This window comes from Eublepharis macularius, chromosome 7 (assembly GCF_028583425.1).
Source record: "Eublepharis macularius isolate TG4126 chromosome 7, MPM_Emac_v1.0, whole genome shotgun sequence".
NCBI classification, from domain to species: Eukaryota; Metazoa; Chordata; class Lepidosauria; order Squamata; family Eublepharidae; genus Eublepharis; species Eublepharis macularius.
This window is the reverse complement of record NC_072796.1, coordinates 85,383,248-85,455,336: the sequence shown is the minus strand read 5'-3', so window position 1 is coordinate 85,455,336 and position 72,089 is coordinate 85,383,248.

Sequence of the window (72,089 nt, the reverse complement as noted above, 5' to 3'; positions counted from 1 at the left end):
GTTCTAACTTTAAAATGTTGGTTATAGAAATGCCATAGTGTAACAATATGATTCTTACACATTTTTGTGCAACTCTTATGTTGAAAACTGGATCACATACATATATAATTTGCTCTAACCATGTTTTGTTCCTCTTTCCCAGCTGCAGGTTGGCCTGATTTCCTTGTTGTTTTCTTGACTCTTTCCCTACTCACGCTTCCTCTGTGAAGTCTGAATCCACATCATCACCATGATTTCCACTTAACACCTGCTCTGCTTCACTGACAATTCCTTCTTCGTTACCTCTAAATCCGATTTACTCTTGGCTCTATTTACTCTTTTTTCTCACTACTTTGTTCATAACTAATTATTTACCTTATCTTTCCTTGACTTGAGGTAACAGTTTTGATGTCCCTTTACCATACCAAAGTATGGTCAGACAGCACAGTATACAGTAACCCAGGTGACTGAGCAGATCTGGGTTCAATTTCTGTTTGGATGAAAGTCATCTTGGAACACTCAAACTCCCTAATGAACGAAAGACAGGATATAAAAATTATAAATTATTTTTGTACCAGTTTGTTGTCAGAAATTAACTTCTTAGGTAAGAAATTTAGCATTTATATCTGTTTATTTAATTTTATAACATGAAATGAGCTTTGGTAGTAACAAGAAGGCAAACTAGTCCTGACGTAAAGTGCTTTCTTTCAAATCAATATATATTAATTTACAAGAAATCTTTCTAACATGACTTGGCATGGCATGAACTAATTACTAGCCAAAACATTTCAGAACAGATTGCTTAGTATTTCTATAATTTCTTTGCTCCAAGTCTAAGCTACAATATCTATGGAAGTCTTGGGAATAAGCCATAACACCATAATGGCTTAAGGCTACGGTTTAGAACAGCTGGTGCTTGGGATTTTAAGTAAATATTTATGATCTAGCTTTCAAAATCTAATTTGCTAAATACATCCAATAAAGTGGGATGGAGGCAGTTTCCATTTTGGAAACCATGGTCATAGAAAGTAATTTTAAATCACTAAAGAACATTTAGCCTTTTGTGACCATTAGCGACTATTTTTGATGGAAGGTCATATATTTTAAGCTTGTTCTGAATCTAGGTCCATGACTGACACAATGATCATAATTTGGATATTGGCTGTGAGGCTTTTGGGAGCTCTTTTGCTGATAAAATTTTGTCTCTCCGCCATGATTTACCAGCCACAATTGATACAGTGAAGGAACTCGAGACCCCTTGACCATCTTTGGAGCTAACATTTGATCAATTCAGCCCACTCTCTGGGGAGGAGATTGACAGAACCCTGCGATCAGTCAGGCTCACCATGTACCCCTTGGATCCATGCCCATCGTGGCTGGTAAAAGCCAGCATGGAGGGGCTACAGTCCTTGTTGGAGGCCATTGTTAACATATCCTTGAACACCGGGGTTTTCCCCAGGCCATTAAAGGAAGCTGTGGTGAGACCTCTCTTAAAGAAGCCATCACTGGACCCTACCGACCTGGTCAATTACCGCCTGGTCTCGAATCTCTTGTTTCTGAGAAAGGTGATCGAGCAGGCGGTGATGGAACAGTTACAGGGTTTCCTGAAGGACGTCTCAGCCCTATACCCCTTCCAGTCCAGGTTCCGTCTGGGGCATGGGACAGAGACGTTGCTGGTGCCCTTACAGAGGACCTTCACAGACACCTGGACTGAGGTGGCTTGGCGCTGCTGATATTATTGGATCTGTCAGCAGCATTTGATACAGTTGATTATGATCTTTTGACTCACCGCCTCGCCAATGTGGGGATACGAGGGACTGCCTTACAGTGGCTTGTCTCTTTTCTCCACAGTCAGGGACAGAGGGTGATGCTTGGGGAGAAATTGTCACCTCGCCACCCATTGGTGTGTGGGGTCCCACAGAGGGCACTACTCTCCCCATTATTATTCAATGTTTATATGTGCCCCCTTGCCCAGCTGGTGTGAAGCTTTGGACTTGAGTGTCATCAGTATGCAGATGACATCCAGTTATACCTGATGATGGATGGCCGGCCTGACTTGGCCCCAGATGCCCTGGAACATGAGTTTGCAGCTGTGACTGGTTGGTTGAGACAGAGTCTGCTGAAGCTGAACCTGACAAAGACAGAGGTCCTGCACTTGAGCCAGGGGGAACTAGGTTCGGGATTCCGGCTCCCAGTTCTCAATGGGGCACAGCTTGTGCCAGTTCTGAGGGTCAAGAGCCTGGGGGTGATCCTGGATGCCTCCTTAAAAATGGAGACACAGGTTGCAGCAGTTGTTAGGTCCTCTTTTTTTCCATCTGCAGCAGACCAAGCAACTTGTCCCTTACCTGTCAACCTGTGACTTAACTACAGTGATCCAGGCAACGGTCATCTCGAGGTTGGACTACTGTAACTCGCTCTACATGGGACTGCCCTTGAGCCTGACCTGGAGATTACAGCTGATGTAAAATGCAGCAGCACGTGTTATTAAGAGAACGCCAAGTGGAGCGCATATAACACTGATACTACGTGAGCTGCAATGGTTGCCAGTGGAGTACTGGATCAGATTCAAGGTTCTGGTATTGACCTATAAGGCCCTATGTGGACTGGGGCCAGTGTATCTGCGGGACCATCTCTCCCCATAAATTCCCCAGAGGACTCTCCAATCAGGAGAAAAACAGCTATTAGTGGTCCCTGATCCCAAGGAGGCCCATCTGGCCATGACGAGATCCAGGACTTTCTCGGTCCTGGCTCCTACCTGGTGGAATGCTCTGTCTACTGAGACCAGGGCCTGGCAGGATTTATTGTCTTTCCACCGGGCCTGCTAGACAGAGTTGTTCTGCCAGGCGCATGGCTAAGTTGGACTTCCGCCGGCCTGAGGGGGCGGGGGGGGAGGAAATTCAACCCCCCCATGAAAAACTGTCCACCACAGTATGCATGCAAAATATTATGTCTTCCTGATGTTGCCACCTCACAATACAAAATGTCGCTGTTTTAAATGGTGTTTTAATATTTATACAGATGTAATGTTTTAAATTGTTTTTAAATGTTGTTAGCCATCCTGAGCCCGCTTGTGGGGAGTGTGGGATGTAAACATGAAATAAATAATAAATAAATACATTAATTATGGCCTATTTATTTTCCCAGTGGGCAAACAGCAATTCTGCTGGACCATTTCAGGTTGGTAAAGCAAGACCCCCAACATGCTTGCTTTTTATAAGGAAAAAAGATCTTGAGAACTTGTCTGCAAAACTCCCAGCACCACATTTCTTTTAACCCTCAGTGTGATATTTAAAGCACGTATTGAGTCTCTGTAATTTTTCTACAACATTACATGTTTTGATCATCCTAATCTATTTCAGATAACTCTATGGGCAGATCTGGCTACAGTGTATTTGCTATAGTATTTCATGCAAGGAGAGTTTTCACGGATATCCTTCATAAAAGTTAAGCATTTCAGAGCTTAACTTCTTGATACCCATATTAAGACTTCATCCCATTATACATTAAAAAAATCCTTACTGCATAAATCATGATAAATGAGACCTAGTAAGCAGTAGGCAGGGAAGCAAGTGCCTGAAGAAAAGTGTAATGAAAGCTGAGAAGACCTGAAACAAAGAAAGCCCAAGAAGAAAGCCCAAGAGACCAGAAGAGAGGCAGGGAGGCAGGGAAAAATAAAAGGGTGGGGTGGGGGGACGGGACAGAAGGGGGTTTCACTATCTGGAAGAAAATGAACAAGCAAGAAAGTATTAAAGACTAGTAGATTGGCCAGGAAAATGGTTAGCCAAAGAGGTTGGGTGGTAGAATTTCATACGATAAATTAAAATATCCAGTGAAATCTTTGGCTAGTAAATGACAGTTTGATCCACAAACCAGTTAAATTAACCTAGTCTGGGATCTTTAGCACATGGTAGCCTCCCCATGCATTACATTTTGAATGCATGAAGGAACTTCTGTGTGCAAAATGTCTGCATGTAGTGCCAGCTGTGAAGGGTGTGCATATTGTAAAATGAATACAGAAGATAAATGGAAAAAAGGTATGTGTTTATATGAATGTTGAGCATCACATGGGCATTCTTCATAAATTAGACTACATGTGCATCTGCTCCTAAGTACAAAATATTCTATTTGAAACAGCCCTAGATAGGACATGAATTATTGAAATGTATGAGATTTATGTTCTATCGAAATCTAGTTCCTGTTGAGGTTGCAGTTCTATTACAGTTCAGTAAATGAATTGAATATCCTGACTTAAATGCCTGTGAATATCATAAAACATAATCAGAATGCCCTCAGTGTTGCTTGCACCAAAGAAAATGAGAAGCTTCTGTTTATGTGTGAGTCCTAGGACAAAAGAAGTGCCTTGGATCGGAGTGAAACTCTTTGGTGGCAATTCAGATTCTGGATGCTAAGAGCAGCATAATCCCTAAATTCTTTCTTGACTGCACTTGATCCTGAGTCTTGCAGTAGCTTCATGGGCCAGGTTATCAGAAAGGAATGTGCTGATGAGTGAGGCATTAGGCCAAGAAAACCACAATCTCCTGCACTGACAGGTAACGAATGCTCTTATGAGCACATATAATTCCCACGAGCTGGAGCAACAGAGCAGTTTGGCAGTGGCTCTTTCCGAGGATTGCTGGATGTTAGACCACTCTTGCTTCATAACCTATGACCTCTTCCATAGCATTCCTCCATCCTGCATGCTTATCTGTGCAACTGGTCTGAGGATCCTGTGACTGGCTGCTTGAATATTGGGGACTTTGCCCTTCCCCTGAATACTTGCTCCATGTTTCCCCTGGAAAATTGGAGAAATCCTGTGGAGGTGGGTCCTGATGCAATTTGTAGCTCAACTCTCACTGAATATGTTTCTTCTAAGTGAGAAATGCTTCCTTTGAGCATGGACTGCCTGTCTACTCAACATCAGAGTTTTGTTTCTGTTGTACAGTTCTGTCACATCATCAAGCTTGAAAAACTAATGCAAGTTTTTACATAATTTATAAAATCAGACCTGCTGAGACAGAAAAAATGTTTAATGTATTTATGGCATTATTTCTAAGATATTTTTCAAGGTCAGACATTTAATTGATGTCAAATGCTGCTGTTGTCAGCATTGGCTCATCCATCTGAGGCATGAAATTTCACGGAGTTTTTTTAAAAAATTAAAATCTTCTTTAGGTACCTGTAAGATTTGTTTTGACTTTGTGTTAGCAAATGTCATTTATTAAGCAAGACCTTTTTGTACCAACTGTTTATTAAGGCAATGTTCTATGGACTGCTATATTTCTTCTCCCCATTCCCAAATATCTATTGTTTTGGTTTAGCTTGATATAAGGTCAATGGTCAACTGGCAGTCTGTTGCCTGCATTCAATTCCTGCCAATAACTTAACTAGTCCCTCCATCAGTCATGGAAAGCAAGCATTGAAAAATGGTAGGCAATTTCCAACACTCGAGTATGGAGGGGGCAACAAATATTAATTTATTTACGTATTTTAACCTAATGTTTCTCCCTATCAGGATCCCAAATGGTTTATAAAATACAATCAATTAAAAAAGGAAACAAGAAAAAATAACCCACAAGGAGCTGTTATACTGAGTCAGATTACTGAATCAGACAAGTGCTTGACAACTGGTAGAGGTCTGGGGAGGACAGGGGGCACTGCCAGGTGACAGTGTAATGTCTCTTCTGGGGAAAACCTAAAAGTGATGTCATGCCTCTCTAGAAATCCCCAGAAACTCTATAATAAAACCATACTGATTCTAGACATTCCTAGAGTAGACTGGTGTTACTTCTGGGATTTCCCCAGAAGAGATCTCTTGCCATGACCCAATGGTGTTTTTTTTCTTCATTATTTTTCTCCCACCAGTTGCAGGACTGATGCTGGGAAATGGAAGTCAGGGATGGGAGATTATCTTCTCTCAGACAGAAAATGGCAGTCTGTCTACTAGTGAGCTCTCCTCCCCACCCTGATTTAGTCCTGAATCCACTGGGCTGCTTCACTCAGGGCCACAGACTGCAAGCTATGGGCTAAAAGTCCAAAATGCTTATGTCTCTTGCCATACCCAGGAATAAATAGCTTAAATACAGGAAAGAAGGGGCACAACCCCTTTAATTTTTTTTTGTATTTCCTAAATATTATTGTCTGTCAGCTGCAGATGTGGAGTCCATTGATAATATGCAGTTTACCCAGGCATGATCAGATCATATGATGTTGCCAAGTTAGGGATTCATAAATGAGAATGAAATAAATTCTGGTGTACATTTTGTGTCTTGATGAAAAATATGTAAAGTCTGTTGGAATTGTGCATTAGACACCAGATGTCAACTAAATGAAACTCGTTCAAAAGTTCTGTTAAATGTGTGTTTAACTTCCTCCTCTTAGTTTTGTGTTTTTTAAAATGCGTATGATCTAACTTGTGATTTGCAATATAATTAAGATCGCCTCCAATGATCACTTCTCCTTCCTGAAATTTTCTTAATTCAGTTAAAGTTTCCTCTAAGAATTTCATTTGATTGTTGCTTGGGGCATAAACTGAAAATAATGTGGTCATTTGTTCATCAAGAAGACCTTTCACAAATTGTTCGGAGAAGTTTATACATAATCTGGAAGAAGTACAGAATTTATCTACAAGAAGGAACCCCTTTGTGGGTGGTTCCATATGAGGTGATAGACCCGAGAGCTGTTGATAATGAACAACAATGTTTAACGTATAAAGAAATAACTAAAACTGAAGCATCCAAACTTAGAATAAAGACACAAGAGGAACTATCACCTAACTACGATTGGTTCCAGTATAGACAGATCAGAGATTTATATAATTCGGACTCTGTAAAGGGAGGTATACGAATAGAGAATTCGGAACTAGAGCAGACCCTTCTTAAAGAAGATAAGAAAAGAATATCCAAGGTATACCAAGTACTGTTGAAGTGGTATACCGAGGATGAGATAGTTAAAACACAAATGGTGAAATGGGCTATAAACTTTAATAAAGAAATAACAATGGAGGCATGGGAATACTTGTGGAAAACTACAATGAAGACAACGACATGTATTAATATCAAAGAGAACATTTATAAAATGATCTATCGTTGGTACATGACACCAAAGAAGATTGCGCTAGGGAATTTGAATACTTCTAATAAATGCTGGAAATGTAAGAAGCATGAGGGCTCCCTCTATCATATGTGGTGGTCGTGTGAGGTAGCCAGGCAGTACTGGGGTGAAATAATAAGAGAAATGAGTGAAATTTTACAATTTCAAATTAATAAGAACCCAGAACTCCTGCTACTGAACTTGGGAATGGAGGGAATTCCAGCCCAACACAGGACGTTGATATTTTATATGACAGCAGCAGCTAGACTTTTGTATGCGCAAAAATGGAAAGTACAAGAAGTGCCAACTATTGAAGATTGGACTTACAAATTGCTGTATATGGCTGAAATGGACAAGATGACAAGAAAATTGAGAGATCTGGACTCAGGGCAGTTCAACACAGACTGGGAGAAGCTGAAACAATACCTGGAGAAGAAATGGGAGGTGGGAGGAAAACTGTGGCAGTTTGAGAACTACTGAAGTATTGAAGTAGAGGGGGGAGACTTTACCGGGGGGAGAAGAGATAAATGTGAATTAATAAGCAGTCAGATTAATAGATTGACATATATATAGATATATATAGGTTAACAAACAGAACATAGAGAAAATAATTAATTATAAGGACTAAATATAAGGAGCGATTAACTAACAATATTTTCTTTTTTTTCTGACAAGTTTTGTACCAAACTGAATGTCTGAAGATATAGATGGGTCAAATTGATTGACTACGTGAGGAGAGATATATAGAACTATTATAAAAAGATAGAATGAGTAATATATATAGAGAATAAGTCAAATTGTTTGATATAAACGAATGTATGATCTATATGGTTTATGATATATAGAAATACCTGAAATTGAAAAATTGGGATAAATTGTTTATCTAAGATGGAAACAAAGGCTTACAGTTTGGGCATATAATGTTAAAAATAGTTAAGGATGTACTGCTTAGAATAATGGAGAATATATATTTGTTTTAGATAGAGGAAGCTAATAAAAGTAAGGGAAAGGGGACAAAGGGTTGGAAAGCTGTTGGAAGTCAACAAAAAGGGGGGGGGAAAGGGAGGGGGTTAGAGATGAAAAAATTGGGGAAAATTGAATGTAAATGTGGAAATAATGGATTCTAACCCAATAAAAATTTTTCAAAAAAAAAAAAAAAAGAAGACCTTTCACAAAGATGAAATGACCTTGAGGATCTGTTAGCGCAGCTGTTGGAAGCAGACATTCTTGGAGATTAATACTCCTACACTGCATGCCTTTGAGGTACCTTTTGTATGATATTGGTATTGTATCCAATTGGCTTTCAAAATAAACTGATCAGAGAATTGCAAATGGGTTTCTTGGAGTAGTGTGACATCTGATAGCAGTTTAGATAAGTTTGATAACATTTGTTTCCTTTTAATTATGTTAAGACCCCATTCATTAAAAGAGGTTATATTCAGTTTGGAATACATTTCTGATGTGGAATAGATCCATCCTCTCTGATTTGTGTGCAGTTAAAAGTAAGAACTCAGAGAAGATCACAAGAAGGTTACACTATTGGTCTGTTCAGTGAAGAATGGCTCTGTGGGTACACAGTGGAAAATCAATTCTCTTTAGTGAAGCAGAGATGAGATTAATGAGATGTAGTATCCCAGTACTTCCTTTTATGTAAAAAAATATAATATACAATTTTTGTTTTACATAAGTAAGCTGAAAAGGGAGCTTAGAGCACTTTTAGTACAGTGCCAAGCCGTGAGAGTACAGCTAAAGTAACTTAAAGTTGTATCACACACCATCTACAAACTTATCAATTATGATTGTAAATATGAAGTTACCCTTGAAACAATATGTTATTATCTAGCTTGAACCAAAACAACTTGTACAACAATCAACCCTCCTTCTCCCCTACAAAGATGAATAGCAAAATTAATGAGTGTATTATGCCATTTTCTTTTACTGCTAAGGTTATTATCTTAACTACAACAAGACAAATACGATTTGAATAATTATATAATATGTTTAATAATTAATTAATTATTAATATAGGATTGGATAAATATAAACAGAACTTATACAAAGTTAACTTTAAAGGAGTAGCAGAACCCCTCACAGTGTTCTACTTTTCCTCTAAGGACTCCTGCTTTTTTTTGAAACAGTAGAAATAACATTTAAAGTTAGAACATTAAATCTTGTTCAATCCCCCACCCCATTGTGTTAAATACAAACACTTCCCTTATTGTTTGATTTGATATACAGTAAACCAACTAGGTAATGAAGAGCCCAGAAAGATTAAAGATACAAACAAATAAAACAGCCCTCTACAACCTTAGGAGAAACAGACTCTACCTAGGTTACCAGAGTTAACTCCAATACAAAAGGACTGTAAATAAACAGGGAAACTCTCCCCCTCCCCAAACCTCAAACAGCAAGGTAAAGTGAATGATATTAATCTTGACCATACTACTTTAGTGTCAACTGAAAGCAACTAGGAGTGAGTGATAAGGACTGTTTTTAACCATGTAGTGAAGTAATGGAATGGTCAGGCATGATGGATTTTACTACCCTTTGGAGGAGATGGTGGTTGCATCATTTTTATTTTCTGAAAAGTTTTGATGAGATCTGTGGGTAAGCTGACATGAATATTTTGCAGTAATGCAAGACCTGGGTCTTGATCTATCACACAGTAGAATTTGTCCTTGTATCTTACTTGCAGCTTAGTTAGGTTTATCCAGGGCTTTTTTTCTGGGGAAAGAGGTGGTGGAACTCAGTGGGTTGCCCTCGGAGAAAATGGGTACATGGCTGGTGGTCCCGCCCCCTGATCTCCAGACATAGGGGAGTTTAGATTGCCCTCCGCACCATGGCACAGAGGGCAATCTAAACTCCCCTCAGTCTGGAGATCAGGGGGCGGGGCCACCAGCCATGTGACCATTTTCAAGATGTTCCGGAACTCTGTTCCACCACGTTCCAGCTGAAAAAAAACCCTGGGTTTATCCACTTATATTGTATATGTGCTTGTCTTAATGCCTCCATGACTGTTTTTAACTCTCTCTGCTTGTAAAAAAATTGGGGGGGGGGGGGAGATCAGGAAAAAGCAAGATCTGTTACATTAAAATCAGTCATTACCTTCAGGGGTCAATAGGGTAGAAAAGAGGTTAACAGTAAATCAATGGGCTTAGACTGGACCAACTCTTCTTAAGATTGCAATGTAAGAGACTGGGCTACAAACTGGAAAGCCACCACCTGAACTCTTCCTTCTGCCATGAATTTACTTTATAGACTTAAGAAAGACACATATTTACAGTAAGGATACTTTTCAAGGTTTTTTTTAGTGATTGCAACAAGATGGTACACACAAGCTTCTGTAAAAAAAAAAAAAAGACAGTTCTTGCCCTAAATGCTTAAAATGAGAATGAAAAAACAAAACGTAAATTGGATGGGAAAATACTTAATAAAAAATCACAAGGAACACTGTTGATGAGTATAGAATGGATTTTGCCCAGTGTAGACTTCCTTATTTTATTTCTGTAGCCATTGCATGTAGGATTTGCTTGAGGGGCATGCCAGACCAAGCTAAGACAGCACAATCTTTGCTTCCTCCTGTCCCTGCTTTGGAGCTTCTTAAAAAACGAATTTTGAGGCAGCTACTTTCCCCCTTTTACAAAAATGACCCAACCCTCTAGGAGAAGCCCCATATCTGATGGCTGCAGTGGACAACTAGGCTCTGTCTGGATACAGAGGATAGATTTTAAAACTATTCTAATTGCTGTGAGCTACTGTTGTAAAATAGAAAGGGCTATTTAAAAATGGGAGCACATGAATTCCCCTTTGACCTCTGGTTTTGTTTCACCCTTGTTCATAATTAATCTGCAAAACAATTAAACTATGAAAGTATAAGTGCTTCTCCTCATGGTTGAACCCAACAATACTCTGCTCTGTCAAGTTTTTTCTCTATTTCTTCTCCCCAGTCCTTGGTATTCAATTAACCTTCATTCCTCTTACAGCCTTTTAAACTGCTATACAGGGGAACCAGCTTGCCCTGTTCCTATGCTTCAGTTATGGAATGCCACAGTAACATTCATGTACATCATGCATCATTAACAAAACATTTGGTTTGATTTCTTGACTATTGCTGTATATAACTGTAAGCCCAGAACTAATCCCTTGAAAAAACAATTGACATTCTGAATAGTTCACAAAGTATCAAAATGCTGTGTCTTTAAAAGGAAAAGAAATAGCTTGCTTTGATTAGTCTGCCAACCATTCCTTATTCATCTCTTTGCTATGATTTAACCAGTGTTGGCATCAGGCATTGGCATAACTGAGCAACTGCTGAGACTTGAGATTCTTGAGAGGGCAAATCCCTGATGCGCTGAGGCACAGTTGCAGGAGCTATCGCTGCCTGCCTTCTGGCACTCTGTTGTGATGACAGTACTGGATCCCCCCCCCCCCAAGCCCACATGGGAAGAGTAAGGAGATGGAAACATTTCTGCCACTCATCTGCCTTCTCCAACCCTCTGTGTGGCAGTAACTGCTGCTGCTCCTAGTGGCCAGTACTGGTCATTGGCTGAGTGTGTAAACAAGTGTCACCAAGCAGCAACAATGCTGCCATCTGATTGAGACAGGATGAATTGGTGGGTGAGGACAACACAATGGCAACAGTGGCAGAATTAGTAGTGGGGGACTGCCAGAGGGCCATCTTATCCACAATCCCCCAAACAGAATCCAGCCCGGTTTGGGCTGTTGTGACAAAAGTTAAAATTTCCCAAATACAAAACCAAATGCTTTGTCTTTTTTTAAAAAATAGACTTTATTGGATGAGGTGATATAAAGTAGTTGGTTAATACATACAACTTATCCAAATTAAACCTTTCTAAATATATAACCCCACCCCTCCCCTCCCCCTTTTCTCTATTGACTTCCAACAACACTCGAACCCCCCATTTATTCATAGAGATTATTATTTCACTATAATACAATTATATTATGTTACCCGTGGTAGAGATCTTATATATATTCCCTCGTTAAAATCTTACTTAATAAAATTTAAAATCCCTCCAAAGACCACAATTGTCCTTTAACATTGCATTTCTTTTCCAAATATTTCTTAAACTTCTTCCAGTCTTCCAGAAAAATTCCTGGATCTTGCTCTTTCAGATTTCTAGTTAATTTGTCCATTTCGGCCATGTACAACAGCTTCCTTGTCCATTCTTCAATATTCGGTACTTCTTCTTTTTTCCAGTATTGAGCATATAAAATTTTTGCTGCTACTATCATATAATACAACAATATCTTATCATTTCTATTAACATCTTCTAAATGTAAAGATAGTAATAACATTTCTGGATTTTTAGGGACATTGTATTGTAATATCAAAGACATTTCAGCACATATTCTAGACCAGAAGTTTCTAGCCTTTTGGCAAGTCCACCACATATGAAATAGAGAACCTTCATGCTCCTTACATTTCCAACATTTATTCGATAACTGTTTGTTAGCTATGGCTAATTTTTTTGGTGTTAAGTACCATCTATACAGCATTTTATAACCGTTCTCTTTAATACTGGTACAAGTTGATATTTTTAAGGTATTTTTCCACAGTTGTTCCCATGCTTCCATTGCTATTTCCTTATTACAATTTATGGCCCACTTTACCATTTGCACCTTGACTGTTTCTTCTGTAAACCACTTCAATAACAACTTATACATTTTAGATATTGCTTTACTATTATCCCCCAATAACAGTTCCTCTAGTTCTGAATTTTTAATTCTAAAACCATTCTTTCTATGTTCTGAATCAAATAAATCTTTAATTTGTCTATATTGTTACCAACCATATTTAAATGGCAACTCCTAATTTCTCTTAAGTTTCAACCCATCATTTTCTAATACTGTTAATTCTTTGAGGGTAAGCCATTCCTTTCCCTGATATTCCATATTTGGGTTGATTACTTCAGCTGGAACAATCCAAAGTGGTTTCTTTAGCTCTATAAATTTCTTGTACTTGAGCCAGGTTGACAGTAGATTTCTTCTCAGGTAGTGGTGCTGGAACATTGCATCCATATTATGCTTCCCGTACCACATATATGCGTGCCATCCAAATAGTTTATTATGTCCTTCCAATGTTAATAACTTATGACTGGTCAAAGACATCCATTCTTTTAGCCACACCAAACATATCGCTTCATGGTAAAGTCTTAGATCAGGTAACTGCATTCCTCCTCTTTCCTTAGCATCACAAAGAACTTTCATCTTGACTCTTGGTTTCTTTCCTGCCCAGACAAATTCTGATATCTTCCTCTGCCATTTTTCAAATTGTTTCTTATCTTTCACAATTGGAATTGTTTGCATTAAAAACATCACTGTGGGCAGTACATTCATTTTAATTGTGGCAATTCGACCTAACCACGACAAATTTAATTTATTCCATTTTATCATGTCTCTTTCAATTTGAGTCCAGAGCTTTTCATAGTTATTCTTAAACAAGTCTATATTCTTAGCTGTCTGCTCTATCCCCAAATATTTAGTTCTGTGTACCACTTCGCAGTTTGTTAATTCACTTAATTCTTGTTGTTTCTTCTTAGTCATATTTTTAGTTATTATTTTTGACTTCTTTTTGTTTATGTAGAAACCCGCCAAATCTCCAAACTCCTTTATTTTGTCCAGCAGTCTTGGCAAGGTTTGTAGAGGGTCTTCCACTATAAACATCACATCGTCTGCAAATGCTCTCAATTTGTAGGAGGATCCTTTTATTTTTATTCCTTTTATACTATCATCTTCTCTAATCCTCCTCAATAATACTTCTAAGACCATCAAAAACAAAAGCGGCGATAGTGGACATCCTTGTATGGTTCCTTTCCTTATTTCCAATTTCTCTGTCAGGTCGTCATTAACACATATTGTTGCTCTTTGTAAGTTATAAATTGTTTTCACTGCTTGTATAAATTCCTTACCTAGCTCCATCTTCTCCATAGTTACGAACATAAAATCCCAGTTCAAATTGTCAAAGGCCTTCTCTGCGTCCGCAAAGAAAAGGCCAACTTCCTTATCAGGTCGCTTATCGTAATATTCAATAGCATTTATCACTACTCTCAAATTGTCTTTTAACTGCCTATTTGGTAAAAATCCAGCCTGATCTTCATCTATAAAATCCATTAACCATATTTTGAGCCTATCCACCAGTATTCTTGCCATTATTTTGTAGTCATTGTTTATAAGCGATATGGGTCTATAATTTTTCAACTCTGTCAAATCTTGGCTTTCTTTTGGGATCAGTGCAATACTAGCTTCATTCCATGTATCTGGGAGACCCTTTCCTTGAAGCATATCGTTCATTACATTTTTTAAAATCGGTACTAGGTCCTCCTTCATTACTTTATAAAATTTAGCTGTGATCCCATCAGGTCCCTGCGCTTTCCCAATCTTAGCCGCTTCAATTGCCTGTATGACTTCTTCTTCTGTTATTGGAGCATTCAGTCTCTGTTTCATCTCTTCTGGTACCTTTGGTAAGTGGGCATTCCTTAAATACCCATCTATCTCTTGTACATTCAAAGATTTCTTTTGAAATAATTTAGCATAGTATTTAAAGAACGCACACTTAATTAGTTGATGATCTTTCAATTCTTTACCTTCCTCCATTACTGTATTAATAATTTTCATTTCCTTCCTTTTTTTCAGTTGCCAGGCTAAACACTTTCCTGGTTTATTTGCTCCTTCAAATGACTTCTGCTTTAATGTCTTTAACTTCCATTCTAGCTCTTTATTACTAATGGCTGTTATTTGATCCTGCAATATTTTAATTTCCTGTATGATCGACTTTTTTCCTGGTCTTTTCTTCAATTGTTGTTCTTTTTTATATATTTTTCTTGAATTTCTTGCCATTTCCCCTGCTTTCTTTTTTTATCCTTACTGTTAAGTAAGGTTAAATTTCCTCTCATTACAGCCTTATAGGTATCCCATACCATCTGGTTAAGACTTCATTGTTATTTGTTACAAAAAATTGCTTAGTTTCTTCTTTCAAATACTTCAAATTTTCCTGATTTTGTAATAAATCCTCATTTATTCTCCATCTAAATTTTCTTCGACCCATTGTCCATTTCTATAACATTGGATTGTGGTCTGTGCTCACCTTCAGTAAGATTTCCACTTTTTTTGTCAATAGAGTCAAGTCTTTTGTTGCCCAAATCATATCAATACGTGAAAATTGAAGACTTCCGGTTTGGATTCATGGTGGTCTGAAGCAGCCTAAGACTTGGGCTGTCACTGTTTTTCTTAGAAAGCGAGGTGCTCCAATGCCCGTTTCCACCCCAACTTCAGGGAGAAGTTGGGCTCGAATGCTACGCACCCCCGAGAGCATGTGATCTCAGTGAGGGAGGCGGTTCTGAATCACGGACTCCCACCACTACCTTGAGGTCCCCTCGGAGAAGGGCAAGCTTCTATCTCTGCAGTGCCTCAAGAGTCATTAAATTGGCATAAGATCGTCAGAACCAAGCTTCAGTAACAGCTTTTACCAAAGAATAAGCAAAGGAAACAACACAGACAACCCGCAAAATCAGCAAAGGTAAAGATCGTTATCGGACTTTTAAAAATGGAATGGCAGTAAAAAGACCAAGGGAAAACAAAGTAATGGACAGAATATAAGAGACGTTTAGTAATAGAAGCAGAGTAAAATTGAAGATGCTGGGGAAATAAATGAGGACTAAAAATTTGAAAAGAAATATTGTTTATACTTACTGCGGTTAGAACTGAGATAACCAGCGTGAGAAAGCGGAGGGGGGACTGGAGAAACATCGCGAGATGAGCAGACAACTGGATTCCTAGCAAGGACAGCAAAGCGAAAGGGAAGAGGATTGACAGAAAAAGAAAGCAAAATAAGTATACCACTGGGAGGCAACGAAGGTAACAGGAACAGGAAGTGCGCCATCTTAAGTAAGGTACGAAGTTAAACCAGAAATCATAGAGATGTTGCAATGGTACCATAGAGAAAAAATGCCAGACATTTTGGATTTTAAAAAGGCTTCCCCCCCCCCCCGCCCTTTTCTTTAAAACTAAATGCTTTGTCTATTGATGAAAGAAACATGTCAGAAAAAAATCTTGTCTGGACTCCATGCTTAGCAGAAACATCTCTTCTCTCCCAGTTATCTTTTTGCTCCCCATTTAGAGATAATTTGGTCAGAGTCAACTTCACTGGGGAATAAACTAGCAGGGATTTTGGGGTGCAAATTTCAAGCCAATGCCCCCAAAATGTTTGAGATTGTCTTCTAATTATGGTCATTTGCTGTTCTGATCAGATGCATTTTTCTTCGGGTCAACTCATGAAGGAAAATTAATGCCTCAAAAAGTCCTTGTCTCTGTGGGCTCTATTGACTATACTTAAAAGAAAGTTTTGGTTTTTTAAAAAAAATGCATTGGATACAGAATGTTTTAAATGAATTCTTATACCCTGAAAATCTTGTTCTCTAGGTGTAATGAGACTCAGACTCTGCTGTCCTATTGCAGACCAACACAGCTACCTACCTGAAAAATATTTTGTGCTACATTTGCACCTGTAAGGTTACCAGCATCTGTCATGTTGGTGTTGGGGAAAAGGGTTAAAATAGCTTAAAATCAGAGGTACAATGGATCTTGAATCAACAGAGAGTCAGCACACGAGTTTAGCTTTAAATCATTTACTTCTAAAGGGAAAAGGTTCACAGGATTGCTACAAAAATAACGAACGCCTAGAGTTACATTCTTACTACTTGTTACAAACAAAGAGCTGGGATAACTACTGAATGGAGAATCTTCTTCTTCCTCCTTCTTCTTGATCCTAGAAAGAAAGTCACCTGACCTGTTGACCAATAACAGTTTACAAACACACTTCAGTTTCCCGGGCTTGCAGATTATTGGCTCTGTGCCAGGTTCCCTTTCCAGGTCAATCTAAACAATAGCATGGTAGGTAAACACATTAACCCCATAATGACTGAATGTCAGACCTTGCAACACACATATATTCCAACAGTTGGAACATATTAAAATGTACAGGACTGCCTTATGGTTCCCAATCTGAAAACATAAAAAAGTATATTCAGCCAGGTTAGAACACTTGAAATCCAGCAAACTTGGATTTTGGAGTGGGTTTGTTTTTCTTAAGCAAACAGGCAAGGCTGAGGTGTGATAGAGACAACCTACCAACCTAGCTTCCCTACACATACTTCCCAGGGATAGAGACAATAAAGAAAAGCATTTTTTGTGCATTCCTTTTTTTCTATTTGGTAGGCTAAACAGGCAGCAGGCTAGGGTGAAAGATAATGACAGTGTAACACCCCACCACACTGGGACTCAGTTCAGATTCTGCAGGGAACAGGAGACATACTCAGAAGAAGTGGATCTCGAGGCACCAGGCAAAGCATGCCCTGTGCTGGAGACCAGGACTGTCACAGAGAACAGGAGCCATGACCAGAAGCTCCTGCTGTGGTGAGTATGACCTATGATTGGGAAGCTGGGTAGAAGGTGGCTCACTTGAGGTAGAGTAAATACTCAGGGTCCAGGTTAAAATGGCTTGGCCCAAAAATAATGGCTCTGAGCTGGAGGTTCAGGCAGGTCCCAGCCTTGTCACAATGGGGTTGTTCTACTGAGATGCAACCTAAATAGGGTTGCCAACTTTTAAACTGTTCTCCCTTAGTATCCATTTGATCTGCAGCAAAAAGCATATGATGTCATTTACTTCCACGGCATGAAAAGCTTCAACTGTCCATTTCCACACATTATAAATAGACAAGGTATGAATAGACAAGGTAGATATTCCTACACACCTGAAAAATGCCCCCAGGTTGCGGAAATATCTGAAATCTTTTTTTTAAAAAAGTGTGTGTGTAAAAAATGACCCCAAAATGATAAAAGGAGCATCTGTAGTTTGGCCTCAGTGCCCTCAGTGGTTGTTGCTAGGCAACCATAATAGTTTAGCCAGTATTCAAGGCAAGTAAAAGGCAAGGGGAAGGAGCAGGGTCCTTTCCAGGGCTGTTTGGGCCTTTGAAGGAGGACTCATTGGGGCCAGGCCTAGAAGCAACTACAACCTGATACCACATGAACTGCCTGACTCATTCAGATCTGGCTGCTTGATACTATTCAACAGCACCCCCCCCCAAGCCAGTGTAGTGTAGTGGTTAGAGTTTCAGAGTAGGATCTGGAAGACCCAGGTTCAAGTCATCCCAACCGAGTGACTGATCCAGTCTTACACACACAATCTAACCTACCTCTTAGGATTGTTATGAAGATAATATGGAGGCAAGAAGAATGATGCAGCCTGCTTTGGGTCCCCATTGTGGAGAAAAGCACTATGTAAATGAAATAAATTAAGAAATATAGTTGAAGATGGGGGCAGATGAATGGTAAGTTATTTAGTGGGTTTGAAGGAGGAGGAGCATATAGAGGATGCCAGGAGGAGGGAAAGAGGAAATAGTGTGGGGAAGGGGATACTAGTTAAATTGAAGTATCCACTGCAAGCCCTTGCAGGTTCCCCGCCATGCAATTGGACTATAAGGGAGAGGCTGCTGTGGGAAGGGGGAACATGAAGATGGGAGCGGGGCAGACATAAGTGAGTTGGAAGGAAAGAAGGAAGCAGGAAAAGGGTGAGAGTCTATTGGGGGCAGAAAGGGAAAGACGATATGGTGGGGGAGAGGAAAATGAGATGCCTCCCTCAAGCCCCTGCAGGTCCCCCACTTGTCCAACTTCTCTCAAACAGACAGAACTTTTTTCTCCTGGCTAAACCTGAAAGATGTTACTTTCAGGAGCCTAGGATGGAGCTGATCAGGTTTTTATTGGAAGGAGCAGCTGTTCGGCTAACCAGACATGAAGTCAGGTGTGACATAACCACCCTCTTTCTGTTCTGTTGTAATTTGAATAAAGACTATTGGATTGATACTTGTACCTCTGCTTGTTATCCTTGGGGATGGATCCTTCTTTTTGGTGGGTGGCTGTCTGTCTGGAAAACTGCAATGTATATGTGTACATATGCAATACATTTGAATACAATGTAAAAGAACCTGACAATATGCAAGCATTTTTGCAAGTATTTAAGGGGGCTTCTTGCAATTTCTGGTCAAGTTCAATCTCAAGCAGAGGAACATCCCCCATCACCAACTCAGTTACCTGCCTATTCAATATTCTGACCAGGCAAGCTGTTCATAAATTGATGATAAATACAAGTAGTAAGTTGCCTCTTTGTAGCCTAAGTCAATTAGTATATTGAAAGTAAAAGTGATGCTAACAATCTGACTTGACATTTATTTTCTATGCCTTTGGTGGTGGTGGAGAGTGCCTTCAAGTCAAAATTGACTTATAGTGACCCCTAGTGGGGTTTACATGACAAGAGACTAACAGAGGTGGTTTGCCATTGCCTTCCTCTGCAACCCTGGTCTTTGTTGGAGGTCTCCCATCCCATTACTAACCAAAGCTAACCTTGCTTACTTTCTGATATCTGATAAGATCAGGCTCACCTGGGCTATCCAAGTTAGGGCTTTTATACCTTTAAGAATATCTTAAAGATATCAGGATTTAAGTTCAGTTCTGTTTAATAATTTTCTAAATTCAATGCTCTATTCTAGATACAGATTCCATAATGGTGGGAGTCACCAAGCTTACAATTAGTTTCTGAGATCTACTCGGCTCTGCTTGTATACTGAAAACAATTAAAAGTGCAATTTTAATTAATATCATTATTAATTTGAAAAATAACAATAACATTCATTAATATTTGTCCATTTTTCAGGTGCTTGTCTGTCTGTCTGCTCTTGAGTTCATGAATGACAAAGGGAGAGAGGAAGGAAAGAGTGAACATATAATTCTAGAGGGGAAGCTGGACCTGGATTGCCCAGGCTAGTCTGATCTTATCAGTTGCCAGAAGCTAAGCAGGGCCATCCCTCATTGGTACTTTAATGGGAAAGGAAGAAAAATCAAATTTGCTACGCAGAAAAAGGCACTGACAATCTCTATTCATCTCATGTCTTGAAAACCCTATACGGTCACTATAAGTCAGCTGCTAATTGATGGCACTTTGCACACAACCATGTTAACTTCGTTGTAGCAAAACGGAAGTATATTAGCAGGGATGAATGCATATTCTTTCCCAGTTTATCCACACTTTTACCTTTCTTCTTTTGTTGTCTCTCTTACTGCAAAATTAGATTACAAGTCTTTTGGAGAAGACACCTATCTTGTATTCTATAAAACTGGATATTTTGAAGGCACTATATAAATAATAAAGGCACATTGAAGGCACTATATGAGTAATAAAAATAATATTAATATACTGAGGCAATCCTGTGAATTAGAAATCAACTTGTTAGTTCTAAACTCTTAAAAAGGCGCAACTAGTATCTTGCATAACTTAATCTACCATTGCAGAGCTGAATCCTATGCTTGTTTAATCAAATGTAAAATCAACAGAGTATCTATTCTGGAATAATTTGAGCATCAAACATCCAAATATAATCTGCTGCAGTTGCAAGTTCTAGAAATGTACAGCTTAGTCCTGTGAATGAATTTAAGAAAGATGCGTGTTTAAAATAGTGACGATGATGAAAGTGAATCCTGCTAACTTTTAAGAGCTACATTTGCATCAAATTGTGTCATAATTAATCCATGTTAGAAAAATGAACCCCTTGCAAGGTCAATGCTATTCATGTTTAGGCTTATATGTGGGATGCCCTGCTATCCCTACTCCGGTTCACTGTTTGTCACTAGCATCTATCTACCTTATTGTCCCCATAGATGGCCCATCACTAAGAAGTTTTATTCTGACTATCCCATAGAGAAAACAGGGGATCAGCACATAGTTAAGGTGCTACCAACTGATGGTTTCAGCTTCTGTGTTGCCCTCAGCCTGCAGAAGGCTATAGCTGATAGTCTAAGGGCCAAGCTAGATATGCAGGTTTTTAAAAAGTTTGGTATGAGTTCTCTAGAGTTCCCTGCAGCTTCACTAGCAGCTTAGAGGAATAGCTGTTAAAAATAAAGGAGAGCCCAAACATCCTCAGAATGCCTCTGCAGAAGGAGGAGGAACTCCTCCCTCCCCCCTCAAGCTATTTCCCCATGTCAAAATAGCAGGGGAGGGAGGTTTTTCCCTATTTTTTTCTGAACCACATGTAGTATTCTGTGCACCTGGAGCAGTAAAATCAGGGGGAAAATTCTCCCATGCTGTTGTGACACAGGTAAAAAACTTGAGGGAGGAGCCCCTCCTTCTACCATAGAGGCATTCTGGGGCCCTTTGGGCTCTCCTTTATTTTTTTTAACAGCCATTTACTTTTTAACTGCTGTATAACTGCAGAAAACCGAGTTGAGTCTGGGGTTATGGAACCCAGACCCAACTCTTTAAAAACCTGCACATCTAGAGAGAACCTAAAGTTAAATGTAAACAGAGCTTAAGCCATAAGCAAGCTCAATATGCGAGCTATAGAATGTTTTTCCTGCTTGCATGGCATCCACATTAAGGCAAGAGCAAGAATTTAGAACTTTTATTATTTTTGGTGCATGAGTGAATTTGTAAGAACCTTAAATCTTCCCTTTAACTGAATGAAGGTTTTAAAATTATATTTACAACTGCAACACCAGAGTACATGTAGAATACACACTTCCCATGCAAGTGTGAACTGGCTTTTAACTTTGAATAGTATAAAACTTTTGTTATTAAATCATCCTGAATGTTTTATTTCCCTTCAATACAATGTTCATGCTATCTTAATCATCTCTTATAGTTGAAGGGGATTGTTAAAATAGCTGGATCATGGTGCATAATTGTGTAGATGATACAAGTAAAGTTATCAAGGGTTCCACAAAGGGTTTTGTTAAGCCTCATATTAATCGCTGTCTGTGCAGTGTTCTGCATAACAGAAAGAGAGGTAACTCATACTAATTGGCTTTGACAAACATAATTTTCTAACACTTCGCTAATTGTATGCGAGTCTTTCACTCAGTGAAGAGGCAAGGTTATATTGACCAGATGTTGAAAGAGCAGCAGTTTAATTAATAGCTTAATTATCTTTTTAAAATTATAAGCTGTCTCTCTCACATGTGTGCACATTGTGGCTGTGACTCAATGGTCCAGCACCTGCAAAGTCCTTTCTTTGCCTAAGACCCTAGAATTCTGCTGCCAATCAAAATAGAGAAGTCTGGGCTAGATGAATCAGGTGCTCAGGATCACCTGTCATATTCAATACCCCCCTGCAGCTGAAGCTGATGCTGTTAGGGTGTTTCTGAGGTGTTTCTGTTATTTGAACTGGGGTGGGAAACTGTGAATGGAAAGTGTTTGTTCCTGTTCTAATCTCTCTGGAGCCTGGGAGCCTGCTTGACCTTGAGCAGTCCATGAATCACACAGCCTGTTTTCCTGAATGCAGAGTTAGAGAACTGTTAGGAGAAAGGGGGGTGAATTAGGGAACCTATATTTGCATGATACTTGTCTGTAGTCACCAGTCCTAGCAAAGATGGCATAAATATATGATACTGGCATCTTATCAATAAAGAACTTTTACTCATTAAGTGAAATCTCTTGAGAGTTGCCTGATATCCTTACACCCAAGGGCTTATTTGGTATCAGTCAGATTCATATGATCTTTATGGACATGCTATCTTTGAAGTTCATGTGTGGCATCGGATCCAGCTCTATGCTAAATAGCAAACTAATTATGTATGCATCTCTCCTCCCCAGAAATAACATAAACTCCAAGTTGATGGCACGAGAAATGAAATGAGATGAAAAGGTTCAAATAACAAAGAAAGAGTTTCACCCCAAAAGGAGATGATGTTACCAGAACTGCTCTTTTTAATGGGGGAAATTAGCTTTAGCAGTCTGTAACTAAAAATAGCGTGGATCTAACCTATGTTTACGGAGGTCCCGATTCCAGACACTCTAGTGACAAAGAGGCAGACTACAAATAGGTTCCAACACGTGTATTTACTAATAGTGTGGCGTAAGCCTGAACTTGCACATACACACAAGAAAGCATACAAGGACTAGGAAATACAGAGTAAGAAATATAGAGACTTTCGCATTAGCAGGTTCCCAACGTTGGTGGGGAATACTCACAATCCTGAAGCGAAGCAGAGACACAACAGCGAGGTGGCCCAATGCCAGCACTGGGACCACGGACGGACAGCAAGGGGTTCTGGATAGGATGGCACGCGCACCATGCGGTCTGGGAGACCGGCTTAAATACCCCAAAATGTACCCTGGGGCTGGTGCTGTACTTGGTGGTTCTCACAGATTAAAACAAAGGTTCTAATGGGTTACTGAATGGCTTGGTTGGGCCACTTTGGTAATCTGATTGTGATAAGTGACACCTCAGGAAGAGGGGACAAAAGAGGGAGGGGGAAATCCGAGTGGGCTGAATGGATGTTCCAACGGACAGGGCTTGCCCTGATGTCATCAGCTCTGGAATGCGGAGGTTTCTTTGAGATGCATTCTCTAAGTGCTTGGGATGGTCGGCACGTAGTTCCTTCTCCGGGGTGGCTCCTCAGATATGCAGAGCGGGGCGAGGTACTCTCGCTGCGGACGTGGTATGCCCGCTTCACCGAAATGGCTTCTCAAAGCAGTCTTCTTCCCTGGGTCTTCTGGCTGCCTGGGAACATGGATGCCGGCTGGGCATAGCTGGGGCTGGATAGCAGGCTGCCCGGTAGCGAGGGCAAGCTCAGGGACCGACCCGCGGGAGTCTCCAGGCAGGAACTGACCAGGGAGCGCCTAGCCAGGCTCGCTGGAGGTTTCCCCGGCAGGCGCCCGGCTGCTAGCCGCGGCTTGGGCCCATATGAGGCAGGCTTCCATGGAGGCAGGGGGAACAGCACGTAAAACACAGTCCAAAGCAGGGAACAGACATGGTCCGTGGCAGATGGCGATGCAGGCACGGGGCACACTTGTAACAGAGTTCAAACACACACTGGGAAGTCCAGATACAGGTCTGAGCAGGGCTGCCCAGGAAAAGAGTCCTTTGTGCAGTTATCCAAACATGGATGCAGGAAACTAACACAGTCTATTGCAGCAGCAAGGTAACTAACAAGCAGGCGGGAAACTGACACGTGTATTTAGAGCGCACATGTGCAGGGCAGTCTTTGGTGCAGCAGTAAAACAGCAATGCAGGAAACTTCAACACAGTTCATGGCAGGAGAGGGGGCCTACTTGGCAACAATGAATGAAGTTGTTTTGTATACATACTAAGCATGATCAAAAGGAAAAGGAAGCTTCAGGAGATCCAAGCAGGAAACAACTTTCCTTGGATAAAGAGTACTTAGAACATAAGACATGTGAAGGTCTTCCCTCACCAGCACCCTGGTCATTCACTGGTTGGCCAGCTGCCAAAGGCAGGTGTCCTCAGGCCTTAGTTGGGTCTGAGGTTATGGAATCCAGACTCAGCTATGGAAAGACAGTTGCACCATCTTGTTCCTTCTCCAGCCCTAAGAGTGCCAGCACACCTCAGCTGCCTCTACCTTTGCCTTCTTCCATGGATCTCATTGGAACCTGCTTTTAAAGAGGTACCCTTTAATGAGGGCGTAGACTTTCCAATTTGCAGGGGAGGGGGCTGGGGCTGGGCCATAGGTGTTGCTAGGTCTATAAGAGACATCATATGGAGGAGCCAGTGATATCACAGGGAGAGGCCTCCATTACCACTATCTATGGAGCTGGTGCCATGGGGGATTTAGGGAGGGGATCCCCAGAAATTTGGGGGGGGGTCTGGACATCCCTGGGCAATCCCTAACAATGCTGCTGGGCTGGGCCAGACCAAACCTAGGAAAAGTTGGGAATTGGTCAGTGGTTATAGTGGTATCTCAGCAATCTCCCATGTCCTGTTTTTGAAATTCACTTTCAGGATAGTCACTTTAAAATCTGCAAATATGCATACTATATGCATAAGACAAACAAATGGTCACAAATTTGTCACATTTTTGGAAACATTTTGGGAACATTTTTAAGGTTTTCCTGGACATTCATTTACAAGAGTCTTGTTTCTGCCTTATTCATAAGGGTGACTTAGTACTGAAATTTACTCAATTATGGCATCGCAGATGCCTTTATTTGGTAAGTGCATGGTTGAAATCTCTAAGCCAGGGCAGAATACAAAACAGTTGCTGTGCACTCAATTTCTGAGCAAAGTACAGAGTTCAGAGAAGTAGCAATCGTTTCACTTCAAACTCGTATCCTGTGAGTACAAGCACATTTTCAAATAATATATATACTATTTTGAAATAAATGTGCTTGTTATTTTATTTTGAAATAAAATAAAAAAAGAATCTTGGACATAGTCTGAACATTCTGGCCTGTACATGTTAGATGTTATATTTAGGCCTTTGGCAAATACGTGCGAATGTCTCCTGAGACAGGCTTGGTGTAATACCTTCAGCTTCTAACTTTTTGTAATAACATTTCAGATTTGCCAAAGTGTTTTATAGCTTTTTATCCAAACAACCACCATGCAAAGCAAGCCACAGTGCAATGATACTATTATTTGCTTGAAACCAGTTCATGTTGGCTGTAGCTGCCCAGGTGGTGAACAATTGTCAATACACACCTACTAGCTACTTGAGCAACTCTTTAGAGTGTAGACATTTTAAAAAGAATGCTTAACAGGCTTGCTGGGAGCGGGAGGCTGGCGGGTAATGCATCAGTTCGGCAGTGAGGGCTACGATGCCAACGGGGATACAGCCCAGGTGCCAGGCCAATGCTCCATATAGCTGTAATCAATAAAGTTGTAGCCATTTTCTAACCCACGCAAGTGGTGTGCTTATTGAGCTGTAACGCAGTCCGACATAGCCCCTAGGTGACAAAAGGAAATTTTAAAAAGGCCTCAGATCTGCATTCCCCCTCCCCACACACACACATCTTGTTAATGCAGATGGGTTTTCTCATTGCTTCAGAGAGACAGCACCCAGGCTGCCATTTTGGGAATTGTCCTTTTTTTTTCAATAGATACCACCTCACCATTTAAAAATGAAATGGAAATTGAAAGCAGAGCTTAGGAGTGGCTGAAGCCCCCCCAGGAAAAAAATAACTGTTCTCAATCAAGAATATATAGACCCAATCCCACACCCAGCAAAAAAACCCAACAGCAGCAGCAAGCAAGCAAACAAAGCTATTTCAACAAAGAAACATAGGCCCTACCCTTCCTCAGTGTTCCATTTCCAAAATACAATGTAATGATAATGTAACTGCAAAATAAAATAAAATAGAGACACACTTTTCCCCCATTAAAAGGAAGAGAAACTGACCATTAACAAGGTAGGATCAATTGCAGAGAAAACGTGATAGGTGGTTGTAGTGTGTGGGCTGCTGTGTGAGAGAGAAAATAACAAACTTACACTTGCCTTAGGATTAGAAAAGAAGTAAGAGTTCTTATAGGAACTCCATACTTTGATAGGAAAGTGGAGAGATAGATTCCTATCTGCCTATCTAGTCTAAAGATGGATATGGATAGCATATCCAAATCCTGCATCCATGGTAAGAATAAATAGTTGTGTGACAAAGGGAGAAAGAGAAGGATGTCACAGGGAGGAAATCCTAAGATTAGCAATATACACAACAAAGCCTGGATCAGGGCAATAAAGGAGTAAACAGTAAACAGATACCCTGACCTGTTTATCTTTCTAACTCTCTAGTTTGTTCCCCTCTGAAACCTGAGGGAAGGGACAGTGTCAAGTTCTCAGGAGTTTTCTAGTTTACCTGAAGAACACCTTCCTTTGTGTGTGTGTGAAAGAGTGTAAGCAGTAAGCCTGGTCTCCACCATCTTTAATAGCTATTTTACATGGCTACCTGTGATATAAAATCACAAGGCCTCTGGATTAAAATGGCAGTTTGGATTGCAGCCAGGGGAATTCCAGCTAGCAGTTACTGAGTCCCGCCTGGGAGACCCAGGCGTGAATGGAATGCCACATGTAAATGCAGGGTGACCAGTGTTGATTAGTTTTACAGGCTCCCCAGCCCCAAAAGGAATCCAGAGCAACAAAGTTCTCACAGAGTCACCCCACTTAACACATTCCTTTCCCTCCTTCCGTGATGAGATCTCCTGTCCATGATTGAGGAGAAAATCAACTAGCATTCCTAAGTATTTATAATTTATTCCTGGGAAGGAACATTCCCCAACTAAATTCATCAACTTAGCTCCGGTGGACTCCATTAACAAACTGCTCCTTTGTGCAGGTCCGGGAGATACTTTGCATTTTCATTTACACACCCTGGCAGCTAGCAATCAAGGTGATCAAACCTTTTGTTACTCCCAGAAACTGACCATTGGAGTCTTTGTTCCAATGGCTAGGTAGGCTCTCCCACCTTCGGGCATGTTTTACCTTATAAGAATAGAGCCCTTGCCCCATTCAGATCTTGCATGTTTCCAGGACCCCTGCTTCCAGGCCCCATTAGGGTCTCTTCCCTAAGACTCTCTCTCTGTACATGCTTATTGGATCCAAAGTGCTGTTCCCTTGAGGTTGCCCTAAGCCTCTTGCTCTCCTGGCTGAGGACTCTGGATGTTTGAAGCTACTCTCTTTCTCCGTGGACTGGACTACTCTTCAGGATAGGTAGATTTACTTCCCCTCCCTCACTCTATTCCAATTTCTGACTAGCTTCCTAGGACTCTGTGTGTGTGTAACCATTTCTACTATTTACTCTTGTATGTGTGTGTGCATTTTCCTATTTTAATAAAATATTATTTTTTGAACTTAAAGCACCAGCCTTGTCTGCTATCTGGGAAGGGACTCCGTAAAAATTGGTGGAAAAGATCCCGTAGTTACTGCCTCTCACATAGCCGTCTTCCTTGCTGCTAATTCCTTCCATAATTCTCTTATTTGCAAGGAGACCAATTCAGGTAACAAGAGTGAGACCTATATATTGCTGCTTCCACAAAAGTCTTTCACCTTAGATCTCTTCTGCTTAACTTATACTACAGGAAGTCTTTGCTATAGGTGGTAGGTTGACAGAACGGTCAGCATGTGAGGGTGATTATGAGGTAAAAAACAAAACAAAAGTAGCATTTATTTGTACATACATAAGTGTGATGGTTGGCTGAAGAGTTTTGATAAACATACAGATTTCAGAATAGATCTTAAGCTTGACAGTTTCAAATATAATTATACCTTCTTAAAGATATTTTCACAGACTCAGTTGCACAGCTTAATTTTCCACACGAGTCTTCAGTAACAGAATAAACTCTCTCTCTCATCCGTACAGACACGGATTCACTCAGGCCTTTCCACACACTTGCCTGACCTAGATAGAATAATTTCTCTGTCAGATGGTCATAAGCTGCCTCAGGCATACATACAGTTTGCCAGACTCAGCTAGAATAAAACTCTTCTCTGGCTTCCACACAGTTTGCCTGATTTAGTCAGAATCCTTTTTCTGAGACACCCAAAGACTGACCAAAAACCTCTCCCCTCAGCTCTCTGACTAAAAACTGCAGTTCATTCTGCCCCCTAGGTAGGCTTCCCAGGTGCCCACCAGTAGCCGGCAAACTCCTGGGGATTTGCCCTCTTGTCCTCTGATTGCTCAGTGATCGGCAGGAGGGGACATGCTCCTGGATGTCCCTTGCCACTGGCAGGTACCTCAGGAGCATGCACGATGTGCGCTCACTCCCAACCGGTGTGATGACATCTCTTCCAGAAGTGACATCATCACGCCACCCACAGGAATGTTTCCACATTTCATTTGGGCCCCAAACAGGCTGAATCAGCCCCGTGTGGAGCTCAGGAGTGCTCACACATCCAGTGTTGTTGACGTCACTTCCGGAAGTGACATCATCACGCCGGCTGTAGGGTGCACATATGCTTTGCATGCACGAAAGAACATCTCGTGCTCAGCAAAAGATAAATGCCAGGTACTCCACCCTCCCAATGGGAGGTGAGGGGTTCCTGGCAACCCTACCCCCTAGGGTACGGCTACCATCCCATTAGAGCAGACTCCATTCACCCATCTAGGCCCCCTCCTCCTTTCCTCAGAGGCCTGAATTTAAACTCACAGTAAAAATTTCAAAAACTTCACATTAGCAAACAGAAATAAAATCCAAATTAAATACAGTACATGCAAAACATTACACCCTTTGGCTCACCTAACCCAATCCCCATTCAGCATCCCTGACAGGGGAGGTGGCCTGGGGCTCTGTGGAGACACCAGCAGCTGAGGCAGCAATAGGGGAGGTGGTGCAGAAACTGAGGAAGGTGACTGCTATCACCATGCTGAGAGTAGGGTTGGAAAGGAGGACAGCATTGCCAGACAAGACACATGCTACAAGAAATTGGAAGTACTTCAGTTAATAAAGAGATATGCATGTACTTTCTGTAGCACCTTTTGAAGTTGATCTCTTTGCTGGTTTGAAGCTTGGTGCTGCCCCTCTCCTATTCCCAGCCTTATACCCTCTCACTCACTGCTGTTTTCTAATCAAATAGTCAGTCCCCTCACAGGTGATTTGAAGGAAAAAACAGGGGAAAGCAGCTGAACCTTAGCAGCAGCTTTCTATGTCACAGTTGATTTGGTTCTAAGACTTGAAGAATGGAATAATCCAATAGTGAGCCCTTCTTGCTCCTGGAGCTGGTTTAAATTCCAGTCCCAGCAGGGTGGAGCACAGCTAATAACTAAAGTCTCTCTTCCTTGAATCTCCAACATGCGTCCTGTCTCCCTACAGATGCTCCCTACAGATGGTTTCAAATATCTTTGACGTGAAAAATTTCCATTTCTATCTCACTTCTCTCGCAATTCTTTATTTTGACACCTTTTTCTATTCCCTCTCACCATGTTTTCCTGTAAAATATACACTTTTCCAATGGTATTCTATGGAAGAGACCAAATTTCCAAAGTTATCTGATTTAATTTGAAATCTCCATTTTGATTTCATTTCTTCTTGTTGAAAAGTGAACCTAGGGACCTTTATTTTTACACCTACTTGTCTTTCCTCATGCCCAGTTTTCCCAACACATTTTTAAAAGAACTGAATGGTTATGTCATATTGAGTTGTCATATAATACCACCATCCAGTACTGGGTAGCTCATGTGGTTCTTTAGAGTCCCCACATTGCAATACTGAAGTGATAGCAGAAATGATGATCACAGAACTCTGTGAGCTGATTTAACAATCCTATTTTTATTTATTTTATGTCATTTATAGTCCGCCTTTCTCACTGAAACTCAAGGTGGATTACATAGCGTGAGATTAGTACAATCAGTATCGAGGACGTTTCCACAACAATGTAATAGGATTTTACAAAGATGCAGCATTGGCAGGGATCCAACACAGAGTTGAAGAATTGCTGAAACAGAACATAATTCCAGGACTGACATTAGACAACATGAAGCACAGATAGTATAGGAGTACATATTCGAGCAACAGATAATATGCAAGGCAACATAGTGGTGAAGTCTATGGTCCCTAACTCATTAGCGAAGCATTTGAGACCCCCCCTCCCTACAAAACTTCCCTCCTATCTGAGTAAAAAGCCTTTTTGAATAATTTGGTTGGCTCCCTCTCTTGCCAGTCCATTTTCATCCTTCCCATAGTGCATAGTCCTTTTTGTCTCTAAGCCTATGTGGTAGTCTTGCTCTGCTCCTACTACTCCTCGTTTTTTTGACTACTCTACTTGACTACTCCTTGGTTTCTTGGACTCTTCTCTACCCTCCCCACTCTTGCCACTGCTGGCTGGCTGATTGGAGATCTAGGCTTGAAGTACAAAGTGCCTGCTGTATGCTTTTTGCTCCAAGTTGACTCTAGCAAGTAGTGTTGTGAGTTCTCTTTAAATTACAATGTCTCTGCTTGTGCAGATCTCTGGTTATTGGGGTTTTTAACCCCTCCGCTTTTGCTTTTCAGATTTTTCTGCAAGCCCAAGATTTCCCCCTCAGGTTTGTAAAAACAATCTCCCTCTCTGTCCCTGGCTTGATTCTGTGGATTATTTAAATCACACAATGGGGTCCAGGTTCAAAACTAGATACATTGATATAAAAAAAGCAAAAATAAGGATCATTTGGTCATCTTTCCCCCTCACCTTTACTTGTGGCATTTGAAGGTGGGATGGCTACAGACAACAGAAGCACATGTGAAATTAATACTCAGAAGTAGACATGGGCATGAACAGCATTATGAACAGAAAAAACCCACGAACAGCCCAATCTGCTGTTTGCGAGCAAGCTGTTCGTGAGGCCCCAGCCTAAATGAACAGGTGGTCGTTAAAGCCTTGTTCGTTGCCTTCGACAGCCGTTTGGCAATCCAGACAGTCTGGTGCCTGCTGCAATCAATCCCATTGGCAACCGGAGGCAAGGAGGGACTGAACTCTGTCTGAACTCCTTCTGGCTTTCCTTCTGGCTTTAACCCTTCAAAGTACTTCCAGCAGAGAGTCCCATTTTTGCCACTGTGAAGAGAAAATGACAACAAAGGGGGAGACCCATGCATCGTGCCTTTCCCAGGGTGCAATCTCTCTGAAACTTGGGGGGTCTTCAGAGGACAGTGAGGACTATGTCTCCTGCAAATTTGGTGGGTATTGGACATTGGGAAGGTCAGTTTGTAACCCCTCAAAGTAGCTTCCACCAGAGAGTCCTGGTTTTGCCACTGTGAACAGAAAATGACAACAAAGGGAAGGACCCATGGATCATGCCTTTTCCGGGGTGCAATCGCTGTGAAACTGTGGGGGTGGTCTTCAGAGGACAGTGGGGACTAAAGGGGGAGAGCCATAGATCATGCCTTTCTTGGAGTGCAATCTCTCTGAAACTGGGGGGGGGGTCTTTAGAGGATAGTGAGGACTAAAGGGGGAGAGCCATGGATCATGCCTTTCCTGGGGTGCAATCTCTCTGAAACTGGGGGGATCTTCAGTGAGGAATAAAGGGGGAGAGCCATGGATCATGCTTTTCTGGGGTGCAATCTCTCTGAAACTGGGAGGGTCTTCAGAGGACAGTGATGAATATATCCCCTGCAAATTTGGTGGGTATTGGACATTGGGAAGATTCTCCCAGGTGCGAGAGGGACAGGGAGAATCTCCCCACCTCTCTCGCACTGAGCAGGCAGCCTGGCTGTGACTGCTCTCCCGGCCCTTTAAACAATCAGCTGGCAGTCAGCAGGGGGAATTCCCCCTGCCTGCCAGCTGATAGTTTAAAGGGATCTTTAAAAGGCCAGGTAAGTGGGTTTGAGGGGAGGGGGATAAGTGGGGGGGTTGGGAGTGGGGGGGGGGGTTCTGGCCACCACAAACAATGAACATCAAACATGTCCAGGAACAGTTCATGTTCGTCCATGTTTGTTGTTCATTGTTCGTTGTTCGTTGATGGCACCGAATGTCAAACAGGGTGTTCAGTTCCCCCCCCCCCGCATTTGTGCCCATGTCTACTCAGAAGTAGTACAGTGTGTGTTTAGGGAATGTTTCCATAATATGTTTAATTCTTCTTTTCATTCTGTGATAGCAGAAAGGAACATAAGTGTCTTTTGCTGAACCTAAGTAATGCTTTTGTTCCATGATGGAATAATTTTCTAACACAGAAATCTTGTCATTCTGTCATTAGCTATACACCAAAAACAAAATTAAAAGAAGACAAAAAATGTAGTAAAGAAACAGAACACATCACATTTTTAAACAATCTGCAGTCTACAGTGCATTGCAAACTGAATCAAATGTTTACTTAATTACAATCAGGTTTATTCTTACCCCTTGAACAGTAGTTTTGTGAACAGCAGGTAAATATTGTTAAGGAAGTATTTGCATGGCTAAAATGTCTATCAGCATTAAAACCCATGTTTTATGCCCCCCCCCCCACAAGTGCTAGGAGTTGGGTAGCACAGCTTTGTGCAGAAACAAAGCATTTTAGCTCAGCACATTTTTGGTCCCTAAGGAAGAGATTTACTAGGCTTTGTCTAATCATTAACCATCAGACCATGTTTAGCAGGAGTTGACAAGGAGTTCACTATATAGTTGCCTGAAAAAATTCCCTTGAGATTTAACAGTCTCGCAGCAGCAACCAAGAAAAAATAAAAATTTGTCCTTGTAAAACAATTTCTACCTCCTCCTGGCAATATATCAAAAGATAGCTCTGGTGTTTGATGACTGTCTCTTATAAAGAGTGAGTTCATTTTTTGGCTTTAAGTTTTTTGAAGCAATTTTTAGACTGAGCATTCTAGTTACTAATAGCTCATATTAGATATGAAAGAGACCACAGATATTAAGGAAACTGAAGAAGGGAGATTAATGGTTTAACATTATAGATTCAGTTTGCCCCAGCCCACATCCATACAAATCGAGCACGAGGCATTTTCCTTGGGCTAAAGAAGTCTCAGCCAATCAGAGTACAGCAGCAGGAAGCTATTTGCTTACCTGTGTCCATACCTCAGCGCTGCACTTGATATTATGAACAACTGCTTTTTTCAAGTGGCTGCCTTGGTGGCCTTATGTGGCATTACAGGTGAGCAAGCTGCTGTCCCATTCTCAGTGCGCTGCTTCCCAGAGGGCTTTGTGTCTGATGTATGGCTATTGCCAGAGAAAATTCAACAGTCCAGAACAGACCAGAAGGACAGGGGACAATCCATTTTCTTTTCAAGTTCTGATGCTTAGTAGGCATGCAACATGCTTGAGCACATATTTTTCTCTGTATTGATTTCCTGGAAATGGCATCTCTCACTTCCAATCAAACCCTTGCAAGGGATGATCAAGAGCACTCTCAACCAATCTATTGATTTCCTGAACAATGACATCTCTCCTTTCTTATCAGCCTTGCAAGGAAGACACAAAGAGCACTCCTGGCCACCTGCGTTTCTGTGATTATTTTCTATTGTTGTTTGTTGGTTGCAATCTCATTAATGTTTCTGGGGGCCATCTACCATTGCAAATGCTATAGTTGCAAATGGCATATTTCTTTCTAAGTGCATATTTTTATAGAATTTCTGGAAAGCCTGACATCTTTCTTCAGCCCAGTCTAGTCTGACTTCTAGCCTTCATAAGGGACAGGATTAGCAGCCAAGCTAGATGATCATCTTGAGATTTAACATGGATAATTCATTAATTTTGATATGGAATGTGTGCTGGAAAAAAAATCTGTTTTAATTTTTGATCTGGGGTTAAGGCGACCATTTTTTTTGTACTTATGCTAGATTTCTGCATCAGCCCATTACCATTCCAAACCTGTTTATGATACTTTTTCCAGCTTCAGGAATTCCAGAATGATTATCCCCTATGGAGTATCAATTAAGATGGCTGAGGTGACTACTTTTAAAGCAAATGGCACCATATTTGCATTGGAAGTTGTCCTTCCTCTACACTAAAGACCTCCCAAGTTTTATAGGAATTGGACAAAGTGGTCCAGTTTTATAGACCTTTGAATGTGACCCATATTTTGTCTCCATTGTTTAAAAGACCTTCAAGTGAAAAAAAAATGCTACCTATCTACTCCAAATTCTGACATTATGCTTCAGAATGTTGGCTATATATAGTTCTCTCAGTTCTGTTATGAATGGGGGGAGGGGGAAGCATGTGTATGTGTGCACTGCAAACCAATAGTCTTGTTCCAATAACCCACCCTTATCCTAAATAAAGGAAACAACCATTCATTTGTTATATGACCTGTCTTCACACTAGAGATGGGCACGAACAGCAATACGAACAAAAAAAAGCCACGAACAACCCAATCTGCTGTTCGAGAACAAGCTGTTCATGAGGCCCCATTCTAAACTAACAGGTGGTCGTTGCAAGCCTCGTTCGTTGCTATTCATTGCTGTTCATCGAGCCAGACAGTCTGGCACCTGCAATCAATTCCCATGGCAACTCAGACAAGGATTGTCTGAACTCTGTCTGAACTCCTGCTGTTGCCCTGGAAACCCAATCTAAGCCCAATTTAGCTTGATAGGCAGGTCATCCTCCCAAGTGTGGACTGGAGCTCTAAATTTATTACAAGATGAAAAGACCAGGCGGGAGGGGAGCTCCCAGCTCTGGCTTTGCAGAAAGTGGAGAGGGAGAGACAGCTGCTGTTGGCATTTTGATAGAGAGAGTGCATTGGAGCTTGAATTTTCTTTGTGTGTGGTGAGATAGGGATCTACCACTTCAGGTTCCAGGGCTGCTGCCAGGCTCTGGGGCCAAGCTATTATTTATTATTGGTACCTTTCCTGGTGCCTGCTCAGGTCAGGTTTCTGGGAGTGGTGCAGTAGGGATCTTGACCAAACTTGGATGATGGCTGGAGGAGAGCCTGCTGGCCCCCATGAACATCCAACCACGAACATGTTCAGGAACAGGTCATGTTCATAAGTGTTCGTGAGTCCCTGTTCATGGATGGCAATGAACAACAACATCATGTTCGGGGTTTTTTTTTGTTCATGCCCATCTCTACTTCACACACTTTGTCAATCACTCTGACTCTTGCTTGCTGCTCAGGCTTCCTATATAGGCTCTTCTGTGTGAGTGTTACTTGCCAGCTTGCTAAGAAATGAAGAGGAAGGCTAGGAGGAACAGGCAGCAGTGGTCATGGCCTATACTCCTGAAGCCTTAGAGCCAAGCTAGATGAGACAAATTACACAAGGTCATGCAAGTATCTAGACTCGTGTCTGTTCCTACCTGCTCGTGTCCATTTTACCCCTGGTGAACACGTGTTCTGTACCCCTAGTCCGTGCACATGTCAGGTAACTGGTGTAGTCCCGGTTGCAAGTGTCCATAGTCATAATCAATGAGTTGCTATTGCAGAGCATCAATTTTGAGCAGCTTCTGCTTCCCTCTCTCCACTTTTTTGCCCTTAGATCTGGCTTACACTCAAACTGTTTTGCCTTTAATCTGGCAAGTTTTAAATCCTCCCATTTTCTAGTTGATGCCGCTGCCTCCCTACTCCTCCTTCCTGCACCCTCCTTCCCTCTTAACTTCTTCCTCCTCCTCTTCATGCAGTGTCTTCAGTCGGGATAAGGAGCAGGTGGGAAGAAAGATCGTGACAACACAATTAAGCATCTGAGCAAAACTTCAGAAACATGTCTGATACATGAACCTGAAAAAGGACTGGGTGAGGGGTATTCATTATCCAGGTTGGCTCAACAATACAGAGCAAATTGGGTAAAATTTGACCATTGTTTCCAATGGGAAATGCTATTTGGGGCTTTTACTAAATTTGCTGGGAACCTACTTCTAGCTGTTTTATAAAGACTCCCCAAGTTTCATGAAGATTGGACTTCGAGGGGCCATTTTATGGTCCCTGAAAGAAGATGCCCCAATCACCTTCAATCTTCATTATTCCCTGTGGGGAAAACTAGGAGAGTTATTGGGGGGGTAGGGGGGCATTTTGGAAGCAAAATCCACCAAATTTGCAGGGCAGTTAGTCCTATCTATCCCCTAAAGACCCCCCCCCCATGTTTCAGAGAGAATCAACGCTGGGAAATGCATGATCTATGGGTTTCCCCAGTTCCTGTCAAATTTCTCCTCGTAATAGGAGCAAATGGGGTGGCAAAAATGGCTCCCCAAAGTCCAATCTCCCTAAAACTTGGGGGATCTTTAGAGGACAGTTAGAAGTAGGTCCCCTGAAAATGTTGTAGATATTTTGCAAATTGCTACCCCATCCCCCTAGATAGCCCCTTAGTTTTCCTATAGGTAATAGCGGAGATCGGATATGGCTGGGGACAAACATGCAGGAAACAGTTCCTTCTGACTGACAGCAAGGAATGCTGCCATGGCTCCCGAAGTGGGGATTGCCCACCTCCCTTTGCATAGATGTGTCATACACGTGTAATTTATCTCAAGTAATTTGGCTCTCAGAGGAGGAAGAGTAAGAGTCAGTGTTGGTGTCCTGTGAGGCAGCCAGTGGTGCCAATGGAAGAGCCCTGTGGACTCATCACTACTGAGAGAGGTGCACCAGGCTGTGTGCCAAACCATGATAGAATTACTGAAGGAGGAGGATAGGGTTGCTAGGTCCTCTTACACTTCTGGTGGAAGGAGTGGATCTAGTAGTCACCTTCTGGTTGTCCCCCATGCGTGTGTTCCTGCACGATGATGTCACTTCCAGTGACATCACTGCACACGCACAGAAGTGGGTCAATTTAGGCCTCAAATGAGCCATTTGGGGCCCAGATCAGCCCACTGCGAAGCACAGGTGTGCTCTTGGGGTGATACAATGATGTCACTCCCTGGAAAGCCCAGGAGGCCCATTCCTACACCTTTCCCCCCTGCCAGCCAGGTGAGTGGTAGCGGGGGGTGGAGGGTGGGAGTAGGAGATCCCCCACTCCTACTGGGGGACTGGTAACCCTAGAGGAGGAAGAGTGGGAGTGCAGTAAATGATAGTCTTTTGCCTTTATGTTGTTTACTTCGGGATCCTTTAACTGGGTAAGGCTGTGGTTAGGCAGGACATGCTCACATAATGCCTCCAAGGGATCTAATTGGAAGGGAGAAAAGTCTCCCTCCCATTGCCAGGAAATTCAGGAGACTCAGAAAAACTCTCTTATTTGATATTTCTGGACCTTTTGGCAGCTTTTGATAAGATCAGTTCTTGTTTGACTATCTTGAATATCTAGGTATTCTTAATAGATTCTTTTTGGGTTGTTTTGTACTTTTTGATCTTGGTCAGAGAGATTCCAGTACGTCATCCTGGGTTCTGGGAGTAGAATATTCTAATAAAATTTCTGTCCTATAGTGTCACTTAGATTGAGGTGAATTTGTCATCTTAGAAATGATGAAATGCTAGAAAAGTTTTAAAATACTACTGCATTAAATAAACTGTATAAGTGCAGGTATTCAGTTTCCAAAAATCATGTGACTGGAAAGATCAATCTCAAAGAAAAATGTCAGTAGATACAGTCAGCTTATTACTTTTGAAGGAGGAAATTGCAAAGGTGTAGAAAATAAATTTAGTGGGCTGAATAAAATGGCTATAACTAAACAACTTCCTTTTGGTGCCAGTTCTGAGGTACACCAGAGAATGTCAAATGCTACATTATAAATGACCTTTCAAAGAAGTAGCTGCTAATCACTTCTGCATATCAATTTTTCACTGAATGTGAACCCTACTAGTGAAACTTTATCTTGTGAAATGTATTTGTTGGATAAATCTACTGCTCAAAAGAAATACAAGTTCTGGCACAAGTAGGACGTTATCCTGACATGTCTTGAATTTTGGTCCATTTCACTGAAATAAATATATTATGCACATATATTCATTACACATGGAATTGCAAGGTAAGAACTTAGGGCCAAGCTACACATGACGAATGACACTTGAACGGCAAGTGGATTTAGTGGAGGGCAAGTGAACAGGGAGAAATACACTTGCTGTTCAAGTGTCATTCGTCATGTGTAGCTTGGCCCTCAGTCTTAGTTTCTTGAGATGTGGCATAGTTAGTTTTGTGTTAAACAGACTGATGACTGCTCATCCACCTGACATTAGTTTTCAGTTTTTTATTTCTGAACTCCTATTTTATTCTACATAATGTACAGTCATATATCTTTTTTAAAAAAGCTCACCAGGCAAAGGAAAATGAGTCTCACAACAAATGGCTCAGAATGTCAACGTTCCTTGAACACTAGCAGAACAGTGTGTCAATTTGACAGGATTGGCATAGACCTCTACATAAAGATTCTGTCTTTAAATTACCTTATATTCAAAAAGTAGTATGAAAATTTTGAGCAAACTGTTTGAAAGGATAGATGTCAATAAATCCCATTTACATTGGATTTCCAAATTCTGAGATTTTAAGGAGTTTTTCTGTTGGGAACAGCTTCCAAAATTGCTGTTGTTTAGGTGTGCATGTGGATTATGCACACATACCCACTGGATTGTACCTATAACCTATAATATACAAAGGACATCAACTAGTTATTTGGAGTGGGTGCTAAGCTATTACATTTAAATGAGCAAGTCAGCCACTTAGTTTATTGTTATCATCTTTATTGTGAGAGATTATTTGTGCTTTTTATGAGAAAGTTCACAGTGCACTTCTCACAGAATGGAGAAACCTTTCTTGATAATAATCTCTTATAACTCTGTTTTATCTAGTTTGAAAATTGTATCTTTTCTCTGCCAACTGGCCTTGAGAATGTCGTTAGGCAGACAGAGACACTGAATTGTTGACTCTTTGCTATACAGAGGGGCAGCAGTAATAATGAGGTAGGTATTCAATTGGTGTCTGTACATATCACACAGTATTTGATCAGAGCTATTGTCACTGTTCAGCTGTACTTGTGTTCTTTCTGGTGATGTTTATTTGCTCTTGGGGCCAATCCTTATTTTGATGTACTCTTTATTGATTTTCTTGTACAAAAATGAAGAAAAATTCTTTCTCTAGAGTGTACAAAAATAAGACATAGAAAGAAAGAAAACTTTTACAAGTATGTGATTAAAAACAAACTTTGGAGAAGCCACCGAAATAGTGTGTGTGGGGGAAGCCTACTGAAACTACAGTAAGTGAGAAACAGAGATTATGAAAATAAATATTTCACTGAATTTCAAATATTAGAAAAATGAACAAGCGGGGACCTTTGAGAATTGCAGGGGGGGTCCATCCCCCCCAGCTGTCCCCAACTTTGCTGTGATAGCTTCCTACTCTGCCCACCCACCTCCTCTTCCAAGCCTGCCTGCCTCCTTTTTCCTATTGCAAGCTGTCCTGGTCAAAACACCACCCCTGGGAGACCTGGACGTGGCTTTGTTGCTTGCACTTGCGCAGACAATGCTGTTGTTTTGAGGGGATTTAAACTCCCCAATGTATTTTTCTTTTAAGTTTTCAGATATTTCTGCAAACCTGGGCAGAAATATCTGTTTTGTGTCAGTGTGGCCACAATCCATGGATTTAAGTATCCATAGATGGGATCACACTTGGCTATTAGAAAATAAGACTGTAGACAATATGAAAATACTAATGATACATTATTACAAGTGTTGTTTATGTTCGACCTGAGTTCAATCCTGGCGGAAGCTGGGTTCAGGTAGCCGGCTCAAGGTTGACTGAGGGCCAAGCTACACATGACGAATGACACTTGAATGGCAAGTGTATTTCTTCCTGTTCACTTGCCCTCCACTCAATCCACTTGCCAGGCAAGTGTCTTTTGTCATGTGTAGCTTGGCCCTCAGCCTACCATCCTTCCGAGGTCAGTAAAATAAGTACCCAGTTTCCTGGGGGTAAAGTGTAGATGACTGGGAAAGGCAATGGCAAACCACTCCATAAAAAGTCTGCCAAGAAAACGTCGTGATGCAACGTCCCCCCATGGGTCAGTAATGACTCGGTGCTTGCACCTTTACCTTTTTTACCTTTAAGGGAAAATATATACAGTGGCCAACTCTGGCTTGGAAAATTCATGGAGATGTGAGGGGGGACCTGGAGAAGATGAAGAGGGAAGGGAGCTCAGTAGGAGTGTGATTCCATAAAGATCATCCTCCAAAATTGCCATTTCCTCCAGAGGAATTTACCCCTGTAATCTGGAGATCAAATGTAGTTTCAGAAGACCTCCAAGCCCCACCCTGAAATTTAATCTATTAGTCCTCATCCATCCCTCTATCTCTCTGACCTAGATGGCCCAGGTTAGTCTACCCTCATCAGATCTCAGAAGCTAAGCTAAACTTTTAAAAAACAGTTTTGGAAAAATATCATTGATCAGTGTGGTAATATAATATTTTTAATAAAATGTTATTTCACTTAATGGTTGCTGCACCACAAGTCCCCAAGCTACATCGCCAACACATTGCTGATGCCTTTCCTCCATTATCATTTATTTTATTTTATTTATCATATAGAAGGCAAACTGTATTCCTGACAACTCACCTCCTATCCTGATGCACCTCCAGACGGCGCTGCCATGGAGGGAAGCCCAGACAAGGCAGCCTGTCCCTCCAGAGACCGTGCCATTGTGGGAAGGAAAAGCCGGGATCAGGCATGGAGCAGGTGGCAATGCCTGCCCCCTGCCTTCACCCAGCTGGGATCAGGAGCGGAGCAGGTGGCAATGCCTGACCATCTTCACCAAGTGTAAGTGGTCATACTTGCCCTCACGATATTAAGGCTTATGAATATGGCAATATCATAAGCCCCTCTGCTCATGTGTTTAAAACACAGACAAGCTGCCTGGCTAGGCAGGAGATGGAAAAGTAATGGAATGTGAGAAGTGAAGTAAGACTAACTTAGCCCCACATACCACTCTGTCCAGCTTCAGAGGCCCTGCTTTGGGTGTCCCTGCCTTCTCAGGCTAGATAGATGACAATTCAAGAAAGGGCTTTCTTAGTCAAGGCACCAATACTTTAGAATTTCCTCACTGAGGAGATTCACCTGTCCCCCTCTATTGCTGCCTTTTGCTAGTGGGTAAAGACTTTTTTGCTTTATTTGGTATACCCCTCCCTCCATAACTGTTACCGGCCATTCACCCTCTTCTTCGTGTTGTGTGTTTGTGAGTCTTAATTTAATTGTTTTTATACATTTTTAAAAGTTGTTTTGCATTTAAATTGCTTAAAAAGTTGTTTAATTTTTTTAATGTTTTAATGTTCACTCCAGAGGAAAAACAAATGTTTTACTCAAACTAGCAACAGAAAGCAATGAAAAGAAACTTGGTAGATGCCCTCAAACAGGCAGAGACAAATGGACAATCAACAATGAGAGTCAATTCAATTCATTTCAACAAGTTAGCTGGTTGAGAGGAGAGGTTACTGAGTAGCAGTTCCCTTGAGACATCACAGCAAGATGTGGACTGTTTGACTTTGTTTGTTTTGAGCTACACAGAATTCTTTTATAACAATCAAGCCAGTGAGTTTGAACAGTGCTACTGGCAAAGCATGCTGGGTCCATCAGCCTGCTATTTTCTGCACCATGAAACATTGCCTATAGGAAACAAGCTACAGCATTTAAATGTGATAGTAACAACATCTGCATAAAATAGAAACAAGCCACGATCAAGGACTGAACTTCTTGTCTTCCATGAGGAAACCATGATACACTTTGATTTTATGCTGTCACATTTTCATTTTTAGATGGTACATTACACTCTCCACCATAGCATTTTAAAGTGTATAGTTTTTGTGCACCATGAAAGGCTTACATTAGCCTGAGGATTATATATATATATATATATATATATATATATATATATATATATATATATATATATAAAGACAAGTGTCCTGACTGACTCATCAATGCCCAGCCCAACCCCCTGGACCTAGAAATGTGAAATTTGGGGAGAACGTTCCTTTTGTGATATAGAGGCTCACTAAGAAGGGATTTTAAGAAATTAGCCCTCTAAGGGGGTAGAAAGGGGCAATATGTGTTTTCCCATAGGGATACAGCTTCCCTGTGTGGCTGGCAGGGTCCTCCTCCCTCCCCCCGCCAACTGCCACTCTTCCCTGAGGTCATTTGCATACGCGACCTTGATTGGTCATCTCTCCAACATTCTAAAGAGTATATACTTGCTATTGGGAGTCACTGCATGTGTCCTGAGGTAAAAACACACCTCCCAGTCTAAGCTTGCCAATCTCCCTGTGGGGCCTGGCTTTCCTGTGGGGCTGGCAGGCTGATGGGTCAGCTGTGGAACTCTGTGTTCTGAGGTAAAAATCAGGCAAAGGAAACTGCAGACAGTTGAAGAAAGTACAGGACTCCTGAATAAAGGTTTTATATAAAGACAGTATGGCAGCTGAGTTTTTAAATGTTCAAGAGGAGATGGTACACAACCTTTCTAGGGGCATTTCAATGTGAACCTCTTACATGAACCTGCTGAAGTGCCCACCACACCACCCCTCCCTCAGTCCAACTCCACCTCACACCTCTTGCAGCCATCACTTCTTACTGCTGCCAAGAAGCCTTATGGCAGATGTCGTGCAAGATACTCTGATGCTAAAAAGAGTAAGCAACTTAGAGATGTGGCAAGGAAATATGCATGTCCTGCTCTTGCAGTGCACTAAGCAGCAGTGACCAAGTACCAGCAAGATCACCCCAAGGTGCAAAGAGCGGCAGAGTCTCTCTATGAACAAAGCAATCCTGGAAGACAAGTAGAGAGTCGTTCACTTCCATGGAATGTCAAGGCTTACTCAGGCATGGCATATGATCCTTCACTACCTTCAAGCTACCTCTTAACCTCATCCATGCAGAAACACCCCTGTTCAGCATCTCAAAACAAAGCAATATGGCCCAAGTGCTGTGGAACTGTAAGCTCATTGTTTTGGATGAGAGCACCATGGCACTTAAGGGTTTTTTTGAGGCACTGAGCATAACCCTCAAAGATGTCAGGGGCAACGAGAGAGTGATGGTGGGAGTCACAGTGCTGCTGGCTGGAGACTTCTGGCAGACTCTGCCAGTAGTCCCAAGGGGAACTCAAGCTGATGGGGTTACTGTGTGTGTCAAGACATCGTATCTGTGGCCCCTCATCAGGAAACTCTCACTAAGAAAGAACATGAGGGTCCACTTGAGCTGTGAGGTGTCCACTGGGGAATTCTCTGAACTCCTACTAAAAATAGGGGATGGAGCGTATCCCGAGTCCAAAGGAAAGGTGACTATCCCTACAGGCCTGAGCATGGCAGTGATGATCCTAGCAGACCTAATAGCCACGATATACCCAGATATTGTCACTATCACGGAGAAGTCCATGGACTGGCTGTGCAAGCATGCCATTCTGACCACCCAGATTGACAAGGCTGCCATAATTAATGAAACACAACTCAACTCACTCAAAATGAAATACCGATCTGTGGAGTCAGTGGTGCAAATGGATGATGTGGTCCACTATCCTGTGGAGTTCCTCAGTATGCTCAACCCTCCTGGCTTCCCAGCCCATAAGCTTCTCCTCAAAGTGGGGGCTCCAGTGATGCTGCTCCAGAACCTCAGCCCACCCAAACTCTGCAATGGCACCAGACTATGAGTGAAAGCCTCCGCAGGAACATCATCAAGGCCATATTGTTCACCGGTAGGGGTGTGCAAAGGCACAGTGGTTCGGCTTTCCCGATTCGGGTATAACTGAATTGAGAGGCCGGTTCGGGAACAGCTATATCTGAATCGGCAAGCCGATTCGGGTATAGCGATTCGGGGATCGATTCGGGTCGATTCGGGGGTTCGGGTAAGCTTTTCAATGGGAAAAAGCCTGGGGGAGGCATTTCCCCACTGAATCAAGCCAAAATTGGTGGAGGCCTTCCTCTAACTCCCCTCTAACAACCCCCCAAGTTTCAGACCGATTGGACTTTGGGGAGCCATGTTATGGCCCCCCAAACCAGGTCCCCCTATCTTCGCCTAAAAAAGAGCAGAGCTTTAGATTGCTGATGATGATCGCTGGCTCCTAAGTTGTGCTTGCTGCTGCTGATCTTCATTATTTCCTATGGGGGAAAAATGAAGATGCAGCCATGCAGCCTTGTCTTGAGGGTTGTCCCAACCCTCAGGGGCCCTTCTCCCACCTTTCCTCCCACCCCCCACCAAGGCTCAGCCTGCTCCCACTTGGGGGGGGGGCATTTCATGGCCTGCCCAAGTAGGTGACCTTTTCTCCACTACTGACAGCTGGGGGAGGCTTGTCTTGCCAGGGGTGGCATTTTGCATGCATGCAAAATGACCCCCAACCCTCAGGGGCCCTTCTCCCACCTCTACTCCCACCCCCCACCAAGGCTCAGCCTGCTCCCACTTGGGGTGGAGCATTTCATGGCCTCCCCAAGTAGGTGCTCTCAGCCCCCAAACTCCACCCCCTACTGCCCCACACAAACCCAATCCCCCCCAGCTGCCACACACAGACCCAAATCCCCACATTAGCCCCTCACAGACCCAAATCCACCCCCAGCAGCCCCACACCCGCCATAACCCCAGGAACAGACTGTCCAGCCCTCCCCCTTTGGGAACTTCTAAACTCCCTTTCCCAGGGCAATTCCGCACAGCCCAGGGGTGCCACAATGGTGGGCACACTTCTGAGTGCCAACTTGTCCCTGGGAAAGAGCACCTGACCTGACACACAGACAACCACTCCCTGACACCCCCACCATCTACAGAGAAGGCTGGCCAGATTCTTTGATGTGTAGTGAATTGTGTAGTCCTTTTGTGTGGGGGACAATTGTTGTGATTTGACGTGATTTGTTGACCTGTTGTACTTTAAAAGTGAGAAAATAAAGTTTTTTTAAACTTGAGTCATTGTGTGTGTCCTTCCTTCTTTGATGTGAGGTTGGTTCAGCTCAGCATTGGGAACAATGGGGCAGGCTGGCCAGCCTTCTCTGTAGGTGGTGGGGGTGTCAGGGGGTGGTTGTCTGTGTGTCAGGTCAGGTGCTCTTTCCCAGGGATAAGTTGGCACTCAGAAGTTTGCCCACCATTGTGGCACCCCTGGGCTGTGTGGAATTGCCCTGGGAAAGAGAGTTTAGAAGTTCCCAAAGGGGGAGGGTTGGCCAGCCTGTTCTTGGGGTTATGGCGGGTGTGGGGCTGCTGGGGGTGGATTCAGGTCTGTGAGGGGCTAATGTGGGGATTTGGGTCTGTGTGGGGCAGTAGGGGGTGGACTTTGGGGGCTGAGAGCACCTACTTGGGGAGGCCATGAAATGCCCACCCAAGTGGGAGCAGGCTGAGCCTTGGTGGGGGGTGGGAGTAGAGGTGGGAGAAGGGCCCCTGAGGGTTGGGGGGCATTTTGGATGCAAAATGCCACCCCTGGCAAGACAAGCCTCCCCCAGTTGTAGGTTGTAGAGAAAAGGTCACCTACTTGGGGAGGCCATGAAATGCACCCCCCCAAGTGGGAGCAGGCTGAGCCTTGGTGGGGGATGGGAGGAAAGGTGGGAGAAGGGCCCCTGAGGGTTGGGGGGCATTTTGCATGCAAAATGCCACCCCTAGCAAGACAAGCCTCCCCAGCTGTAGGTTGTAGAGAAAAGGTCACCTACTTGGGGAGGCCATGAAATGGCCCCCCCCAGGTGAGAGCAGGCTGAGCCTTGGTGGGGGTGGGAGGGAAGGTGGGAGAAGTGCCCCTGAGGGCTGCATCTTCATTTTGTCCCCATAGGAAATAATGAAGATCAGCAGCAGCAAGCACAACTTAAGAGCTAGGAGATCATCATCAGCAATCTAAAGCTCTGCTCTTTTTTAGGCGCGGATAGGGGGACCTGGTGTGGGGGACCATAACATGGCCCCCCCAAAGTCCAATCGGTCTGAAACTTGGGGGGTTGTTAGAGGGGAGTTAGGGGAAGGCCTCCACCAATTTTGGCTTGATTCGGTGGGAAAATGCCTCCCCCAGGCTTTTTCCCATTGAAAAACTTACCAGAAGTCCCGAATCGATTCGGATAATGCTGATTCGGATTACTCGAATCGATTCCCCCTTTCATGTCATGTTACCTGGGGTGCAATCTCTCTGAAACTTGGAGCGTCTTCTGAGGACAGTGAGGACTATGTCCCCTGAAAATCTGGTGGGTATTAGCCATTGGGAAGGTCAGTTTGTAACCCCTCAAAGTAGCTTCCAGGAGACATTCCCGTTCTTGCCACTGTGATGACACAAAAGGGGGAGACCCGTGGATCATGCCTTTCCCGGGATGCAATCTCTCTGAAACCTGGGGGTCTTCAGAGGACAGTGGGGACTATGTCCTCTGCAAATTTGGTGGGTATTGGACATTGGGAAGGTCAGTTTGTAACTGTAACCCCTCAAATTAGATTCCAGCAGACAGTCCAGTTTTTGCCATTGAAAACAGAAAATGACATGAAAGGGGGAGACCCGTGGATCATGCCTATCCTCGGCTCAAGTTCAGCTAAATCCCAAGGGGGCCATTCTCCTACGAACCTCCAACTATGAACATGTTCGTGATCGTGAATATGTGATGTCCATCAATGTTCTTGAATCCCTGTTTGTGGATGGCAATGAACAACGAACATCCTGTTCGGTTTTTTTCCTGTTCATGCCCATCTATAGCGGGCAGTAGTAAAGTGAGTAGTGCCTGAAGGGGTCGGTAGTGCCTGAAAAACATAAGGCTTAACAGAGGGAGGGGACAGCCATTCCTATCAAGAGAGTCTTTCTGTACTGAACTCTTGGATTATTAAAAGCTTTAACTCATGCATCTTTGGACTCATGCAGTGAAGTTATTTGAGATGTAAGCTGGCAGTTTCTGATATCTACAATTCCAAAAGCAGTCACATTAGTGCTGTCATACAGTGCTGTGTAATCTTGAAAAATAGATAATCTTTGTGTCTCCTGAAGGTATGAGAAATTGCAAGTATTTTTGCAATTTCATTTTTAAGTATTTCAAGTATTAATCACTGCAATAAATACTTCACTCAATCTTCAGACTAATTTATTAACACATTTTTTTTGTTTAAATCACTGGTAAGCTTTTTGTTGTTATAATAAATGTAATTTTGAAAAGAAATTTTTTGCAGAATTGTTTTTTATGTTTGTATTTCTGTGATATAACACACACACTTTTTATACTGTTTTTTATCTTTTTACTGGAATATGCAGCTATAGTTGGTTCTGAGCCTGCCATCATTTATGCTTCTTGTAAATATTCTTGGTTATGTGTTTTATTTTACATATTATGTAATAAACTTCTTATTATTGTTGTTGCTTTATGTTTTTAACTTGCAATATGAACAAAGTGACTTTTCCAAAAGTTTTGGTTCACAAATCTCAAGTGAATTTTTGACACAGGGAAAGGTTTCCTGTGGTGTATGTGGCTCAGTGGCTGTATGCAGAAGTTCCCAGATTCAATCCGCGGCATCTCCAATTAAAAGGATCAGATAGCAGGTGATGAGAAAGACCTCTATGTGATACTCTGGAGACCAGTTGCCAGTCAGTGTAAACAACACTGACCTTGATAAACCAATGATCTAACACAATATAAGGCAGCTTCAGTTATATATGTAGCCAAACATCTACCACAATTGTTTTCGATGGGAATCCAAACCACATTCCCCACTCCTTTATGCACAAAATCTCTCTCTCTCCATTTTGTGTGGTATTTATTAAAAGCAAGACACAAAAATATGTGCTATTTTACTACTAGACTTGGTGCTGCTGGTCTTAAACTCTATCTGGTTTTAAACCCCAGCTCCTCCTTGCCTGAGAGATATAAAGGACTACCTGGTTTTGGAATAAGGGAGCTGGGCCACTGTAGCAACAGATCAGCTGCTGCTACTGCCATTGCTGCCCTGGAGTGAAACATCCTTCAACCCATGGATTACAAAAAACTTTATTTAAACATAAGCTACAGTTTGTGTGAAGTCAGTCCTGGTATAATTCACATTATTTTAATTTGGGTTGTTGAAATGAATGTTCTCCCTCAAACTGTAGAGGAATGAATGGATGCAAAATACCCCCACCATACTTGTTATGGCTGCTTATGACTACAATTTTCTCCCTTTCAACTCCTCTGATTCACAGGTTTCTTTCTTCTTCACTTTGCAATGTTAGGGTTTCACTACACGAGACAAAATTTGAGTGTATTTTGTAATTAGAGTGTAATCCAAGTGTATTTTGTCTCATGCAGTTTGACCCTTAGTCAGTCTGGGAGCATAGGAAGCTAATTGCAAATCTAATTACAGCATGAAAAGTGGGAACAGCAATGGTCCGTCGGCTCTTTCATCTTCCAGGAAATGAGTGTAGTGGTGTTGGAGTGATTTGTATGTTGATTTGAGACTTTGAAAAAGACATTGTTGAAATGGGAAAGCTGGCTGGTGACACCTTTCAGGCTCTTACAGCCCATTTTTGGATGGTCTCAGCTTTAACCACTGGGAATTGTTGTTGTGTGAAGATATTCCATATGGTATAAACAGTTCTGAAACTTCAAACAAATATCAACAGTTTTGAAACAGAACAAAGAACGAGATCATACAGGTTTTCATAGCCCAATCATGGAGATTTCCAGCTGTAACTACTAGGAAATGCTGTCATCTGAGGATACTCCACTGAGATATTTATAGTTTTCAAGCTCCACACAGATATTAACAGCTTTTTTTAAATTAATGCATCACATATTATTACATTTCAATACAGTCCCAGTTCTCCTATGATACATCTTTTATCACTTTTGTAACCCCCTCCCCCCGCAAGGTGGCCATCCTATAACTACAAATTAAATTTTTAGCCACGAGCACATTTTTTCCAATTTTCCAAATATAGTTGTATTGGCTTCTCCATTATATACCCATTGAAAATATACAGACCATTTCTCTTTTATCTCCTCCATTTTTCCATCCCATGCCTTATCTTTTTTTAAACATTCCAACATATCCAATTGAATATATTCATACAAGTAATCATTCCATCTTTCTAAGGTCCATTTTAACTTCTCCTTCCAACTGTATGCAATCACTGCATGTGCAGCTAGTAACATTGCTTTGAAAATATCCTGGTTTTGTTTCTCAATTCTAGTGTTTCCCAATACACCCATGAATAATAGATCTACATCTATATTGAGGTTGACCTTACATACCAATGCTATTTTTCCCCGTACCTTTCCCCAAAAATCTATGACACATTACACCAGCAGTCCCCCACACAGAAAAATAACACAACTCACTTCACATTAAAGAATCACCCCAAAAATTGCTGTCAAAAGCACTTTATTTCTTTAACTGCTTTAGGTTACACAGTAGGAAGGCACAACAGGGCATGAAAGCAGTGTACTACACAAAAATAACAGAACTCACTTCACATCAGAGAATCACCCAAACACAATTGCTGTCAAAAACGGTGAAGTGGGTTGTATTATTTTGTGTAGTACACTGCTATCATGCCCTGTTGTGCCCTCCTACTGTGTAACCTAAAGCTGTTCAAGAAATAAAGTGTTTTTGAAAGGAATTGTGCTTTTCTTATTCTCTGATGTTAAGTGAGTTTTGTTATTTTTGTGTAAGATACTGCTGCCATGCCCTTTGGTGTGCCCCCCTGCTGTGTAACCTAAAGCTGTTCAAGAAATAAAGTGTTTTTGACAGGAATTGTGCTTTGTGATTCTCTGGTGTTAAGTGAGTTGTGTTATTTTTCTGTGTGGGGGACTGCTGGTGTAATGTGTCATAATGCTTTGCCTTCTTGTACTTTGAAAGGGAGAAAATAATTTTTAAAAAACTTTATTTTGTGTTGTTCATGTTTTATTCTTTGTTGTGCAGTTGGTTCCCATCATAGGGAACAATGGGGCTGGCTGGCCAGCCATCTCTGTAGGTGGTGGGGGAATTTGAGGGAGGGTGTCTGTGGTTCAGGTGCTCTTTCACAGGGACCAGCTGGCACTCAGAAGTGTGCCCACCATTGTGGCACCCCTGGGCTGTGCAGAATTGCCCAGGGAAAGAGAGTTTAGAAGTTCCCAGCATAGGGAACAAAGGGAGAAGGCTGGCCTTTGCCAGCCTGTTCCTGGGGTTATGGCTGTGGGGCTGCTGGGGGTGGATTTGGGTCTGTGAGGGGCTAATGTGGGGATTTGGGTCTGTGAGGGGCTAATGTGGGGATTTGGGTCTGTGTGTGGCAGCTGGGGGGGAATTGGGTTTGTGTGGGGCTGTAAGGGGTGGACTTTAGGGGCTGAGAGCACCTACTTGGGGAGGCCATGAAATGCCCCCCCAAGTGGGAGCAGGCTGAGCCTTGGTGGGGGTGGGAGGTAAGGTGGGAGAAGGGCCCCTGAGGGTAGGGGGGCATTTTGCATGCAAAATGCCACCCCTGGCAAGACAAGCCTCCCCCAGATGTCAGTGGTAGAGAACAGAGCACCTACTTGGGGAGGCCATGAAATGCCCCCCCAAGTGGAAGCAGGCTGAGCCTTGGTGGGGGGTGGGAGTAAGGGTGGGAGAAGGGCCCCTGAGGGTAGGGGTGGCATTTTGCATGCAAATGCCACCCCTGGCAAGACAAGCCTCCCCCAGCTGTCAGTGGTAGAGAACAGAGCACCTACTTGGGGAGGCCATGAAATGCCCCCCCCAAGTGGGAGCAGGCTGAGCCTTGGTGGGGGTGGGAGGAAGGGTGGGAGAAGGGCCCCAGAGGGTTGGGGGGCATTTTGCATGCAAAATGCCACCCCTGGCAAGACAAGCCTCCCCCAGCTGTCAGTGGTAGAGAACAGAGCACCTACTTGGGGAGGCCATGAAATGCCCCCCCCCAAGTGGGAGCAGGCTGAGCCTTGGTGGGGGGTGGGAGGAAGGGTGGGAGAAGGGCCCCAGAGGGTTGGGGGGCATTTTGCATGCAAAATGCCACCCCTGGCAAAGGAAGCCTGCCTCTTCATTTTTTCCCCATAGGAAATAATGAAGAAAGATGAGCAGCAGCATGCTAACAATATGCTCACCCTTCGCTTTCTTATGGGAGGATAGGGGGACCTGCTTTGGGGGGCCATAACATGGCCCCCTCAAAGTCCAATCTGTCTGAAACTTGGGGGGTTGTTAGAGAGGGGTTAGAGGAAGGTCCCCACCAATTTTGGGCTGATTTGGTGGGAAAATGCCTCCTCCAGGCGTCCGGGAAGACGGAGGCATTTTCCCATTGAAAAAAGCCGAAAGAAAGGCGAAAGAAAGGCGAAAGAACGCTGAAAGCCGAAAGCCGAAACGGCTAGCTGTTTCGGCTTTCGGCTTTATCTGAAAGAGATTTGCACACCCCTATAATCGCAAACCACAAACCAGGCTGGACCATTTAAAATTTAGGTCCATTTTGCGGACCATGCCCACCTCTACTTTTGAAGATCATGCTTTAAGTGGGAGTCTACAGCTGGTCTCTCTTTGAACTCTTTGGTTTGTCATCTGGAATTCTTGGTGAACTCTAGTATTTGCTTAAAGATAACATCTGGGGTAAGCTTGGAGATCTTTATTGCATGCTCACCTAGATAAAAAGTCTTTTTACAGTTTGCTTCTTCTGTTGCCCCTTTCTATGATCTTTGGTAATTGGTATTTTGCACTTCTTTGATAAACTTATTAAAGTTATTTTTATGGAATTATTTGAGTATTGCTTTAATTTGAAATCAGTTGCTTTGCTAATTTGCCACACACTGCCCTGTTAATTTGTTTCTGGACTCAACCTGCTGAGTGTCTACCTTGCAGGGATTCATTTAGTTTAGTGCCCTGAGGACTGGAGGCTCTCTTCTTGTCCTCTAGCTGTGGGATAGCCAGTGGGGTTGGTGTTAGCCACTACTGGATCTTTGCCTCTTTGTTTTTTAGACCACCGGGAACTAGGGCTGTCCTCTTGGAAAATCCTGATGGGGCAGCCCTCTCTTCTCATACATACAGAACAATCAGCCGTCTTTATATCAAGTAATTCAGGACAGTTGAAATGTAAACACTCAAGATCTTACAGGCCTCCAATTATGTATTTATGGCTATATGTACCTGTTTTCTGAGAAAGGTGATGTGGTAATAGTACCCTATTCCTAAAATCCCCATCCTGAAACCTTCTTTGTGGAACTGTTTGTCTGGATGCTGCTGCTGGCAGGAAGGTTTAATGGGCACATGGATGTACCAGAGATGCCCCAAAGTCTAGCAAGCCCAGCTAAACACAGTAGTTTTGGCTAGCTAGCAGTAACAACCTGTAAATGGGTCTGTCACACCTGGAACCCCACATACCCACACAGAAGGGGGTTCTCTAGTTTCTTGCTGAAAATAAAACAACAAAATAACTGGCTTCTGGAATTCAAATAATCTATAAAAGGGATCTTTATTCTATCCCTCCATACTGGCTTAGCAAAGAGGAAAGGTGCACACTGATATTTATGCTGCTGGCCACAAGCCATTTTAGATTATGCAAGGAAAAGTGTTTAGCTAGTCTAATGCATTTATGCTTTTTTGGCCTATTTATTTATTTTTATTTACTGACTCTATACTCAGCCTCGCTTCCCAATGGGGACCCAAAGCAGCTGACATCATTATCCTCTCCTCCATTTTATCCTCACAACCACCCTATGAGGGAGGTTAGACAGAGGGTGTGACTGGATCAAAGTCATGCAGCAAGCTTCCATGGCATAGTGGGGATTTGAACCTGGGTGATTGAGCTGACTCAGTTGAATTCCCAGTAGGACTAACATATTCCACATTCCAAGTATTTTCTTCTTTTGCCTATAAACTTTTCTTCTTTTACCCGGGCCCCTTAACTCTCTCCATACAATTATGTCATAAAAGGAAGGAGTTAATTTTCCATCAGAGGTTTCTGTCTTTTTTGCAAGAAGGCGACCGATTGACAATATAATCAGTAACAAAACTTATCCCAAATACCTGCCGGGAGTGGCATCCAAAGTACTGCCCCCCCATTCTGGATTTTTGTCCCAGCTCCTTCCCCTACACTCAGCTTAGGGGATCTATCCTTGGGTTACCAACGTGATGAATCAAATCCTTAGCTAATATAAACAGCCACACAACTCTATTAATACAAATGAATACATAAGGCAAAACAATGTTTATGCACTGAGGAATGAATTCCTTTTTCAAAGGGAGAATGCATTTGGCTGTTCACATGTTATTTCTTAATGGAATGTCACACATCTCTGGGCTCTTTGCTTTGAAACTGCCTTTGTTTTTATCACAGAATTTCAAAGGGCTCAACGCAGATCTTTCAGGTTTGGCACCTGCTGTGTGTGGCAACAGTTGTGCATATTTTGAAATTGCCAGCTTGTAAATATCTGGTGCAGACTCAAATCAAATAGAGCACAAGGGTTACTGGTGGGTCCCTGGGTACATAAGCTCTCAGTGAACTATGCATAATATAGAAATGACTTGCATCAAATTATAAATAATGGCAGCAGTGGCCTTTTGCACTGTGTTATTTTGATATTTCCCCTTTTAATAATGCAAACCTTCTGAGTGTGGCCACTTGATACCTAGCCTTTTTGGGTTACCCTCCCCTATTATTACTACACCAATAAATGTGCATATAAATGAATTCCATTAAATGGCATAATAAATGCACCAGGGGGTTATCTTCTGAGCGACAGACAGTGACGGCTCATGCCCACCCCTTGATGATAGACACTGCCTCTTGGCTCTTCTCAGTCAGCAGGTGCTTAGACTGGCACTGTAGGTATTGAGAGGAAGGAATGTTTGAAAGACTTTTAAGATTTTGCATTTACCCCGATGGTTTCTTTGGGTGAATTTTAAATTTTCACTCAAAGCCACTGCCTTCCTGTTTTTGCTGATTATTTCACAATATACAACAAAGATGTGTAATTATATTTATGTTTTCTTCCCTGATATAATGACAAACAGAAAGGCATGAACTAGCACCATTTTAAAAGGCTTCCACAAATTAAAACACTTGTGAGTACATGTTTTTAAAAAAATATTTAATTCAAAGAAAATAATATTTTGAATATATATTTTAAAAAACTGGTCATAGACATGCAGCCAGTGGAGTGCTAGCCCATTACTGGCCTTGGCAAGAATTCAGAATATGTACAAAAATATACAATATGCAGCAAACAACTCAGAGAGTTTGTTCATGCCCCCCTTCTTAAATCAGAGCTGACAATGTAACATAATTGAAATGCAAACACTGATGACAATTAGACAGTGTCTGTAAAAAGTGCTGGTGAATATGTATTAGTTCATGTAGGAGTCATAAAGTTTTGGTCCGTGTTCTTTAAAAACATCCTAAAGGTGTATTCTATACGAAGGATTGTCACTCTAAAAATGAAGGTTGATCGTGGAGTTTGATTAAGGTTGCCAACTTGGGTTTGGAAATTCCTGGAGATTTGGGAGTGAAATCTAGGGAGGGGCCTCCGTAGGATATAATGCCATAGAGTCTATCCTCCAAAGCAATCATTTTCTCCAGGCGAAGTGATCTCTTTAGTCTGGAGATCAGTTGTAATTCTGGGAGAGCTCTAAGTCCCACCTGGAAGTTGGCAACCACAGGTTTGATGGAAATTGAAAAAAACCTTCAAAATAGGCCTCTTGCTAGTGAATATGATTTAGGCAATTCAAGATAGATTTCACAAGCCACTACCTAATTTTCATGTGGTGACTGGGGAGAAAGAACTCCAGCAGGTAATGGCTATCCTTGCAAGATTAATGCTATGTAAAGGTTTCTATCTTAGAACTGAAGATAGAATTGAGCCCCTGTCTTCACAATCTTGTATTTTCTTGTAAAATCCTAAGCTTCTTATGGCTTGTTTTACATATTATACAAGCTGAGATGGCAGCCCAAAATGTTCAAACATATCACTTCAAGGACTGTATTTTTAATGTTCTTCATAACAGACTCCTACATGCAGTAAGCATGGAAATGAGACAAAAAATGCTTAGCCTCCTACTAAGTTACTCCCTTCCTACTAAGTTACTCCACGAAAGGCAACCTTTTACATTGGGGAACATTCAAAAACATGACACCCTCTCACATACTTAGGTATTACAATCCAGAATTCTAAAATTTCAACAACCACATCATACTATGCAAGCTGTAGGACAGCTTTAATTTTTTGTATGGGCTTTTTTGCTAGTTTTTAAAAAATCTTTTACAAAAGACAGCACAGACCTATGAACTTATAATATATGAATAATAAATAATCCATAAGAGGTGCTTGCTTCACAAATGTTGTCTTGTTTTTAATAGTTTTCTGTATAACAATATGTTGTCTAAGATCCCAGCTGGAAACTTCTCTTATCTGGATTTATTGAGGAGGTTGAAAGTTTTGAAATGTATCTTTGTAAATAATGATATTCTCTCCTACCACAAAGCTGCATGAGCTACAAAAAAGTATTTCTGATTAGGTTAGTTAAATGAAGACAGCATCTGTAATGTCTTGGCAGGGGTCATTTAATAGAAAAAGAGCTGGAGGAACTCATTAGCATAACCTATTAGCATATGCCATGCCCCTTGACATCACCAGAAGTGTATCATTAGCATGACTGATTTGCATATGTCACACCCCCTGACATCACCTATCCTGGCTATTTTGGACCCAATCCTGGCCATTCAAGGCTGAAATTGGGACCAAAATGGCAAAAAGGGGCTGAAAATGACCAGAAACGGCCCCAAAATGGTCAGGATTGGGCCGCTCTGACCTGTCAGAGGCCTGATCCGGGCCATTTCAGCCCCAATCCAGGCCAAAATGGTCCCAAAATGGCTGAGAGTCAGGTGGGCTGGGCCACCTGACATGTGACCTCTTTGGGGAACTACCAGAACTGCGTTCCTGTGCATTTCCCCTCAAAATGAGCCCTGAGTCTTGGTATAGCTTTCACCAGAGGATCAAATTAGTGATGGGCAGTGCAATCCTAAGCCTCGCCACTGTTGTATATCTGCCCACGTATCTTTGGTGCAACTTGTTCTCTTCCAAAGGACTTTTATGAGCAAACGTCACTGGCAGCCAAGCCCAGCAAGGCACAGTGAGGCCACAACAAGGAGACCCCACTCTCAATTTCCCTGGCAACATCCTCCAATGGCAAGGCAGCTGCTCTTGTCAGCCCTGTGAATGGAAGGCAAAGGAGCAGCCAATCCACTGTCTGCGATCACTGCTGCTGTTGCTGCTGCCGCCTGTCAACACCACTCCCCTTCCCTCCAGAGAGTTGGCTCTCTGGTGCAGAACCTGGGAGAAGCAGCACCTGGGCACCCTGCCATTGCGACTAAGGTTTATGATGGCATAACTGTTATTATACCTCCTAGTTGGCTCCCAAAGCACATTTGTCATGGCACAGATAATGTACTAGATTTGATGAAATATTTCCTCATTTCACTTTTGATGAAATATTTCAGCAAATCTGAAATATTTCATCAAAAATGAAATGTAAGAATAGATTGAAATAAATATCATAACACAGAAGGCTGGGAGGGAGATGGTAAGGAGGAGCCGAAGGAATATGAAAGGAAATGGAAAGAAAATTCAGCAGCTGCTGAATGAAAGCTACTCAAAGAAGTTGGTGATTAATATGAGAAGCAGATGCTATTAGTGACAAGAATGATCAGGCTATTAGCTTTGAGTGTAGGGGCTCTAAAAGCAATGCCTAACACTGGCTGCTCAGCAAATGTTTTTCATAGTTCTGCTATATGGGCAACTTTAAAGGGGAAGTTATGAGGGCAACTCATGTCAACTCAGCCAGTATGTATACACCATGCTTCTAATCTAAAAATGCTCTCAATACTTTCATAGAGTTGCTTTATTTTCTATGATTTTTTTAAAAAAAATGCAGCTCAAAATGTATGTTTTTGCACTATATTATGAAGCACATGGGTTAATTAAATCAAGCCTGGCCCAAGAGTTTCCTAGACAAGTCTCAGCTCTGTCCTGACTGTACTAGTTGCTTTATGCAAACCACTTTCTCTCAGCCCCACTTCAATGTACAATATGGGGTAATGATAATATTTCCCTATCTTATGAGTTTATTGTAAAGATTCCGCAAGATAATGTGTGTTATCTCAATCACTAAAAGTCCTATATAAAGGCTAATTATTATTATAGTTAGGGGTATGCATTCTGGAATTCACAAGATGAACATATACATGAAAATCATTATTTCAGGTTGTTACCATGATTATCTGAAACGGTTACACAAATTCAGCATTCTTAGGCATTATGAAGCACTCATACACACTGAAAAATCCATAAAGGTTTTCATGTTGAGGTGCTTACCATCATCAGATGCAAGCATCTTACTTTGCTGGGTCAGGGTCAGAACTCATTAGTTTTTTTCCTGTTCTCATGATGTTCACAGCCATTCTTTTCAATGCAGAAGGTGGACAAATTGGAGGTTCTGGGGAAGCAGTTTTTGTACTTAATGGCACTAAAATTGCACTGATCACAGCCCTCACTCTAATCTAAAGAACTTTTAAGTTTCAAGCAGATTGAACAAAGGGGGCAATTTTACAGACCCCTAAAATAGATACCCCCTGAGCAGCAGCACTAAGTTATCTCTACTAATTCCTAAAATGACATTCAGGCAGCAGCTGACAGGAGAGCTTCAGTCAACCAACAGCATTTAAAAAAACCAAAGCTCTGTTGGCATTAATTGCATTTCACTACTCTTCCTACTTTTCTGTTGTAGACTGCTATGCCATTCCATAAGAAAGTTTTCTTCCCAATCTTTAAATCTAGATTTGACCATAATGTTAGTTTGGTCATCTTTAGTCATTTGGCCCTTTGGGGCAAATGCTTTGGGGTGGAAGTTATTAGTCATATTAATTTTGTGTTAGAAAACTCATTTATTTTTGAGGATGTTAATGCTCTGTTAAACTATTTGCTTCCTCTAACTGATGGTCAATGGAAATGGACCTTCTGTGCCCTTATAGTTGCTTAAAGACTTATACTTCAACATTGGAAAGACAAAAGCCCACCTCTTGTAAATCACTGAATTGAAGACCTTATAAATTTATCAACATTTAAACGTATCACATATAGAAGGCAACTGCACATGGATTTATCATTAGATATTTTGAAACATTTTATAGATCCCAATGTATAGATTTGCCGGTAGTGTTTTTGTAGCCAGCTCTGCTTACTTGCTTGCTTGTTTTGTTATTTTTTTATGGTTTTGCACTAATAAAATAAAAAATAAGAATAAAAAAGCCTGAACAACCGGCATGACTTTTGCAATGGGAGCAGACTTTTCCTTAGGAGAGGCAGCAAGGGGAATAGAAGGAGGGAAAGCTGCGACTTATTGTGGTATAGTGGTTACAGTGCCACACTAAGATCTGAGAGACCCAGGTTCTAATTCCCACCCTGTAGAAGCTCATTGGGTCACATTGGGCCAGTCACACACTCTCAGCCTAACCTTCCTTACAGGGTTTTTGTGAGGATCAAATGGAGGAGAGGAGAACGATGTAAGCTGCTTTGAATCCCCATTGGGGAGATAGGTAGGATATATCCATTCATTCTGGTCTTCTTCAGAATCTCTGCTTCAGGTGCTGCTGCCATCTGAGGCTAGACAGGTGGCAACAAAAGAAGGGCCTTCTCAGTTGTGATACTGAAATTTTGGAACTCCTTCTCCGGGGAGATTTCTCTACCTGCTCTACTGCCGTCTTCCACCGGCAGGTAAAGACTTTTTTGTTATTGGCTGTCCTCCTGTTCTTTGTGTTGTGTCTTTGTGGGTGTTTAATGAATTGTTTTTACATTGTTTTAAATGTTGTTTTAAATTTAAATTGTTTTAATAATGTTTTAATGTTTGCTGCTTTAGGAACCCTATTTTGGTAGAGAGATGGCATACAAATGTTTTAAATAAATAAAATAAAATAAATGAAGTAATAAACCTGAAAACTTGAAGGGAGAGAAAAGATTTACGACTATTAAGGAGAGAAGGAAGCAGGGGAAGAGGAAAGAATATGGTGGCTGCTAAGCAGAGAAAAAGTGGACATAGTGTGGGGAAGGGGATACAAGGTGAAATGAGGTGACTATTGCAAGTACTTCCAGGTTCCCTGCTTGTATTATATAATGCTGTGCAGAAATGGTTGACCTGTAACACAAATATAAATGTTTTCCATTTGCTTTTGAGCTGGAATAATAAAGAGAGGATTTTGTTTTCAAAAGTTCCCATCTGATCTCTTTTAAGCTCAAAGAACATAACAAAAATAAAACAAAATGCGTAACTACTTTGCTTGCTTTGTTCCAAAATATAAGGACATGGAAATACTTGGAAGAGCAGAATACTAACAACATATGGCTCATCAAGGATGGCTGAGTGACGGATGCTGCTAACACAGAAAAAGGTATTTTAGCACTCTGATCTTAATTGCATTACATGAAAATAAGTCCAGTGGAAATCAAAAGTACTTACTTCCACACAAATAACTTAAGATCAGGGTGTTAAATTGAATTCTTTAAACTGTTCACTCTCCAGTAGTGTTATCCCACAGTATTTTTATGAATTCCATTTACAATGTTGCATATATATCCATAAATATCTGGCTGTTAGGAATACTGGAGGCTGATCTAGTTTAAAGTACACAACTTTATCTCAACTGCAATCCTGGGACAGCAGGGAGCTCTGAAGTAGCATGGCTGCTCCTTGGCATGGTCCTTACACTAAAGCAAGCAATTGAATTGTGCTGGACAACTTGCAACCATTTGAAGGGCAAATTGCAACCTTTGCCTGAGCAACAGGCTATCAGATGCTGCTCCAATGTTCATTCTGCTTCATCCTTAAGCCTTGCACTTGTTTCCTATCCCTGCAACCTTGTATGAATGCAGTCCTTCCACTGCCCATGTGTGTATTCTACTCCATGCCATTTACCTTCTGACAGATTCATTTGCTAACAACCTTGAGTTACTTTTAACACTATTTATGCCTTGTTCCCGACATACCTCTGTTGCTTATTTCAGCTTGTCTTTGTATTTTGTCCCCAGTATAAACATCTTGGCTATTAACCATTATTTGCAAGCCACACTCTACTGAGTTAGCCTTGATTTTGAACTGAAGTTAGGAGCTAGGTGGAGCAGGCCTATCACACCCATTCTGCTGTCATTCCATTGGTTACGTATCCGTTGCCAGGTTCAGTTCAAGGTGCTGCTTATCACCTACAATGATGTTAATGGTCATGCATCCACATACATGGACGACTGCCTCTGTTAATCTAATCAAAAAGAGTCCAGTAGCACCTTTAAGACTAACCAATTTTATTTTAGCATAAGCTTTCGAGAATCAAGTTCTCTTCGTCAGATGCCTGTATCAGGCATCTGACAAAGAGAACTTGATTCTCGAAAGCTTATGCTAAAATAAAATTGGTTAGTCTTAAAGGTGCTACTGGACTCTTTTTGATTTTGCTACCACAGACTAACACGGCTAACTTCTCTGCATCTGTTAATCTACTCATCCAAGAAAAGTCTTCTCAAGGTGCCATCTGGCAAATGGTAAGATCAGCAACTGCTCATTCATGTGCATTCTCTGTGGTGGCTCCCACCTTGTGGAATGATCTGCTAGATGAGGTCAGGAATAGACATGGGCATGGGCACGAACCACGAAAAACCGAACCATGCAGTTCGTGGTTTGTGGCGTTTTCACAAACCAGGAACTATGAACTCACACAAACTGGGGCAAGTTCACGAACCATGCTGGTTCATGGGTTTTTTGGGTTCATATTCAGGTTTGTGCCCATGTGTAGTCAGGAATGCTTCCATTCTTCTATTGTTTCATAGAACGCACAAAGTTAAAATGTTCAGGAAGCTGATTTTATAAGGGGAATGGAACTGTAGCAGAATGGAATAGTTCAAGAGGTTGCTTTTATGGCCCTGCTATTCTTCTCTGTATCGTTCCAATTTTAGTATATGTGCTAATTTAGAATTAGAAGAAATTTTGTTTGGAGAAGGAGCAAAAATGACTTCTAAGATGTATAAACTTCTATTGAAATGGTACACACAAGATGAGGTTGTTAAAACCCAAATGGTGAAATGGGCAATAAATTTTAACAAAGAAGTTACAATGGAGACTTGGGAGTTCTTATGGAAGAACACATTGAAGACATCTACATGTAATAATTTGAAAGAGATGGATATAAGATGATGTACAGATGGTATTTAATGCCTAAAAAATTAGCAAATGCAAACAGTGATATGTCAAATAAATGCTGGAAATGTAAAAAACATGAGGGCTCATTTTACCACATGTGGTAGACCTGCGATAAGGCCAAATTTTTTTGGTCTAAGATATATGTGGAAATGTTGTCAATTATGAAATGTAATATGTTGAAGAGCCCGGAAATGTTGTTGTTAGGACTAAACATGCAAAAAGTTAATGTGGGAGACAGGACACTGTTATTCTATATGACTAGCAGCAAGAATACTGTATGCACAATACTGGAAACAGGAAGACATACCAGAATTTGAAGAATGGATTCAAAAGCTGTTGTACATGGCGGAGATGGACAAAATGACAAGAAAGCTGAAGGAGCAAAATCCAAATGAATTTTTGTTTGGAGAAAATTTAAGGACTATCTTGAAAATAAATGGGACGTGAGAGGACAAATGTGGACTTTTGAGAACTATTAAGAAGTATATAGAGTTAAGGAACTTTACCTTTAATAATAGAAACTATAATTTGAATTGAGGTAATAATAAGAAATAAAAGGGTTCTAGTGCTGTTGGGAGTCAAAAAGGGGGAAAGGGGGGAGGGGGAAGGGAGGGGGGCATATATATTAATCTGAAGGGTAAATGTAAATGTATATCTCTAAAGAAATGCATGTTAACCCATTCAATAAAAATGTTAAAAAAAGAGGTTGCTTTTATGGCATCATCTTCTATCAGCAAAAGAAACTGAATTTTAAAGTAATTTAAAAGAAACCCTAAGGTTTCAGACTGTACTCCTCAGATATTAAGGCAAATGTTATTGCAGTTACTTTGATACCAGCATTTTAAAAGCATGAACATTTTAATCATATAATTGACATGTGCTGGGACACTAGGCTTCTGCTCAGTGTACACCATGCTTCTTCCTATAGAATCTGTCTCTTCATTTAGAAACTGCTGTGTTCATCTGTCAGCTACTCTGCCTTCAAAACCATCCTCCCACTCAGCTTTCTATTTTTCATCCTTTGATTACTCTGTACTTCCAAGCCTATTCTTCTCCCTACCAATATCATATAAAACTCACTGTCCCTCTCCCCTTTTTGTTATAACAACCTTTCTTGTTTCGCACAGGAACTGTATGTTTTAGATCCATTCTGAACCTTTCCAGTTGGAATGTTTGCTAATCTTCCATAACATTAAAGCTTGAAGAATGCTTGTTTTGGGTATAGTGAATGTGCACAATTACGAAATACTTGTTTGTTCTCATTCTGAAAACCTAGTTTTACCCCAAATAAGGACATTGTTCCTTTTGATTTGGTCTGGTTGCTAAATGAAGGACTAATTTATGGACTAGACTAGAACTTCAGGACTATGCATATTCTATATCCCCACTGTAATGTAAATAATGCATGAGGAGAGATTCTAAATCAGCAGTAAAACCAATCAGGAAAAAGGCATAGGCATTCTGTTTGGGATGACTTTGAGAGAACATCTGCTCTATGTTCTTCATATTAGTGTTCAAAAAAGGAAATGTGTTGTTAAGCAGTATTTAAATAAGTGTAGTGAATAATGCATAAAGAAACTGCATACCCATTGCATCAATATAGCTGATAAAGCTGATAAAAAGCTGATAAGCTGATAAAAAGATAAAAGCTGATAAGCTGATAAAAAGATTTTAAAAAACCTGCAGCAAAAGGGTAATAAACAACGTTTGTAGTAAACATTGAATATGATGTTTCCATTACCTGCTAGAGTCAATTTTTACAGCTGATTTTCTAATACACAGTGATTAAACCCACCCAACACACTCTTCCAGTAAACACATGTCTGCTGACTCATGGACGGAATAGAAATTCCTTTTAATGACAATGCTTCATGCTTTATGGAATTCTGGTGGTCTCCTAACCTTGGAATGGGTAGTTCTGTGGATGTGGAGACTGTCCATATGGAATTCTTCCATATGGAAGAAATGGAATTCTTCCTATAGTCTTTGCTCATCTTTGTATAAGTATGACCGTAGCCTACATTTTCATAACATAACATGAAGGCTTACCATTAATCCCACTACTGAAAGGGAAAAAATACTTCTGAAATCTGCCTTTATTGTTCCTTTGGACAAATAGCCTGTTTATTAAACATTCTCTTGCAGATCTTTTCAAGCATGTAATACTAGTGGTTGCTTGAGACAAATTGATAATACTGATACAACACAGTGCCAATAATGTTCTAGCTTTTATTCAAGTGCATCTTTACAGTATCTTGCTACATGAAGAGGCAGAAGTAGATATCAGGGTGTGTGCGTTGGATTGGTTTAAATTGTTCCTTATGGACAAGACTCAAAGGATTGCCATAGCAGACCAGTTGTCATCAGTGTGAGGAATATCCTGTGGTTTTCACATAGAGTAGTCCTATGCCCCATGCTATTGAATCTCTGTGTAAAGTCCTTAAGAAAAACCATCTGTAGTTGTGGAGTTGGCAGTCATCAATATGCTCAGCTCTGTATCTCCTTATCACAGTCTCCTTTTGATGTGCTAGAGGTCCTGAGCAACTGGCTCAAAGAAGGATAGTAAACAAATTCAAACTGAATCCTGAATTGACAGAAGTTCTGTTGGTGAGGATAGTGGAGGTCTTAAAGGGCATTGTGCTTCTCACATTCTATGGGGTTCAGCTGACTCCTGCTTGACTCAACTGATCTGGCCACCTCCATGGTGACACCGAGACTATTGTAACACACGCTATATACATCTGCCCTTGAAAACAACCCAGAAACCATATAGAATGCAGCAGTTCAGTTTTTATCAGGAACTATGCAGAGTATGTATATCATACCTATTCCACAATACTCCATTGGTTGCACATCGGTTATAGCATTCAATTCAGTGTACAACATACAAGGACCTTCATAGCCTTGGACCCTCATATCTGCAAAGCTGCCTCTCCTCCTACATTCTGCCATAACAGCTTTATTCACTCATGCAAGGTCTACTGGCAGTTCCATCCTGCAAATGGGGAGGATTAACCATAATCCATACATGTGTATTCTCTGTAGAGGCCCGTACCTTGTGGAACAGCCTACCCTGAAGGTTAGGAAGGCTCTCATACATCTGTCATTCCATATCCATGTAAAACAGAATTGTTCAAGAGGGCATTTCTATAAAGGCAGTAGGACTATATTACAATGGAATGGTTCAAGAAGGTGCTGTCATAGCCCAGTCGGGGAGTGAGGTCTCCTCTGGAGGAGAGGAGCCTCGTGTAGCCAGCCAGGACTCCTCAGGAGAAGAAGAGTTCTGTGTAGCCAGCCCTAGCCCTGACTCAGCAGAAGCCAGCAATCATGAGCAGCAGCTGCTGGCTGATCAAGGCTCACAGCTAGCAGCTGAGACACCAGCACCCTCTAGCCCCAATACCACAGGGGAAGCTCAGCCAGGAACTTCCACAGGGGAGGCTCAGTCAGGGACTGCCAGCACCACAGGGGAAGCCCAGCCAGGGGCTTCCACCCCCCCAGGCTCACCCACACCTAGAGAGCGCCGCAGGCAGCGCCAGAGACTGGAACTGCAGGAGAGACGGCGCAGTGCTCGTCTCCTGAGCCAACGCCAGCTGCTGGAGAGTGATGATGAGTAGCATCAGGATGGAGCCCCAGCAGCTGGCTGAAAATCACGCCTGGCTATAAAAGCCAGTCAGGAGCAACTGCCAGGCGTGGAAGCAATGTGTCAACTACCTGCAACCACTCCCTGGTACCTTGTGTCTTGCTCTTGCCTGCACCTTGACTTGATACCCTCATGCTCTGACTTACGGACTGGACTTGGCTTGGCTTTTTGGATCCTGGAGGCAACCCTGGCATTAACCTTGTGCTCTGACTACGGACTGGACCTGGCTTGTGACTTTTGAACACCCCTTGGCTTCGTGCTAGTACCTGGACTCCCAGCTTGGGCGGGCCCAGCCCATGACAGATTGCTTCCACCACAAAACTTCCCAGCATGGACACGGCGATGCCCACCCTGGGGAGCCTGGCTCTGCTGCAGGATCGGGTACTGCAATTGACTCAAGCACTGGTGACTTTGCAGCAGCAGATTGCCACCCTACTTGCTGCCCCTGCTGCACTGCCGCCTGATAAATGCCCAGTGAAGCTTCCTGACAGTTTTGAGGGCGATGTGGAGGAATTCCCAGCATTTCTTGCCCGCTGCCAGCTATATATTGAACTCCGGGCCAGAGACTTTCCCACAGATAAAAGCAAGGTCGGCTTTATCCTCAGCCTGTTAAAGGGGCAGGCGGCAAGATGGGCCACACCCTTGTTACTGGCCAAATCCCCACTGCTATGGGATTTCCCAAACTTTGTGGCCCACATTTCTGCCGCCTTTGCGAACCCCCTGAAGGCCATCAAAGCAAACCAAAGAATACGTGCCCTCACCCAGGGGAATGGGACTGTGGCCCAATACACCACTGAATTCCAGTTACTGGCCCAGGACCTGGGCTGGAACGAAGCTGCCCTCGCCGACCAGTACCTGGAGGGCCTATCTGAGGAGGTATTGGATGAAGTGGCCCGATCCGAACGACCGAGAGAACTACAAGCGCTCATTCTCCTATGCTTGCGAATCGATGGGCGGCTAGAGAACCGGAGACAAGCCCGTGTGCTAAGCTGTCCTCCGCCCCAGGCCTCACCTGCCAAGGCAGCAGAACTAGCACCCTCGAGCATGCCTTGTACCCATTTGCCTCCTGAGGAGAAGGAGCGGCGTCACACCCACAACCTCTGCTGGTACTGTGGTGGGGTGGGCCACTACGCCAATGACTGCCCTGCAAAAAGGAGGGCCCCAGCTTTAGCTCTGGAGCGGACTCCTGCTAAACAACTTGTTGGAACAGCCAATGCCTCCTGTGACCATCCCGAACCATTCCTGGTGCCTGTAAAGCTGTGCCTGCCTGACGGCCGATGCCTATTTGTGTATGCCATGGTAGATTCAGGGGCATCCCGCTGCTTCATGGATATCAAGTTTGCCGCACAGCACAGGATTCCCTTGCGGGCAAAGAAGACCCCCACCGTAGTGGAGGCCATTGATGGGCGGCCTCTGCGTTCTGGGCCAGTGGTCAAGGAAACCCAGGACCTTCTCTTGCAGATCCAGCATCACTGTGAGCAGCTCTGCTTCGATGTTGTGGGCATCCCCCACTTTCCGCTGGTCCTGGGGCTCTCCTGGCTCTGTTGCCATGATCCGGTTATTCGGTGGGGCCAGCAGGACCTTCGCTTCCAGACACCCTGCCCACATGAAAATAAATGCACGGGTCCAATTGCAGCCGCTGCACAAGGGGCCTTTGCACTACCGGAGATATATGCAGATTTTGCAGATGTGTTTGAGGAAAAAGGGGCAGACCAACTCCCCCCGCATCGGCCGTATGACTGTGCTATTGACTTAATCCCTGGCGCCCCCCTGCCAGTGGGATGCCTGTACTCGTTATCAGAGCCTGAGCTGGCCGCACTCCGGGACTTCCTCACAACCAATCTGCGTCGAGGATTCATCCGCCCCTCCACCTCGCCCACCTCTGCCCCAGTCCTCTTTGTTAAAAAGAAAAGTGGAGAACTCCGGCTCTGCAATGACTACCGGGTCCTGAACAAAATCTCTGTCCGAGACCGGTATCCACGGCCACTAATCTCCGACCTCCTGGAGCAAGTTAAGGGAGCCCAGATCTACACCAAGCTGGATCTTCGGGGAGCCTACAACCTGGTGCGCATCCGGGAAGGCGATGAGTGGAAAACTGCCTTTAGTACCAGGTATGGACAATACGAGTACATGGTAATGCCCTTTGGCCTGACTAACGCGCCTTCGGTGTTTCAGAGGTTTATGAATGATATCTTTCGTGACCTGCTGGATCAGTTCGTCATCATTTACTTGGATGATATATTAATTTATTCCCGGAACCCGGCTCGACACCCCCAGCACGTGCGCATGGTGCTGCAAAGACTCCGGCAGCACGGCCTGTTTGCCAAGCTGGAAAAATGTGCATTCCACCTGCCTGCCGTAGAATTCCTCGGCCATGTGATCTCGCCCCGGGGTATCCAAATGGACCCAGCTAAGGTCGAAGCGGTACAGACCTGGCAACCCCCCCGCTCACGGAAGGATGTGCAACGATTTCTGGGGTTTGCCAACTACTATCGGCAGTTCATCCCCCAGTTTGCATCCATAGCTGTTCCCCTTACCCGGCTTCTCCGGCCTCGAGAACCCTTCCATTGGACACCGGAAGCCAATGAGGCATTCCAGACCTTGAAGGCACGCTTCATCACACAACCGGTACTCCGATACCCAGATCCCCAGCTACCCTTCATAGTTGAGGCGGACGCCTCCAGCACTGCCATCGGAGCGGTGCTCTCACAACGCGCAACCTCCTCCAGCGTCCCCCAACCCTGTGCCTACTACTCTTGCCAGCTTACCCCTGCAGAAAGGAAATATACCATCTGGGAGCGGGAGCTGCTGGCAATAAAGGCAGCCTTCGAGGTTTGGCGGCACCATCTGGAGGGGGCTCAACACCCTGTCCGAGTGCTTACTGATCACCGGAACCTTGAACATCTCCAAACCACCTGCCGCCTCAACCAGAGGCAGATCCGCTGGTCATTGTTCTTCTCCCGCTTTGACTTCAGGATCACGTATGTCCCCAGTTCCCAGAATAAGAAAGCCGATGCTCTGTCCCGGAAACCAGAGTACAACTCATCCCCAGGCTGGGAAGAGCCTCTAACTACTATCCTGGCTCCCGAAACTTTCACTGCCGCGCAACCCTCCCAGGGGCTGGTTGAGGAGATACTGGCTCAACAGGTACTGGACCCAGTTGCCCAGAAATACCTCCAGAAGGTCCGGGAGCCGCACCAGCTCCAGGCGGATGGCTTCGCAGAGGAAGAGGGGCTACTGACCCATCAAGGCCGAATTTATGTACCACCTAGCCCGCTGCGAACGAAAGTCCTGCAACTGGTCCATGATTCCAGACCCGCTGGGCACTTCGGTCGCCACAAGACAACCCATCTCTTGACCCGTGACTTCTGGTGGCCCCGGGTGCAATCAGATGTGGCCCGGTACGTGGCAGCCTGTGAGACGTGTAGGCGGGCCAAGGATTCCCCTGGCAAACCCTCCGGCCTTCTGCATCCGCTACCCACACCCACCGGGCCATGGAGGACTATTTCCATGGACTTCATTACAGACCTGCCCTGCTCCAAAGGCCATACCTGCATCCTGGTGGTGGTGGACTTATTCACAAAAATGGCCCATTTCATTCCCTGTTCTGGACCCCCCACCGCTCAGGACACTGCACACCTGTACCTTCAGCATGTCTTTCGACTTCACGGGCGACCGGACCATGTAATTTCCGATCGGGGAGTTCAATTCACCTCAAGGTTTTGGCGGGCACTGCACTCCCTTCTTGGCACCCAAGTCCACTTATCCTCAGCACACCATCCCCAGTCCGACGGGCAAACGGAACGCACCAATGCAACCCTGGAGCAGTATCTGAGATGCTATACAAACCATCAACAGGATGACTGGCTAGCCCTACTGCCTTTGGCTGAGTTTGCATATAACAATGCAGTGCACTCCTCCACCCAACAGACCCCCTTTATGGCTAACTATGGCCATCACCCTCGCTTCTTTCCTAGCACCGCACCCTCGTCAGGAATCCCAGCTGCGGACGATCGCCTCCAGGAACTTCAATCCATGCATGAGCTGTTGCGGGAGCAACTCCAGCTTGCCAAGGAAAACTACAAGGGAGCTGCGGATCGGAAACGGCAACCTGGTGTTCCCCTGTCCGTAGGTGACCAGGTCTGGTTATCCACCCGCCATATCCGCAGCCAACGGCCCTCCAAAAAGCTGGATGCTCGGTTCCTTGGACCCTTCGTGATCACCGACCAGGTGAACCCCGTAGCCTACCGCCTGCAACTACCACCGACCCTCCCGATCCATCCCGTGTTTCATCGGTCCCTTTTAGTCCCGGCGTCACCCCCAGACCTGCACCATCCCGGGCCACCACCTCCTCCGCCTCCGATTACCATTGAGGGGCAAGAAGAATATGAGGTCGCCCAGATCCTGGACTCCCGTTGCCGGCGGGGGCAAGTGCAGTACTTGGTGGACTGGAAAGGGTATGGACCGGAAGACCGCTCATGGGAGCCGGCTGTGAACATTCATGCCCCCAGTCTAGTCCGACAATTCCATCGGGCCTATCCTCAGAAACCGGGGGCGCCCGGGCCACAGAGGAGGGGGGGCCTTGGGAGGGGGGATGGTGTCATAGCCCAGTCTGAGAGTGAGGTCTCCTCTGGAGGAGAGGAGCCTCGTGTAGCCAGTCAGGACTCCTCAGGAGAAGAAGAGTTCTGTGTAGCCAGCCCTAGCCCTGACTCAGCAGAAGCCAGCAATCATGAGCAGCAGCTGCTGGCTGATCAAGGCTCACAGCTAGCAGCTGAGACACCAGCACCCTCTAGCCCCAATACCACAGGGGAAGCTCAGCCAGGAACTTCCACAGGGGAGGCTCAGTCAGGGACTGCCAGCACCACAGGGGAAGCCCAGCCAGGGGCTTCCACCCCCCCAGGCTCACCCACACCTAGAGAGCGCCGCAGGCAGCGCCAGAGACTGGAACTGCAGGAGAGACGGCGCAGTGCTCGTCTCCTGAGCCAACGCCAGCTGCTGGAGAGTGATGATGAGTAGCATCAGGATGGAGCCCCAGCAGCTGGCTGAAAATCACGCCTGGCTATAAAAGCCAGTCAGGAGCAACTGCCAGGCGTGGAAGCAACGTGTCAACTACCTGCAACCACTCCCTGGTACCTTGTGTCTTGCTCTTGCCTGCACCTTGACTTGATACCCTCGTGCTCTGACTTACGGACTGGACTTGGCTTGGCTTTTTGGATCCTGGAGGCAACCCTGGCATTAACCTTGTGCTCTGACTACGGACTGGACCTGGCTTGTGACTTTTGAACACCCCTTGGCTTCGTGCTAGTACCTGGACTCCCAGCTTGGGCGGGCCCAGCCCATGACAGGTGCTTTTTTAGGACTCTGTGGACTAGACCACAGCACATAGTATGTGTTACCTATTTGCTGTATGTATTATTCTTCTCCTACTGCTTTGTCTTCTATTCATGTAATATGATTTTCTGCATTGTTTAACATATCATGACTGATAGTTATGTTTTCAGATTTCTGTTATAGTTTTATTATATTGCTAATTAGGTATTTCATCCTGTTGATTGTATTGCCTTACACTGTGTAATATGTGTAATCAGTGAGAAAGGTGGACTATAAATTAATTAATAAATACATTTGGTCAATTGACTGGTCATCTGTTGGTCAAATATTTCTGAAACAACTTTCCTAGTGTAACAAAACTGTAATCTGCAGGAGGGGATATTCTAATTATCACCACAATATTGTTTAATAATTATTGTGACAATAACTTTTTTTTAAAAAAGTAATTAATTATTACAACTATTACAATAGTGGGTAAAATTTCTGTAAATGATTTACTGGATAATGCTCTATAACTTTTACACTGCTAACACAAAGGTCAGCTGAGTCTACAGTTTCAGTTTTTAAATGAAATTAAAACACTAATATAAGCAAAGTAACAGCAACTATTTAAAAACAGAAGCCATTTAAAAAAGACTGTTGAGCTAAACAAGCAACAAGGTAGTTCTGCCTGTTTGAGGAGGCCCGTAGGTGTTGTAGGTGGCCAGTAGGAGATGCTTTGTTTTTATCTTAGGTTTGCCCCAGATTACGGTTGGCAGGGCTTTCCTAAAGTGAGTTGAGGGGCCCAGGAGAAGCTTGTCTGAGAGCCAAGCTACAAGTGACGCCTGACACAGGTTGGACACTTGTCAGCTTCCCTCAAGTTTTGATGGGAAATGTAGGCATCCTGGTCTTGCAGCTGTAATGGAGAGCCAAGCTGTAAAACCAAGACACCTACATTTCCCATCAAAACTTGAGAGAAGCTGACAAGTGTCAAACCTGCGTCACTTGTAGCTTAGCTGTCAGTTTGTGAGACTTTCAGGCCCTGCACAGATCCCCCAGCCCAGGCAGTTGGTAGCAGGGTAATTAGCAATGGCTTGGGGCTATAAAGTAGAGAGCCACATTTTCAGCACCAAGCCATGACTGGCAGGGTCTGAGGGGAACTTGGTCCCAAGTCACAGGCTGGGGGCCCCCTCAGAGCAACATCATCTTTGAGAAAGCATAGCCAGTTACCCGCATTGTACCGTACAGATTTCTCAGGCTGTATGACTATGTTGTTTTCCCCCCTTTGATTAAGGGATTGATCTTGCACCATCATTTTTATAGTCTGCTTCCAGTCTCAATTGTCTTGAGACTTGTTTTAAGATACTCCATGCTTTATGTTGTTTCTATGTGCTGATTGGGGTCTTAATGCTGGGATTTTAAATTGGTAACTTGGTGGCATATTTTTGTTTTTATTATTCTTTCTTTGTAAGCTGCCACAAGCACATTCTCTGGAAAGACCAATATAGACATTTTCTAAATGAATAAATAAATATGACCAGGCAGCCTTTACTCCTCTCTTACTAACAAATGATACCATGAAGAAATATGACAGGTCAGCTACTATGTACACAGTGGCATTCTTGGCTTTGTGAACTATTTGACATTTGACTGGGTGATGGACCAGTATGTCAGCCTTACATGTAGATCATAAAATCCTTCAAACCAAGTTTGCAAGATTGTTTTGGTGTCTTTGGGTCATTAGTTTTTTACAGTGGGTCCCTGCCCCTTTTGTGGGGTTTCAAAAATAGGATCATATTGTTCAAGGAGTTACAGATAAAGAATTTAAATTAATGAGATCATCAAAAATAGTGAAAATCATGTTATAATGCATTTCTCTAGGGAACCTGAGTAAGCCAATCCTGAATATG